At 41.0% G+C, this 61,684-nt stretch overlaps 1 protein-coding gene across 2 annotated transcripts; it reads left to right on the top strand.

The window, feature by feature from the left end:
* The first annotated feature begins 1,479 nt into the window (after window positions 1-1,479).
* Window positions 1,480-33,354, top strand: LOC142495895 (protein diaphanous homolog 1-like). Of its 2 annotated transcripts, XM_075601991.1 has the most exons (11): window positions 1,480-1,617; window positions 4,063-4,157; window positions 4,403-4,504; window positions 4,973-5,212; window positions 7,644-7,773; window positions 9,429-9,553; window positions 10,534-10,698; window positions 12,461-12,596; window positions 21,076-21,162; window positions 26,894-26,940; window positions 29,606-33,354. In XM_075601991.1, exons 2-11 carry the CDS (start codon window positions 4,086-4,088, stop codon window positions 29,642-29,644), a joined length of 1,143 nt encoding a protein of 380 aa, XP_075458106.1. In that variant the 5' UTR covers window positions 1,480-1,617; window positions 4,063-4,085; the 3' UTR covers window positions 29,645-33,354. The 2 variants fall into 2 exon arrangements, with proteins under 2 accessions (XP_075458106.1, XP_075458105.1); XM_075601990.1 differs by lacking the exon at window positions 26,894-26,940.
* Window positions 33,355-61,684: the final 28,330 nt, after the last annotated feature.

The following is a 61,684-nucleotide window of genomic DNA, read 5'->3' as shown; positions in this document are numbered from 1 at the left end:
AAGGGGAAAATGTAGTTTATCTTGGGTTCTTTCACTAAAGGTGAGAGACAGAGGAACAATTCAAATGAAGGTTATCGCTGTAGGTGTCCTGTTCCTTCTCAGTAACGCAAACAACGGGTATTGCTGCACACCAGTAAGATGAGATACTTTATATTCACCGGTGTTCAGGGAATCCCTGTCTGCACTCCCAAGTTTCAGCTTTCATATGAGAAACGGGGCACCACGGATTTCTGCAAAATAATTATTTATTGAGCCAAGTAACAACGTTTCGGCAGACCAAGCTGCATTTTTCAGCCAAACTTGAGAAAGGCAGCTTGGTCTGCCGAAACGTTGTTACTTGGCTCAATAAATAATTATTTTGCAGAAATCCGTGGTGCCCCATCTGAAAGCTGTTCCTTCTCAGACCACCTTGAATGTAGTTTGGAATTCTCCTCACTGGCTGGGCAGAGAGCACAAAGGGCATATATAGCTTGCAGTTGCATTATACCTCAGTGCAATATATGGTTACCTGGTAATGTGGAAGGCATTGCTATGCCATTGAGGTGCTGCTCAGTTGTCAACCTTTTGAGCTACCTTTCAATATCAATCCCCTTTTTTCAGCCTCTAGTTTGTGCGTTCCAGCAAAAGGCAACAATGTTCTTACTTTTCACAATGTGTTCTCACTTTTCCATCAGAGAAGCAGTTGAGGCTGAACAATATGTTTTCACTGAATTTGGGCGGGGGGAAAGGGAGGAAGAGATGTGATTTTACTTGTAAAGGAACTGCCCTGAGATTATAGTTTGTTGTAATTGAAAGATTGTACGCAGGAATGAAACTATGCCATAAAAAGCTTTTATGTAAAGTATTTTCTACAACCAAGTTAGAGCTGAGGTAGCTGTTAATAAATATATCCAGTTTTTAATTTGGGACATACTATTAGTACCCCTTATTAAACCCACTTGAGATGAAGTTCTAGGATAAAATGCATGCTTGTCCCTTTTAGAATAAAGAAAATGCTTTACCCTTCATTCTGGAGGAACCTTCCATGCAATCAACCCACCACATAGCAATGCTGTATAACCTTCACCATCATCTTTTATTCATGCAAAATCATTTGATTGTTTTTATCTCAGAAATGCGACCATAGTCTTGAGAACATAGCTGTTACAGAGCAATGGCTTAAACCAAAGCCCACTTAAGTACAGCGTATTTCTAGTGACACTACAACAAACCATTATCATTTGGTAAAATGCATTTCTTGTAACCTTACCAACACTGAATATTTTATTTATTCTTTATTTTATTTATCAACTGTTTTACCAGGAAATAATACATTGAGAGTTACCTCTCGTTTTCAAGTATGTCCTGGGCACAGAGTTGTGATAATACATGGTTGCATTAAATGAACAGTGGTAATAGATTCAATTTACAAACATTGCATGTACAGTTAGAGATAATATATTATTATAGGTGTATATAATTGTTACAGACAAGGTGTTTGAAGAGGTAGAATAATCTGATTTTTTTTTTTATCTCCAGCAAAAAAAGACCAGGAAGGTGGTGATGAGAAAAGAACTGTGCAGAAGAAAAAGGCAAAGGAGCTGAAAGTGCTGGATTCCAAGACAGCCCAGAATCTTTGTGAGTATTTCGCCAGCATAGAGCGTTAGGCCTGTAATATAGAGCACGCTGTTGCGCTACCGTGCGCTCTCGTCAATTACAATTGACTGTGGGAGGCTGACGTTGATACAGTGGAGACGCGCGCGCACGGCTGTGAGCGGTGGCGCGGGAGGCAAGACAAAGTAGCAGAGAATTGTATTTTCGTGCTGTGGCTGCACCACGTGACGCTATGAACCAATCACAGTGCGGCCTAGCGCTGTGATGTCGTAGCCTTGTCCCCTAGCCGTGCGCGTCACCGCTTACCCTCTACAAACGAAACTCCCGTGCCGCATGCACGGCGTTACACGCACCAGCGCGCACTAGATTACAAGCCATAGTCAACACAGCGAGAGGCCCATTCCCAACAGGTCAGGTTTTCGGGATATCCCTGCATCAGCACAAGTGGCTCAATCTGTCACTGCTTCAGCACAGGTGTCTCAATCAAATACAGCCACCTGTGCTGAAGCTGGGATATGGCGGGGCTTGAGGACTGGAGTTGAGCACCCCTGGCTTACATAAAAATACTTATACAAAAAAACTTGCAAGCTATATTTTTGGCTTTTGAACTCTTAAGACCACTTAAAGAAAGCTTTAATTTTCAGGGCTTAACAGTAAAACATACCACATTGCACTCAACTTCCCAGAAGTTAGATGCAAATGCAACAATTTATTTATGTTTAAGGATACACAGACCAGGGAACAGTAGATGTGCAGCTTTAAACCACTTCTGGAAAACATGTCACGTGGCTTCGAATTTGAAGAGGTCTTTAAACCTGTAGCTGTTTCTGAGAGGCGCAGATCAAAGATAGATCTATTTGCCCACTTATAATATGAACATATGATTAAAAACATTTATGATCCTTTAAACCCTGAATATGTTAATACAATTTGTGAGAATAATTCTATTCCTCCAGATGGAAAGACATGTGCTGCACTTTAAATTAAAGTAGAAATTCAACTTTATTCCATAATCCTTTTCTGAGGGAGAATATTGCACATAAATACATTTTATTATGTTGCCTGACTGTATAAGTTATTTATGAACGGTATAATGTCCACAATGCCAACTAAATATTGCAACAGAAATAGGCGTGATTTACTAAAACATTGATGGATGGCAGTCTCAAGTTTTTTTTTTTTTTTTGTAATGCAGCAGGTGTGCATTGAAAAGTCTTGTTTCATAATTCCCTCAGACAAAGCAACATCAGAATTTACGTTGGGACTCTCTGCCCTACACCTGCTGTTTAGCCAACAGCCTGCAATATGTTGTATATCTATATACATGCAAAACCTGGCATGTGTGTGTCAGTTTCTGTTTCTTTAGACAGTTTCTCTGCAAGTGAGAGTTTAATGCTTATTATTCATGGGGTCTATTCTGCAAGCAGATAACTGAGACAATCACTTTGACCATCTGTGCACTTCAACATCTTCAACATGACATTGTCGAACAAGCTTTATTATGTACAGTTCCTGGTGTCTACATAAACAGTTTTTAACATTTTAAGACGGCTAACTTGCTGGGACAATCCAAATCACTGTCCCCCTCTCCTCTCACCCCTCCTCCCTCCCCTCCCCCACACACACCCCACACTTCTATGTCCTTGTTCTCTCTTTCTATAACTATCTCTGATGCAGGGACAGTGTTAATCTGCTTGTACCTGTGTGGCATGCAAGAGCAGGGTGGGCAACTTCAGTCCTCGAGGGCCACCAACAGCTCAGGATTTCAGGATATCCCTGCTTCAGCACAGTTGACTCAAACAGTGACTCGGGCAATCACTGAGACTGAGCCACCTGTTCTAAAGCGCGGGGATAACCAGAAGACCTGTTGGTGGCCCTTGAGGACTGGAGTTGTCCACCCCTGTGCAAGAGGGTTTTTTTTAAGGGAGGGAGGAGGGGGGGTGGGGCAGGGTGGTAATCATGCTTACTGTTCTCATTGAGTTTTTTTATGACTACCAGTAATGTTGTTTTATTGGTTAACAATATCAACATTACTAATTGACAACATAAAACTATTATTGGAAAGCCTATATTTGCATTTTTAGTGTACAAAAATGTTTCAATGACCAGTTTCAAGAATTGTGCACCTGATAACCTGCTCCCTGATGAATTAAAGCAATTTGACTTAAAGTGAGAAAAAGTGTACTATTCTAAGACCTGACTTCAATAGGCACCGCTAAACATTGTTTTTGACCGATTGGTGTACCATACTGGAAAAGCCTGTACATTTATATTCATACCCTGCCAGATCACAAAGCCTAATTGGTCAGTGTTATAAATTCTGTATGTTAGAGATCTTTTTCTCCCTTTTCTACGATAATACAGTATGAAGGAGAAATTACAGTACCATGTATAGGAGTACAGTATAATGTTTTCAGCTGTCATTGTTTAGATATACAGTTGATTGTCATGATTTTTTTTCCTATTCAGCAATCTTCCTAGGTTCGTTCCGGATGCCCTACCAAGAGATTAAAAACGTGATTCTAGAGGTGAACGAGGAAGTTCTGACTGAATCTATGGTCACGGTGAGTAGATCTTAAATGTCTGAAACAACATCTTTTTCTAACATTTTAATTAAGCCACCCTAAGAAAGTTCTTCTTTTTATTATATATACAGTGTATGTAAATGTATCTGAAATAAGCATGGTGTATCACATCACTCCGCTATTAAACAGATGAATAATCCCTACATAAATGTTACTTTCGAACAGTCATTATTAAAGAAATACACATGCAGCTTTCTAACACGGTTACTGTTTGTCTTCTTTAGAATCTGGTAAAGCAGTTGCCAGAGCAGGAGCAGTTGAATCGGTTGGCTGAGTTCAAGGATGAATATAATGATTTGGCGGAGTCAGAGCAGTTTGGAGTTGTGGTAAGTACTAGGTTTTGTCATTTGTTTCTGGTCTTTTATGTGCATATTATGTTTTTTACTCTAATATCATGCTCAAGAAGGTATAAGAAGATAATTTTCTCTCTAAATCTATTTTAATGATGCATAGGTCAGGTGCTACTGCTCAGATAGTTTAAAGGTCTGTATGCATCCAAAAGCTTACAGGTGCTGTTCTAATTACAGTATACTGTATGTTAGCAAGGCATGGAATTGAACTGGAGTTGCAGTGTTGCTTAGCGTGCCACTCACTAAATGAGCTGATGTGACCCCAAAGGTCTGTTCTTCAGCTAACCACAAAAAAAGAAAAAGTTTGGGTCTCAAATCTCACGTCAGTACAAACATTTCATGAAAAGATAAAACTTGAAAACTATCAAGTAGGGGATTAGAAAAATAGACAATTTGTGTATAGTTCTCCTAAATGCTCTCGCTCTAATTTTTATATACTTTCAGATGTGCTCTGTCCCCCGTCTGCGCCCACGGCTCAATGCCATCCTCTTTAAACTTCTGTTCAACGAGCAAGTCGAAAACATCAAGCCAGACACCGTGTCAGTAACAGCAGCCTGCGAAGAAGTGCGCAAGAGTGCAAGCTTTGCTCACCTGTTGGAGATCACACTGCTTGTCGGGAACTTCATGAATGCTGGCTCAAGGAATGCTGGTGCTTTCGGCTTTGACATTAGTTTTCTCTGCAAGGTAGGACACCTTTCGATTAAACAAAGATACCTTAACACCATCTTCTGGAGTTTACTCTCTCACGTCTACATATGGATTTTGGGCTTCCCCTTCAGTTTTGTAGTGTTTTCTCATACTCAACGGTAAATTTCTATTGTCATGTGATGCTAGGAACAATATTGAAAATTAGAACCATTTTGTGCATACGACAAGACCCCACAGGGGCTGGCACCTAATTTGAACTGCTGATTCTGTCTGCTGTACAAGCTTGATAAAAATTGCTATATCTTCAAAGTTGATCCATCGAAAGGGAACCTCCAATTCTTCACAAATAATGATTACTAGTACATTGAATCATACACTGGTGGTGGTCAGTAGTTTATGTATTTAGAAAATATTCCACCAGGAAGTAATACATTGAGTTACCGCTCCTTTTCAAGTATGTCCTGGGCACAGTTCTGATTACAATACATGGTTACATTAAATGAACATACATTATATTTAAAGACATTTCAGGAACAGTTAACGCTTTATCTGTAGGCATTGCTGCCATTAATTATTAGAGATGGTTAGAGGACCAGGTACAGTATAAAGGTGACTGCGGAGGGATACAAAAAATAATAGGGATGAGGGAGGCATGATACAATTTATATACATTTCTATTTGATCTTCAACTTACAACTCGGTTCAAATAAATGCATACAAAATGAATCTATACAGTATCTTCATATAGCGATAAAAATATGCACACAGCGCACTGGGGGTCAGTACAGATATTAATATTATATTTGTACTCACCCCCTGTGCGCTGTGTGCATATTTGTATCGTATTTCTGAGAAAGCCCAAAGGTTTATCTCGTTGAGCAGTAATTGGCGAGTGACACCATGCGCCCAGCATCAAGGGGATCTTTCTTCTACCTACACCACACATCAGACAGCACGAGTGTGGAATCTTTGATCTTTATTCAGTATCTTCATATAGGATTATATTTGGGTTCATCAGAGAAATAAGATTTATGGGGATACTAATAAAATAGTAACGTTTTTTCAACATATTTACATTGAAGATCAGGTTCTAACATACAGCCGCGCCAACGAGTATTCTAAAACTTATCTGGGGCTATCACCAACAAGACTCAGGTACATGCTGGGTAGATGCTGCAACATTTCAGTGACATTTCTGCAGACAGACTAATGGCCCATCAGATTAACACAGCGAGGGTCCCTGGCAGTCCCATTCAGTTTCAATTGATTGCCCCAAATTTTCCAAGGCAAGTTTTAGATTGCTCGTCAGCGCACCTGTATCGTGAAGATTCTCAGGGGAGCCAAATCTTACAGAATGTATCAAACGATCCATTTAACAAACTGGTGAGAGTTTCCATAAGATTAAGTTCTCTTCATTTTTGAAAAATCCTAGTCATTGGCTTGGCAACAATAACTCTAGCTAAAAGATGAGTCGTTAACCCCACCTATATTGTATTTGATCCAATCATACTGGCGATATGTTTATCAGTTTAAATTATTCATCAACAAAATAGCGCCCAAACGATTCTGTGGTTTAGAAGATGACCGGCGCGTTCTGGAGACATGGCGTTTGAAGCTACCATCTGAAACTATTACACTTAAGCCTTAAAGAACCCCAGTCGAATGGAGCAAAGTACACCCACGAACGAAAAGACCTACCTAATTTCCTGTAGAAATATGTCCAATTACCTAAAGATCAGTAAACAAGATAATTAACTTGTAACATTTTAATAAATGAACACTCTACCACCAACAATGGCTCGGTGACGACAATATATTTTTTAATGCTTTAACAATTATGTAGACATTTTGGAGTTTGCTGGTGTATAGAATGACCTCTATCATTAATCGCCTACGAAAATGACATTACATTTTAGTATAACACAGCAACGGTGTATGCAGTATTTGTTATAGGTGCCATTCCGACATTATTATTTTTATACATGGATGGGAAGCTGGGGTCCCCAGAGTTGAAACTTAATATTTTCAGCTCTGGGGATACCTTGGTTCCTGGGATACTTACAGCTGAAGGTAGGCCTGGTGCTTTCCCCTTTAGGGGGAAACAAAATGCAGGTTTACGTGTCACATGGGCAAATAGGAAGAGGCAACATCATCCACTGTGGCTTCCTATTAGCCCGTGTGATATGGGGAATTTAAATACAAAAAAGTAGTGGTGTTACTTTCTTCTGCAAGTGTCGGGGCGTTCCCAAGGCTGAAATTAACATGTTTCCCATGCTTCCTGTTAAAGAAAAAAAAAAACTGGAGCAAGAGTTCCTGAAGTGGGACAGCTCATTTAAAATAAATATTTATATTGGGATTAATGAAATGCATCTAAATTCTCTAAAGAACTGTTTAAATGAACGTTAATGAAGATGCCATCACAGGCATTCAGTTAATTCTGGTGATTTTTTTATTTTCCTTCCCCAAGCTGAAAGATACAAAGTCAGCCGACCAGAAGACCACACTGTTACATTTCCTGGCTGAGATCTGCGAACAGGAGTACCCTGATGTATTGAAGTTCCCAGATGAACTGGTTCATGTAGAAAAAGCCAGCAGAGGTACCGCACTCTTACAGGCTTGTTAAATTAACTGTTCCAATAGGTTTCACTCTTTGTCCCAAATGTTCAATTCTTGCTTTTTTATGATTGGACTTGGACAGGTCTGCCAACAGAATCAATGGAATATCACTAATTTTATTAAATCGAAAAAATACTGTGAAAAAGCGCTAAAGTGTCTATAATTCAATAAATAAGTGTTTAAACAGTGATAAACTCTTACATGAGAATAGGCTGCGTGGTAACTACTGCCCTGTACAGAGAGAATCAGAACAAACAACAAAATAACCTGGCACCAAATAATGTCCAATGGTGATAGGTCCTGAGATCTTCAGTGGATAAGCACAAGTGCTTGCAGATCATGAAACGAGAAAAACAGAAGGGTCAAAACATAGCGTAAAACTGCTGGGTAACGTCAGCCTACACTAAAGACAAAACATACACTCTCTTAGTGACTGACTATAAAATGAATTTAATAAAAATGAACTGTCAATAAAACAAAGACCACAGAACTGACTGGAGGACAGCTGGTCATCCAGAGTTGATAAAATCAAAACCCTACTTACAAGAAAGGGTGACAACGAGCAAAGGTGGATAGAGGTAAGTGTCCAACCGACATCAGGAAAAGTTCCAACAGAGCTCTACTCTGTGACGTTGGTGCTGTCGCCGGAAAAGCCTGATGTCAATCACGGGGAAGCGCCATTGGGGGAAGCAGGCTCACTGGAGTACTCACGCCAACACCGTGTGGAGCTACTCCTCCACCCTCACTGCTCCTCCTCTACGCCCGGCAGCTAGTGCGCGCCCGCACGCGTGTGCCCGTGAAGTAAAAGGTACACAAACCTCGCCGCTCGATCACCGGATGAAACTGCAAGTCCTGCAAAGTACTGTAGGCAGTCCAGAGGGTGACTAATAGCACCCGCCCTACGCGTTTTGTATAACTAATTCTACTTCCTCGGGCTGATAACAATCAGCCATATGTATCTTGTTATCAGCCCCTGAGGAAGTAGAATTAGTTCTATGAAACGCGTAGGGCGGGTGCTATTAGTCACCCTCTGGATTGCCTATAGTACTTTGCAGGACTTGCAGTTTCATCCAGTACTCCAGTGAGCCTGCTTCCCCCACCGGCGCTTCCCCGTGATTGACATCAGACTTTTCCGGCGACAGCACCAACGTCATAGACTAGAGCTCTGTTGGAACTTTTCCTGATGTCGGTTGGACACTTGCCTCTATCCACCTTTGCTCGTTGTCACCCTGCTTCTTGTAAGTAGGGTTTTGATTTTACCGACTGTCCAGCTGTCCTCCATCGTCAGTTCTGTGGTCTTTGTTTTATTGACACAGTTCATTTTTATTAAATTCATTTTATAGTCAGTCACTAAGAGTGTGTATGTTTTGTCTTTAGTGTAGGCTGACGTTACCCAGCAGTTTTACGCTATGTTTTGTCCCTTCTCTGTTTTACTCATTTTATTCAGATTTATTATAGGAAATTTCAGTGTTTTTGTCCATAATTGCGAAATATTGCTTTTTTGTATTTTTCACCTTTTGTCTGTTACCATATGTCTTGTCTCAGAGCTGTGAACTTCTTGGTGCTTCCTTAAGCTATAATTTGCACCTATCTTTAGTGTAGTCTTATTTTGGCCTTTGTTCCCTTCTTATTATAGTGTCTGCTGAATCTTTGCAAAAAAACTTGGAGAAGATGAAAAAGCAGATTTCAGACCTTCAGAGAGACATTGAAACCTTCCCACCAGCAGAAGACGATAAGGATAAGTTTGTGGAAAAGATGACAATATCCTTTAATCATCTGTAGCTGTATTAAAACTTCACCTTCTCTCAAATTCTATTATGTGGGAAAAAATTATAATACACAGTTAACCCAATAGTATTTTTTGCAAGTGTAGAATTCCATTTGGGGCCATTATTCAGAATAAGGCAAGACTTGTATTATTTTAATTTCTGCATTCGAATCAGCTCATTTGAGAGATCTCTTTGGCTTCGGCGGGATTTAAACATGGCGGAGATATCTGGACCCCATGTAACTCGGGAAGCAGGGGGTCCCTGGAACTGAAATTAATGCGGTTCAGCTCCGGAGACCCCCTGCTTCAATACTGTTATTAAAATAAAAGCTGTGCTATCGCCTGTTAGAGGCGCGCAGGTAGAGTGACCGATTTAGTCTCACTGTTACTGCGCGTCTCACACACAGGTGCAACACGGTAGGATTCAAACGGCGCGAGTCCCATTCAGACCCTGGGACCCCCGCTGTGTTAATCCCGATGGATTATTAAGTCTCCTTACTGGGACACGGCGAGCACGGACGAATAAAACACGGTGCTGCCGCAGATTTAGGGGTGGCACTGCGAGCAACCATAATGCTGCATCTGTATGTATACCAGCAAAATGCTACTACTGTACTCCTTTGTGCTTGAAATGCTCTACATGTTTCAGTTTGTTACCCTTCTATTTCCTTTTGTGCTCTCCCACTTAATAACCTATATTGCAGATATTATATTTTGATTCACTTAACACAAAGCAAAAAAGTAAACAATTTTGTAAACATATAGACCGATATTTACTAAGCGGTGCTATTCCATGAGACGCTTTCTGGTGCCGGAAGATGGAATGGGGCCGTAAAGTGTCTTATGGAAATAGCCAATTAAATATAAGCCATAGTGCAAATTACACTTCCAATTCTGAAGTAGAGCAATGGTGCTTATTTTATTTGGCCCACGTGGGACAAGATATTTACTTTCCTTGACAGTTTTAAGGTACGTATTTGTCAAAGATGCCCAAGAACAGTATAACAAGCTGTGCATGATGCATTCCAACATGGAGACCTTGTTTAAAGAGTTGGGAGAATATTTTGTATTTGACCCCAAGAAAGTCACCATTGAGGAGTTCTTCCTAGACCTGCACAACTTCCGTAACATGTTCTTGGTGAGTTAACTGAAATGCATGGCAAATAGGACTGGCTGCAGAAGCTTGGGCAACGTTGTTCTATTTTTTCCATAGTGCTTTCTTGCAGACCGATTTGTATCAACATTGTAGTTTTCTGAAGTTTGCACCCAATGATGAGGGCTTGTGTCTAAGTTGTGGACTTTGTGTGCATCAAGGGATTAGTTTACCCAGAAATGTTGGTTTTTTGCTTTATGCCAACATGTTATTTTTACCCTGTGTATGCTAATTGTTTATAAATGGGCTCTGAGTATATGGGGGAAATAGAGATCCCATCCCATCCCATGTGATGCACTCAACTCCACCAATAGTTATGTATATGTCTTCACCTCTTGAGAGTTAACTAAGATGTGGGCCGGATCAGGAACCGACTAGCTTGAGATAATATCTTTTTGTACATGCAGTACTGAAGCTATACATGTGTATACTTATATATCTCAAATTAATCTACCAAAATGAGGGCCAGATCTAGAACCTACTAGAAGTGATATACAATACAGACAATATTGAACCTATCCAAGATACACTGGAAGGTGTACTCATTACATGCCAATATCATTTGTGAACCCAAATGAAGGTGATTGGGTTTCAAAACCACAGGCATTGAAAGGGTGTTCAGAAGGCAATTAAGCTGGTGAGACCAATATATTTGGTTTAAGAGTATTTCCTATTCAAATCGAGATATTCTTTTAATCTAGCACGGCAAGCGCTATAATTTAGGTTTTAATCGAATTTGTGTTTTCAAATTAAGTAAAATTGGTATGTTTAACTATTAGTGGAGTTCAGTGCATCACATGGGATCTCTCTTTCCCCATATACTCACAGTTTCTATCCCAGATAGCACCACTCCAGAAAGTTCAGTTCTTTAGCTGAGCAGGACCAATTTCCCTTCCCCTCCCCCTCCCCACCTACCTTTTCCCCATTTGGATTAGAAATAGGCTCTGGCACATAAATTAAAGATTGTGCAAAGAATAGCTACTACAATGGTACATGGCCTACATCATGAAGGCTAAATTAGCTCAATATGTGCAGCTTGGAGGAGGGAAAGGAGATGGGGGATATCATTAAAACTTTTAAATATATAAAGAGATTCAACGAGTTGCAGGAGGAAAGTATATTTCAGAAAGAGAGAGAAGTGCTAGAACATGAGGTCATGTTTTGTAGCTTAAGGGTGACAGACTTAGGCCGCGCTTATAGCGAAGGCGCGGCAAAACAAATGTATTGCCACCATCACGTGCGTTTATAGTACAAGCGACGCGACGGCTTGGTCACGATCGCTGGAAGTCAAGTCAATTTGATTTTTCCAGCGACTGCAGCATGACGTTGCTGTTGCCGGTTATGGCACTATAAGCGCAGCCATAGGGGAAATATGAGGAAGTACTTCACAGAAAGGTTGGTGGATTTGTCGAATGGCCCCTTATCAGAAGTGGTAAAGGCCAATACAGTAAGGGGATTCCAAAATGCTTCAGCTTGACATAAGGCTATCCTAATTATGAAAGCCAAGAATCAAATTGGGTCTGAGGTTATGCAACGGGCAGCCTAAATGAACCTTTTCAGTGCTCAAATTCTGTGTTTCCTAGAGTGCTTTTATTCCTGTGAGAGCTGCTTCTTTTTGTATGTATGTACAGTATGTCTTTATTTATATAGCGCCATTAATGTACATAGCGCTTCACATTAGTGCTTTGAAAGTGTAGGCTTGGCAACTTCTTACTTATGACATATTTGTTTTGGCCTCTTTGTATAGCAAGTCCTAAAAGAGAACCAGAAGCGACGCGAAACAGAGGAAAAGATGAAACGTGCTAAACTGGCCAAGGAGAAAGCAGAGAAGGAACGGCTGGAGAAGCAGCAGAAGAGAGAGCAACTCATTGATATGACTTCAGGTAAGGATGGCCGAGAAGTATTTAGAGACAGAGTATGAATATTATAGGTCCGGACAGAAACATAGGTGTATGTCCTAATGTTACTGGAGAAAGGTATAGTGGGAGAGCGGTTGCTTTACCAATTTGAATATTGAGAGTATATTCTATGGTATCCTGTTTCCTTTTGCTGTGATGAGCAATGCACTACTTTATAACTGTCAGTAGCAAAGGTCTTTAGAAGTAATATTGGTTAGGGGCTCACAGTAGTCAGACATGTTATGGGTTAGACACTTTTTTCTTTATCAAATTTGACATACTGCACCGACACACTTTATTCGAGCAAATACCCAGTATGTACCTGGAATGCGCCGCTCCTCACCTCTGACAAGCCCCGTTGCATTTGCCTTCCCAGCCTGGGTTCATGCCTGGCTGACGGGCGGCTGATCTGTTAAATGATAATGATAATGATTAGGATTTAATAGGCTGCAATGCTTCGCGTGTCTACCAGATGGCATAAATTCATGAATTGTAATGCAGTATATATATATATATATATATATATATATACTGTGCAGTATTGCAGCCAGCGGGAATAAAATGCTTCAATCCCTGCCTGGAAAATAACCCAATGCACTCGGGCAGAAAACAGTCACAAACCTCAATACACCCGGGTATACCCGAATTCGTGGGACTAGCCGAGCTCGAATAAAGTGTGTCGCCAGTGTATGATGGGAATTGTTCTAAAGCCCCTATGAAACCCATATGCTTGTGAAACTGTACAGTAAATCGGGATGCTTATGAAGATTGGCATTTATGGCACATTGGGCTTTAGGACCCTGCATGAGTTTCCAGCTTAGCTGCTAGGTGTGGGTGGCAGGTGAGATGTTGGCAGTCAGCAAAGACAAACTTGAATAAATCTATATAAAAGTTATGTATCAGTATGACGAACACCGTAGGAAGATGTGAAGTGCAAAAGCTGAATGCAAAGTAAAAGCAGAAAGTAAAGTAGGATTTCTCAAAAAAATAAATAATATATACATGTGTAAAATATTGAAATCATTGAAACATTGAAATCCGCAGTACCAGATACTTTCTTTGTATTAACACTGTAACATAATGTCATTGATACTTTGTTTTTAACATTTGGAATTGTTGAAGTATCCACTACTGACTTTGTGTTTTCATTGAAATTGTTTTATGGATAGTATAGAACAAACAATTTGTTCCCAGCACTCAAAATAGCTTGTCGAAATAAGAATTGTTACTGATCTATAAAGATTGTACACGGCAAACAACAACACATATCCATGATACGCAAATGACTGCTATAGACTAACTGACAGATCAAAATCACATACTCCTGCAGTTCGCAGCTGGCAGCTTACTCATCTGGTCTGACATTCTCTAGGACTTTGGAGACTGTTTGTTATTCTGGGGGTCTTGCCACATTATCTACTGTAGTCCAGTGGTTCTCCATGCAATTAGTACATTAGCTCTATGTTGTTTCACTCAGAGATTACTGTTTCTTCTTGGTATTAGAGTGCCTTACTGCAATTTTATGAGACAGTTTCAGGTTTGCTTTAAATTCTAGAGTTCATACTGCAATTGTCTGTTATAGTCTGTGCTCATATCAGTAGTGGTATATTCATATATTAGCATAATGCCACTTCTGTTTGCGTTAACTTGATTTAGTGGTCATAGAATTTATATTGCATTTTGTTAGGTCCAGCCTGTTCTTCTAGAGGTAGTGCCAGATACATTTGGTGTTTATAGTACCCCACTGAGGGATATCTATTTATGGACATTACCCTTTTTTGTATCCATTGATGTTTTGTTCATGTTATTAGGGAGCACCTGTTTGTGACAGGGGTAAGGGAAGTACCTAGATCGGATTGATCTAAGGGAACGGGCCAGAAGAAGGGGCTAGGTGCCCCGAAACATTGCCCCCCTTATTCTCCTGTTATCTCCCTCCCCTTTTCTTTCCCCTTGTCTATCCTATTGCGTTTCCCTTCCCCCACTTAGGATTTTTGTTCTGTGCATTATGTAACATAGGAGTATGTGATTTTGATCTGCCATTTAGTCCATAGCAGTCATTTGCGTACCATGGATATGTGTTGTTTGTCTTGAACAATCATTATATATCAGTAAAAATTCTTATTTCGACATATTCTATTTTGAGTGCTGGGAACAAATTGTTCTATATTGTAACATTGGAGGGAATTGGGGTTCCTCCTTGTTCCTGTGCACCATTCAGATATTCACCTCTCTATAAAAAAATTTCAGCACCTAAAAATTAAGCACTTCCTGTTTTATGGAAAGTGAACCCCATTATTGATGAGTCAAATTACGGCTAAAAAGTCACACGCCGTAGTTTTGTGAATTGCTGGTCACTTGAACATGGTTTAATGCTGACATTTTGGGGATCATCCTCCAAGCTGAATTGACAAGTTTTTTTTATCATGTAAGAGAAGCCCTTAGCTTGAATGTGTTTCAAATTAGAGATTTTTGGCTGTGATAGGAAGTTTGAGGTTTACAAATCTAAATTGAGCTCAAATCACGTTAATATTCTTGAAGGAATGAGGTGCAGAGATTGTTTTCTTTGGAAAAGACGTGTTGTTTTTTCTGATCTTCCTCAACTCTCGAGCATTAAAGGTCTTCTGGACAAGTCCATTGGCAAACTTGTGTCCTGACCTGTCTACTTCCTGCATGCATACATTTTCACTCCGTATCCTCTGGGGGAATAAAAATCAAGAGTTAGAAGTTTAAAATGTTAAGTTCTGACACATTTTATCTGAACTTAAATTGTGGTTGGAGAGGTAGGAGGAGAAATATAAAACAAAAGAAGTGTCATTGTTTCCACATTTTCCAGCTTGATCGAGAAAGCAGAAGTAAAATCAGCCAGGGTCTTTTGCCAAGAATATTGTCAGTGATACAATGTTGTAGCGCTTACAATTTATATGATACTGTACAATACAAGATGTATTTATTTGTTTGATAGAGGACACAATAGGATGGTATACTACATAAAATAAACTACAGTATATAGCAAAGTTGTAAAACTAAATCTGAAAAGTCTTTAATGGTCTATTTGTTATCTGCTGGCTTGGCGTTTCAGAATTGAACTGTTCTGTGATAGGTACCTTTGGAGGGTTTTTACTTACTCATGTCACATAGCAGATCTTTCCACATCTCTAAGGAATGTAACTTGTTATTAATTGAGCAAGCGATTTCCTGTATGACCCGTTACTGATGAAGGCCAGATGCTGTTTCCTGCCTTTGTCCTGGACAACAGAGCCTTATGTCCCTCATTCACATAAAACGTATCCTGTTGATTATTTAGACTCTTGTATTTCACTACCATTGCAGTGATAGAAGAGCCTCTAAACCTGCACTTTTGCAGACACTTTAACATTGAAAGTGTTGCTGCAGCATCTCATATTCGGAAATCAATATTTAATTAAGCAATACGAAGTTATTTCCAACAATCTGAGGTTTATTGTACTTAAAAATGGAGATCCAGCACATTACCGGAACCCACCATCAATAGTTGGACTAATACTATACTATAATTATCTGCCCCACGTATACTTTTACCGCACTCTAACAACCAAGAGAGGCTCTCACATTGGCTAATATATGAACTTTGTGGACAGCTAAGACTGTGCTTATAGTGCCGGCGTCGTCGTGGCAAAACAAATGTATTGCCGCCATTGCGTTCGCTTATAGTAGAAGCGGCGCGACGGCTTGGTTGCGATGGCTGGATGTCGTCAGCTTGATTTTGCCAGCGACCGCAGCGTGACGTCGCTGTCACCGGCGACGGCACTAAAAGCGCAGCCTTGTGCACATATCTCCTAAAATAAATACGTGGGTTTGTGTTGCAAAGATTTGTGTACATTGGGGATACTTTTAATTATCCTCTGTAGAATAAGAAAGTTTTGGAAGCCCAGAAATATATTTGGTTTTAAGAAGATGTGTTGCTGCCGCTCCTCTAAGAACAAATAATTGCTTTATTATGTGTCATTTTAGTTTTTCCCTGCACCATTCATGTCTAGTCTTGTAATCTGGGTCAAGATTTGTGCCTACACTCCACCAGCAGATGGTGCCATTGGTAGAGTGTCTGTGCTGCTAGTAAAGCAGTGACAGATGTTCTAATGTGCTTTTATAGATTTAGGTTTCATCATGAACTGTTCCTATGGTGACCGTGAGGCAAAGATACAGATTTATTCTGTGTTAACCCTTCCCTCCTTGGCCCCCTTGAGAGGGAGGATTTAAAAAAAAATGTATAAATCCCCTTTTCCTGCCCTCTCATTTCCTTTGTGGTTTGTGGTGACAGAGCAAGCTATAGCTTCCTGTGATTCGGGTTTCCCCTGTCGGAAGAAATAGCTGACCCAGGTTGGTTAGAGAGTAATTATCTGATATTCCTCAAGGAGGGGATTGAATAAGGCCTTTGTGAGACCCACAGTTCCTGCAGAAAAGGGTAGAGTACACAGTTTACAGGGCTGTTGGGGTTTCATTGCTCTGGTTTTATGCCTGCGAGGGACAGAAAGTATTGCATATATATATATTTTTATCACATTATTCCTTCAATAACTGTATGGGACTCAACTGCCATCTTACTGTTTTAAAGGTTAGGAAAAAAAAAAAAAAAGCATTTGGCTTAATAGAAATTCATTGCCTTACATCCCTCTCGCCTCAGCCCCCCATGATCATGCCCCCCTCTGTGGCCGGGGGGGGGGGGGGGGTGGGGTCCTTCTGAAGACATTCAGTTTAGCACCTTGAAATACTAAAGTCCCATTTTTTTTTTTAAACTGTGCCAAAACAAGTCAACTAAATGAAAATTAATCTTGTACCCTCTGCTACATACATTTAGTATACATGACACAAAAACAAGGATACTGTGTGCTTAGTACTACAGTTGTTTCAACATGTATAAGATATTTTATTCTGGTTAGGATAGAAACAGATATCTCCTCCAATGAACAACCATTGCCTTTTAGCAAACAAACAAGAGCTTCAGTTACAGTTTGTATTTTTTTTTCCCCGGTTGCTATTTTGTAAGAGTCCCATATAACCTCAGTGCAACTAAATAAGCAGCTTGTGGATACTTGTGTACATTTTCCATTTGTATCCGGCAGATGGAGCATGGATCAGGCTGCAGCTTTCTGTCTCTGACCTTTAACCTCCCTCCCCTCCCTTTGCTTGTGCAATGCAGACAGGGAGGACAGGTCTGCACTGCGGTGTAGGGAGTGGATGTAATAATGAACGTCAGCAAGAAGTTCCCATAACTCATTTGTTTTCTCTGGGCACCGTTCCAGACCCTGGGCTTTTTCCTGTGTACAGCTTCCTTGATTCAGAAAAGCTGCATGTGCCGAGACACGTGTTGACGGACATTTTTTTATGACCAGTAGGGGGGAAAAGCAGTTTGAATGTAAAATAATCTCCTAGAAACGAATTAGAAGTATGAGACAGAGATTAAGCCCAGCACAGAGATTCCTAAACAGCTGGTCTGTAACTACAGATTGAAAAATAAGCATGTATAATGTTTGTAAAAATGTATTTGTAAATACAGTTGCCACTTTTCTCACTATGATTCTCTTTTGCATATATTCTAAATGAAAAGAATATAAATATGATTTTGTATTTTTTTTCTGAGCCTGCTTTTTTGTATGTTTTATGGTTCATGGCAGGCAACCTATTTGATTTTACAGGATCAAGACCATGTCATGAAAGGCATAAAGGCACTGCAAGAGTTTGGTTACCATAAAATGATGAGCCCTTTTAGGGGTCATTTTAAATTGAAGTAGTGATTTGATGGTTACCAAACTCTCATTGCCTAAGAACTCCTAGCTTTAGGAATAAATAGTACTGTACTCTCATAACTCAGTGGGAGGAAAAGACCTCAGCTAGTCTTCTGCTTCATCTCACCAAAACATACATTTATTCACATTTCCCTTGTGAGCTCTTCAGTGATGTGTATATAGAAAAATAGCTCACTGACCCAAATAGCATTGCATTCAGTCTGCTGCTACATTGATAAGGATACACGAGATCTGTATGTATACACATGTAGTCATGCGAATACTGACATTCATCACGGCCAAGGGAGCATTTTGGCATCCTACCGCATCCACTTATCTCATTGTACTGTATTTAGAAAGCAGAATGAATAGAAAGTGGGGGGAAAGTAAAAATCTAAAACGGCACATGCAATTTTTAACTAATCTGTCAGGAGGTGTGAAAAAACAAAAACAAAATAAAAAGCTAGTGAAACCTATTAAATACCAAGCACAGCAGCAATGCTTCCCCCCATCAAAAGTATTTTACATTTGGATTTACGCAACCTGCTTTCTAAATAGTGTTAACAAAAAAGATAGAAAAACCTCACTCTCCTACTGTATATTGGTTGATTAGGATCAGAGTTGAGATAGGCGCTACCTAGGATTGTAGTACAAAATGAACAGAAAGTCCTAAACACAAAAATCTCTATATAGTTGCATACTAAATCATAATGGTAGAATGGCGAATAAATTAATTAAATTAAAAAGAAGCTTTTAAAAGCTAGTTTTTAATTAATTTATTCACCCGTCTGCTATTATGATTTAGTATGCACCTACCTGTATATGGATTTCTTTGCCCTTTCTATTTAGGACTTTCTGTTAATTTTGTACTATAATCCTGGGTAGCACCGTCCTACAGTATCTCAACTCTGATACTAATCAACCAACATACTGTAGGAGAGCAAGGTTTCTTTTAAATCTTTTTTTTTGTAAACACTATTTAGAAAATAGGTTGCATAAATAAAAATGTAAAATACTTGATAAAAAATAAAAAAGCATTGCTGCTTTACTTGGGCTATATTAGTACTGTATGTATGTATGTCTTTATATAGCACCATTAATGTACACAGCGCTTCACAGCAGTAATACATGTGGCAATCATATAAATAACAAATACAAATAACACATAATGGGAATAAGTGCTTCAGACATAAAAGTAACACTTAGAAAAAGGAGTCCCTGCTCCGAAGAGCTTACAATCTAATTGTAGGTAGGGAGAACATACAGAGACAGGAGGAGGGTGTTCTGGTGTGTCTGCAAGGGGCCAAGGTTTATGTATGAGGTGTCTAGTATGCACCTACCTGTATATGGATTTCTTTGCCCTTTCTATTTAGGACTTTCTGTTAATTTTGTACTATAATCCTGGGTAGCACCGTCCTACAGTATCTCAACTCTGATACTAATCAACCAACATACTGTAGGAGAGCAAGGTTTCTTTTAAATCTTTTTTTTTGTAAACACTATTTAGAAAATAGGTTGCATAAATAAAAATGTAAAATACTTGATAAAAAATAAAAAAGCATTGCTGCTTTACTTGGGCTATATTAGTACTGTATGTATGTATGTCTTTATATAGCACCATTAATGTACACAGCGCTTCACAGCAGTAATACATGTGGCAATCATATAAATAACAAATACAAATAACACATAATGGGAATAAGTGCTTCAGACATAAAAGTAACACTTAGAAAAAGGAGTCCCTGCTCCGAAGAGCTTACAATCTAATTGTAGGTAGGGAGAACATACAGAGACAGGAGGAGAGTGTTCTGGTAAGTGTGTCTGCAAGGGGCCAAGGATTATGTATGAGGTGTATAGTATCAGCCATGGAGCTACTCATATATTTAGTAGGTTTCACCTAGCTTTTGTTTTTGTTTTTAACACACCTCCTGACAGATTAGTTAAAAATTGCATGTGCCGTTTTACATTTGGACTTTTTCCCATTTAAGATTCTGTCTTTTAGCTTCAGTTGGCTGACTGTCTCCATTATGTAACAGCCACTCTTCTGCTGCTAGAGGCTAGAGGGTAGACTAGAGGGTGTCAGTGTAAGGCAGGATGACTGTTAATGCCCGTTTTTAATAGCGAGGGAGGCAAAGAAAGTGGGGAAGGGGGGTGGATAAGTATAATATGCTGAGGAAAGGTATGGTTAATATAGTCTGAGGACAATACAAAAGTAGCTTTACATAATTATACAGATGTCACTTTGAGTTATCAACCCAATGATATGTCTGGCAAGAAACCACTATGCTTAATGGTCTCGCGTCTTTGTCCGTGTGTCTGCCCCTGATATTCCATTCTGGGTGTCTCAAGTGACCTCACTAAAAATGTAAGAAGCGTTTGGGTGCTGTAGTTTTTGATGACATATACAGGAGATATGTTTTAAGCCCACACAGAATGCTGTGAGAATAGTAATGTACTTTTGGTTCATTAACTGTTGGAGATGAACTTTTCTGAATTGTGAGAGAATAAGTGATTAAAAGGACTAACATTACTTGCTATTTTTTATGACATTGTTTACAGATTTAGTGTGTTTGCAATCTGTATAGAAGTATACAAATAATACATTTAGAAAGCTGAAAGCAAACAGTAGGAGTACGCTATTTCTGCTCAGAGTAACTTAGTTTAGGCCGTGTAATTTACCCCATTTTGTTGTGTTTTGGCAGAGGGTGATGAGACTGGTGTAATGGACAGCCTTATGGAGGCTCTGCAGACTGGAGCTGCGTTCAGAAGGAAAAGAGGTCCACGGCAAGGTAAATCCCATAAGCTGTAAATTCCTTCAGCTGCACAGTGAAACCCCATCAGAGGATTTTAAAAAGCCAAGTGACAGCAGCACGAAGGACCTTAATATATACATGTCGAAGCGGCCACTGAAAATCCCTATGAGGGATTTACAAAATAGTAATTTATTTAATCAATGTTTCGGCTTATACATAAGCCTTTCTCAAAAAAGGCTTTTCTATATGCCGAAAACATTGATGATTAAATACATTATTATTTTGTATATATTTATATATATATAAATATATATATATACACACACACACACAGCACCCCCTCCCCCGAACTGGTATGGGTGCAGACAAAAGAAGTATCCACTTTAGTGAATGATTCCTATTGAAGGCCATACATTGTGTGGCATGGAGAGAAGAATGAGTTCAAAAGGAAGAGATCGTGAAAGATGGAATTAACAAGAAAAAAAACTAATAACTGAAGAGAAAAAATATATATTAATGGGATCAAGAAAGTAAAAAGTTATATAGCTGTTCCGTGATGGGCCCCACTGACACTGCAGGGGTTTACATATGATTTTGTTGTGCGCAACTGCATTAAACATTCACTTAACAAAGACAGCTTATATTTAATGTGGTATAGTTCAACTGACAGTTCACCTTTACTAAATATGGCAGGATTTATTACTGCTGCTTGGTGCTTATTAAGCACGTCATAAAGTGAGGCGGGGGTTATTGATTCTGGTTCCCAGCCTGGAAGGATGCTTTACTGGAACAGGATACATTTGTGTTGCATGTGCTTTGATGTTAACTGTTCATGTTCTACAAACCGTCACCAATCCTCAATACGCTGTCACCGCTAAGAATAATTTAAGGTCTAACGTTAGGCATTCCTGGTCTCCTGTTTACTATTCAAATTATGTAATTAACACAAAAAAAAATCCAATGTAGCAAAATGTGTCCAACAATGTGGTTAATCTTTTCAAAAAGGTACTAGGTTCAATTAGAGCCCAAAAAGAGTACTTTTTAAATGTTAGATTTAATATACGTGCTGCAGTGCTGGTTACAGAGAGAGAATGATACAAATACATACAATTTATATACTGTATGCAGACAGTTCATAAGAAAATTACAAAAACAGAAAAAGTCTAATACATTACTACCTATAAGACTACTCGAAATGTCGTGAAATTGAAATATGAGTATTCACATATTATGGATTTAACACTCCTCTGTTGAATTCTAGTTTTGTTAGCATAAATACAGGGTTTTTATGCTCAACGCGTTGCCTCTTGTCCTAAAGATCAGCCCACCTTTTGTGGGTGTGTCTGATCTCTCACTGATCAATCTCTTGTGCATCATATTTTAATTATCTTCCATTTTGTAAACCTGTAAAGATATGAATAATGTCCGTTTTGTCACCTCTGGCCAGAGAGGGTCCATAAACTTTTACGATGCCCCTTTGAAAATTGGCCTGGCAGGACAGCAATATCTGTATGCTATCATCATGGTTCTTATTTTTATTGTTTTATTGCCCCCACAAACACACCAGGTCAATCCTTGATGACCTCACAGGAGACAGAAAAATATGTCTTAATACAGTTGAACCCTTTGGTTGCTGTATTGTTAACACAACTGAATAGTTTAATACATTAACGTGACACTAGGCTTTCTATTTAATCATTTTCCTTCGATTATTTACCTTCCCTTCCCACACTGTTCTTTTACTCAATTTTTCTATTGTTGTTTACATTTTATAAGAGTATTTCACTGAGATTTATTCCAAAGGCTTGAAAAGAAAGAAACCGAATGCGAGTAGAATGCTCACCATGTGTATGTGATCATCTCATTATTTAAACCGTATCACACTATTGTTTTCTCCCTCTCCTGGATATATGCACCAAAAGACTCTTCTACACAGCAATATACTAGAAAGGACTTCGAAAATCCTTTATCTTTGGTTGCAGATCTAGGATTTCTTTTTTGGACACTAACTGATTTGACTATTTGCATATGCATTCATATATTAAGTAATCACACTTTTTCACTATCAGAGCAATAGGCACTTTGTTTTTATATATTGCTTCAGGAAATAATCAAATAAACATCAGTACTTTCTTTTTTTACATATAACTGAAAATAATATTCTAGGGTGAGAAGGGGACAGAGACACATGGAGAGAGAACTGCGGATCTCAACGCCTCAGACCGTCGCATTGGTTATGTACTCTGAAGATCTATAATTCCTTTAATCTTTCCCATGACCCATGGAGCAATGCAGTGGATACCCAGTTCAAATATTTGAAGGGACTCCACCTCTTTGAAGGTGTCGGGAGACAGAGTATTTAGGAATGGCTTCCATTTATTAAGGACTTTATCTGTTCTCTGCTCCGTGTCTCCATATGAGTCAAATTTTTGTTTGGTCATGACAGAACAGGAATGATTCTAGCTGGGCAATCGTTGGGGCGTGTGTTCTGATCCAATTGACTAAAATCAACCTTTGCGTCAACAAAAGAATTACACCCGCCAGTTGTGGTACCCTTAGAGTCATAGTTTCACAAACCTTCAAATATCCAAAGAGCATTACCCTGAAGTCAACGAAAGCTGTATTCGCAAGAACTTATTTAGAAAGCCCAAGCTCTTATACCAAAATTTCCGTATCTTCCTACAGTGCCACAAACAATGAGAAATATTAGCATCACTGCAGCCACATTTCTGACACAGTACCCTGGACCCATGTTGGAATTTATTCAGTTGTGCTATGGATATGTACGCCCGATTGACTATTTTGATCTGTAGCTCCCTTAAATTAGCAACCAAAGTAATAGAGCGCACCACCCCCATACCCCGCGACCGGAACTTCTAGATCCAAAAGCTTAGGGAACGCCACTTGCCATTTGGTGAGCAAAGGATTCCAGTACTTGGCAGTACGGATTTCTATCAAACTACTGTAAATCATTTTGGAGGTGAAGCCCGTCTTTAGGGACGTATCAAGCCCAGCCTCCAGCGGATTATGGTCCAATAAAGATTGCACTGGCTGCATAATGTCTCGGCTGCAAGAAAGCAAAGAATTGTTTATTTGATAACTGGTAGTTTTCTCCAAGTTGTTGAAGGTTGGAAACACATGTTCCCCTGGACCGAAACTGCCAGAAATATGTACAAGGCACCTGGTGGCCATAAAGATCGAGTGATCTTGGGCTGCAAAAAAGTTGAGATTTCCCACAATAGGTAGGTAGTTAGAGACTGTTGGGGATAGTGTGAAATATTTTCTCATTTTACGCCAGGCAATGTGTCCCTGAAAAAAACGCAATTAAGAGTATTATTTACATTATCTGTGTCTCGAAGTAAAACCCAAAAGTGGGTTTTCTACTATATTAAAATCACACCCATGGATAATCTGGTGATCAGTGGCCATGGGTGCTAGTTTACCCAAAAGAGAAGTGAAATAAGATCTGTCGTAGATCGTTGACGCATAAATATTTGTCGGGGCAATTCTGATACCGCTCAGTTTACCTGAGATGATTATAAATCTGTCCTGCGGATCCCGGATCTGATTATCTAATTCAAATGGGACACCTTTTACCACAAGAATCACAACCCCTCTCTTTTTGCTATTATAATGTGAAAAAAAGCATGACTGGACCCAACCTTGTTTCAATTTTTCATGTTCCGTCTGTGTCAGATGAATGCTATACCTGTACCTAATCTTTTCAGGTGAGCAGGTATCTTTTTCCTTTTCATGGGAGGATTGATGCCTCCCACATTCCAGTTGGACTTTGCTTCCGGGGAATCGGGGCAAGGTGTCAATATTCCCCTCAAAATGAAGCTGGCGCTCTGGTCTTCCACCTCCTGTAGGTGCTGGGCCTGAATCTTGCAATCTGCGATAGATATATCTATATAGGTGTGTGTGTGTGTGTGTGTGTGTGTGTGTGTGTGTGTGTGTGTGTGTGTATATATATATATATATATATATATATATAGCAACTGTAAATATTACTGTATGTTCATTTGCATGTCTTAGACAGGTCTGCAACCCCGCCTTTCACCATTATCACACAGCACTTCCACTGCAGCAAGGCATTCTGGGAAATGATATGCAAATGAGCACACAGTGCCACCTTTGCTTCAAAACCATTTTATATATACATATGGTTATTAAGATCTCAAGTGTAATATGATCAACACAGTTGGTCTTGCTTTAGTTATGTTTTGGTATATTGTGACATATCACATGTGAAGTCTACAGCTAGTTTGCAAATAATTTGCTTGCACAAAACCAATCATTAGTCAGTTGTTGCTGTTTGGTTTAAAGCTTTTTTTAATTGTACTGTGCAGGAAGGTGTCTGTTTTCACCTAGAAAGTATCATAGACGTGGATCCGGTCTTGTCACCTAAAATATAAATATTAATAATGCATTAATGATTTTCTTATATTTAAGCAGTAGACTATAAAGTCTAGCATAGACAGATGAATTCTGCACCATTCTGCTTTTTTCCCCCCAGAATGCTCCAGTTTTCTTTCCACTCGTGTATATTTTGGCTTGTTACACTATCCACCAATTACATAGAATGTAAAATCCTGTCTTGTGCAAATAAGATGGTTTCACAGTCCATATTAGCATCTTTCCTTTTTCGTAACAAGCATCCTTCCTGAAGCTAATTCCAGAAAAATAATGACATATGAGAGGGTGGAAATGGGAGGTTTGTACACAAATCCACCCACTCAACGCTTCTGCAGTCTTACAACAGCAGCTTAATTTCCGAGAATTTCACAAGTATTCTGTTTATATAACTCTATTTTACTTTGCTCAGTTACAATTGCTTTTTTTAAAACCTTTTAAGCAGATAATGTAGGAGTATTTTCCAGGTTTAAGGAGCCAGAAGGAAAGATGCCTTCTGACCTATTTTATCTTCATAAAAGGCATAGGTGACGATCAAACTTATTCACAGAAAAGCTCTTTAAATGTCAAGAAAGTAACCTAATTAGAAATCTTTGAGAATCCAAACTCTTATTTTCATTGGTTGCAGTTATGTCTCAATGTGTTAACTACAGTAGATCAGTTATGAGTTTGTTCTGGATATATTGACTGCAATGTTGTATTTATTGAATCCTTTTTAGCATATGGAAATAAATGTATGGTTTCAGCCAACATTCTTTTTTCCCCTGTCTTTTTGTGGTCAAAATAACACTTAAAGTAGGCTGAATGTATTTGTTACTTGTATACAGTGTGTGAAAGTTTCTAATGCATGTATATTTATAACTTCAAAGTATACATAGAGTAGGAGTGCATGATGATGCAGCACATTTATAAAATACAATGTTTTGAAGCCATACTGTACATCTCCCATTCAGCTTGTGAACTCATTCTTTTAGCCATCCAACATCATATTAGAAGGTCATGTGGAATATAAGACATTTTGATTCATTTTTGTAATAGCTTCTCCGTCTCGGTTTATATTAGGGCTACTATAGTAACGCATTTTTAAAAAAATCCTTAATTGGCAGAAGGTTAATAAAGGGGAAGGCTATTAATGGAGTCTACAATTCATAGGAGGTTGGTAGACCAGGTTTGGCAATGTGTACACTGCTTCCAGTTTGTGGGTTTCCTTTGGTTCCGTTGGGGAAAGTTTGCTATTTTGACATTTTGTCTGTGCATTTTGAAAGGTAAGTGGTGAATAATAGAGCTGTTTCCAGAGCTGAGTGAACTAAAAAGAGGACAAGTCCCCTCTGCTAATGCTCTTTCCTCTCGATAGACTCTCTCCTGTCCCTCAGTGACGAGGAGGAGCAGGCCCCAGAACTGGTAACCTTTTGGTGCATTGCGTGTGATGTGTTTGTGCTATTATCAGCCAATTTGCCTTTTGAATTTTTGTTATTATTAAATACACCCAACTTATATCCTTTTTTTATCAATGAATTCATTATTTAAATTTTTTATTTTATTAACCGTATTGTTGCTGATGAAGCGGACCGCATAGGAATAGGACTAAAGAGCTGGTTGAGAGGTTACTTTTGGTTCTCGGAAATATAAGAACTGCAGTAGTTCTACTAGATAGTTCACTTCTGAAGTTTAGATGCTCCTATAGTCTTGCCGTTTTAAAGGCATTACACTATATTACATTCATTAAAAGATTATTTCATTCCAAATCCATACATCTTTTAACTTTCACATTTAATGTTCACATTTTCTTATTTTATTCAACTGAATATTAAATTAGCACATTTTAATGTCACAAATCCATTTCTGTAAGATAAGAGGTTATCCACTACTGTACATCTCTCCAACCAGTTCTTTTAATGTTCATGGAAACTACTAGTCACCTTCTGTTCTTAATCCTGTAGAGCCTAACGGTGACCATTCAGTTTTTTGTGCATTCAAGTTTTAACAGTATTTAAGTCTATTTACCCTTTCAATGCTACAGTAGACGTGGTCTGTGTAGCAGCCCTTTTATTACTTATATGGTTAACACATTATTCCAAGTTTTAAAACTCCTCAATAGAAGTTGCACTTTTAACTGGATGTTGCTGGACTCTAAATGGTTAAAGTGTGCCTAAGAGTTTGGAATTATGTTATACTTTGTCCTTTTTTGCCTTACTCCACACATGCTTTTGCTTGGTTCCTGACCTGAGTACTGGAGGAGGCTGATATCTTAATATACCCATCTGATGCTTCAGTTATCTAAGCGCTCTTTTTTTAGGAGTGATTTTTTTTTGGGTTCACTTTTTCCCCCCCTTTGGCAGACTGATAGTTTTGAAGAAGAAACTGAGATATCACAGTTGACAATTAATACATTCCTGCAGGATGGGTTAATATCAGCCCTTCCACTATTAATTGCACGTTTTTTGTGCAGATGATCCTGCTTTTTGTGGCCAAACAGTAAACCTGTTTTTCTTTGTGCTGTGATATGCATGTGCATGAACTGTGCTTGATGACTAGAGTTTTAACGTCTTATTTCCTTTGCAGGACCACAAGTGAAATAAACATGTAAACACTCCTCTTTTCTATAATAAGCATGCATTTTCAGCAAAATTGTAGCGGTAAAAAATTATTTATCAGTATTCTATTAAAAAAAAATTGTATTTCCGAGAACAGGTAAAACGACAAATTGGATCAGTGGCCGACTTTAAGTATGTGTGCCACAAAGTGGCATCCCCAGGGCCTTTGTAGTGATGCTCAACACAGTGCAGTTATTTCTTCTTATTAGAACATAGATATGGGAAAAGCTTTCACCCGAGTTCGCAAAGCAATGCAAAATTGGTCCCATTTCTTTTTTTTTACCGAAAATAAATCACTACATTTTAATCCTTTGCTTTTCCCATGACAGAACCACCACGTCATGGGGTCTTGCACTAAAGGAGCCCCATTACATAGCGGCTATGTTGAGGAGGGCTGAATGCAATCTGGCTGGACAAATAGAGATGGGCGAATTGTTTTAGTCGAGTTTGAATCCGGCGCGGATTGACCAGTTCCTCTCGGCCTCGGAATTCTGCAGATCAGTCTCAGAAAGTCAAATCCGCATTTTTTTTTTCTATCACTGAAAATCCAAAGATAGACTTCTCTAATTGTGTGTATATATATCCCCTTAATCCTCCCTCGAAATAAATTAGGGAGCGATGCCTGTGCTGAAAAAGGAGCACACCTGAGATACCCTGGGAGATATGCTAATGGATATTTAAAATATACTTAAATGAGTCACATTCTACACTTCATCAAAGGCTGTCTATAAGAACTATCCAGAATTGAGAAGTCTACGGTACCTAATAACTGGACTGGTATCAAACCCAACAGGACTAGGACCCACAACCACTGCTACTCTGGGAATCGGCTCTAGATGGATTTTAGGTGACAGAAATTATAAAAATGAACACAGGAATGGATTTAATGGTGGATTTGTATTTATCCTCCGTGATTTCTTTTTAGTACCCAATCCGCAGATGGATTTTGGTGTGGGGACCGGATTTGGTCTAACAAATCCGGGAAGAGGTTTTGGACCTGTTTGCCCATCTATATGGAAGTGGACTCCTCTTCAGTTTGCTTCATCAGTGACCCTGGGATCGCAATGTGCAAGAAGGGTACAACTTGTAGGTGCTGTTTACATCGCGCAAATGTCTATTATTCTGCACTAGTAATATTAAATCAGGGAGACCACATGAACAGAACTCTGGATGTGTATTGAAAATTACAAAAACAATATCCTGCATTTCATGATCTTAACATGAATCTGTACTTAAAACTGCTGTTTGTAAATTTCATTACACGGGTAAATGTTACATCTGGAAACAAGGGGTAAGCCTCCAATGTAAAGATTTCCCAAACTCACTCTTAATCTATTGCAATCTTACTATGTGTGTTTGAACGAATATTGTTGTTTTATCCAAAGTCAGGAGGGCCATGGGGTCCTAGACAATATGAATGTAATGTGCTTTTTCCATTCTTTCTCTCACAACCTATTCTTGTTTCATTGCAGCTAATAGAAAAGCTGGCTGTGCTGTTACCTCACTGCTAGCATCAGAGCTGACTAAGGATGACGCAATGACGTCTGTGACCGTTAAAAAGAAAAAACCAAATGAGACAGAAATAGAAGTCCGCGAAGACAACCAAGACATGCTTACACGCTCAAGCTAACTGTGTGGCTTGCAAAGGAGGTTTTTACATCAAAGAATAGGAGACCTTCGAAAGGTGTTGTAGAAACCAGAAGATTTTCAACACTGGGTCACGTCAAAATGTTTGCGTCAAGGGTGACAAAATTGACTTTTATGCTCAGTCTACAGTTGTGATTGTTCATGGCAGGGGTGGGGTTTATCAGTGATCTTAATTTCCTTTGAATTTTTATTCTTCCTCTCAAAGGGTAGATGGTGCAGGGTTTGTAACTTAAACTTGCTATGTGGTGCAGACCTAAAATAACAACTAAAGGTGTCGGACCTCACTACAGCCAGGCGTGCAAATGAAGGATATCTTGGTCACCATGCCCTAGGAATGCACAAATATACAGAGTGAACTTCATTTCACTAACCAAAGTATGAGATAGGATACACTGCCTTAAACAACTTTCACTCAACGTTTTTGTGATTGCCTCTGATTTTCAGAGGAGATTGATATCACTATAATGCAAATGCCTATTTTTCTTTTTTGACTTTAAGGATTACTGGAGTCTTGCAGTACATCTGATCTCCCTCAGAAAACTCTTTAGGTCAATGAAACTCAAGTTATCTTTAAAGCGTTGAGTTATGGGGTCTTCTCTTCCTCCATGTACAGACTGGATCTGCTTATGTCCTAAAGAAGGCCATATTCACATTTTTTTTTTTGGGGTCATGGTAGGTAAATGTACCTTTGTTGACTCTGTTTTAGAATACGTGATACCGTCAGAGCATTTTGGTGACCTAAGGTCAGCCTATTACCTCTAATACCTAGTGGTAAACTAGATTTTATAAGTAATTTTGCCAAGGGCAATGAGCTTGCAAGTATTTAACATTGCTATTTTAATCACAAATGGCAGGGCTCTCAAATAATTGGTTTTCTAATGTATCATAATTCAGAGGAACACGCTAATGGACACTATATATTTGCTGTTGTCCTTTGCATGCTGTGCCCACTGCTTGGAATCACAGCCTCCCTACCTTGTAAGAACTTGGTGCATCAATGTAATGCATTACTTTGCAATGAGTCATAGCCTGGGAACCCCGTTTATATGTCTGTATGCCATCGCAAACAAGTTAAAGCACTGCAATGCATGAATCATACATTCCCTTTGCACAGCTATTGTTTTTGTAATCAGGGTTTTTATTCTGCTAGGTAGCTTATTGTTACTAAGCAATCTCTTTGGAAATGTATCTATTTTTGTAAACTTTGTTTTAAAGCAAAATGCTTGAATGTAAATTGAAGACACTTGTGGAATGAGAGAACCTCCGGCCATCACAAGCCATTATATCAATTCTGCAGCTAACCTGCCTCCTAGTGTATTGACAAAAAAATCCCCCTCCCCCATTTTCTATCACAGTTATACCTAGTTTATTTTTATCCTCCTAATGAAGATCAGCAGTTTAAGACTGCAGAAGTGTCGAACACTGCAACGAGAGACATTTTTCTTTTACAATGTTGTACTGTATGTCTCAAATGCTGGAATGTCATTAAAACTGGTATTTTGTTTTATACATATATAAATATATATCAAATTTATGAATTTATTGTATTTTAGGAAACAATATTTCTAGATGAGTTGAATAGGATCATGCAGGAGTGTAATACTATTTGGACAGCAAAGGCTTGTATCCTGTATTGTGCCTCTTGGTAACTGTTTCCCCATTTGTATTGTATCAGTACCAAAAGGGGCTCACTAGACACAAATAGAAAAGAGGGGCACTGTGCTAGGTGATGCATACAAGGGTTTGCTTGGTTTGTTACCACATAGCAATTAACATTAAGCAAGAGTATATCAGAGCCCCAAGAAGACTAATAGGATCTTACGTTACAGAAGCACTCATTCACATTTAATGTTCACAGTTTTTGGTAGTAAAATTCTATGTATACAGATATGCTGAAGTTATTGATAAAATATGGCCACATTTTGTTATTCACCGAATGTTTTAAATTCACCATACGATTCACATAAAGACAAATGATTGTTTCCCATTTTAAAAACAACATATTGTAAACTATAGGGCATGCCATCTGTTTTGAGATTTTTTTCAGCAAGATGGAACATATGAGCCCATATTTATTAAGTGGTGATAGTTCACAAGACCACTTCAACTGCCAGAAGAAAGCCTATTCTACCGTCACATTTTTGGCATAGCACTGCTTAGTAAATACATACCATAATGTTTTACCATCGTGCTACTTTTTTTCCATCAGTAAAGGCCTAGTGTAAATTTCAGTTACTTGAAAAGCAGCATCTATTCATTTTAAGTAAGTGCTGAGAATTGGTATAATATTAGATAGGATGACTTGCTTGAAAGGCCCTTTCCCTTGTTACTGAAAGTTTCCAGCAAGCACTTAATGTATAGCTGCTAGTCTAACCAGGGGGGCTTACTGGACTGCTGCTTGGGTGAAATACTTTATACTGTTGATTATAAAATTTGAAATGCCAAAATCCATTTTCATTAGACCTGTATGCTGCAGACTTTCTTTTCACACAGCTTTTGTAAACATCAATAAATCATAGGAGCTAAAATCCATATTAAAGGTATTTTGTTGCTAGAGAACTGTGTACTGTATATTTATGTTTATTTAGATAGTGGCAATCGAGTGAGTCCCTGATTTGCTGATTTATTTCCATTCCAACGCAGAAGGGTTGCTATGCATTATACCAAGCTTTAGTTTTAGTGATTTTAGAGATTTGTTGATTTGCCCCCAGATATGGTTTTAGCTCTTTTCTAATATATAAATGTATTTTTGCTGCTATGCACAAGGCCTTGAGTGTCAGCTGCTTCCCTTTAATTGCAAGAGGAGCCTACAACTCATTGCAGCAAAAGAAGTTACCGTGCTGTAGTGGTTATACATCCATGGAGCCTAACATTTCCGTGCTGCAAGGAACACAGTATGTATACTTTACAGTTCAGGTCACACCTATTGCAGCAATCTGCGTTGCTTACTTTAGTTGTTAGTACCCAAATGTTGTCAGTCTCAGGACAGGAAGGTGCCTGTGAGCCTGCCTTCATTGGCTTCCTAGCTGGGGGTGCTGACCAGTGCCCATCTAGTAACCGAGTATAAGCCTACTTTTTAATTGATTGTTTCCAAACCAGAAGGTTTTGCTGACGTTTGAAACCAGAACCCAATCCAATTCGGGCCTTACCTCAAATGTCAACAAAGGAGAATGCTGCTTTGAAGTAGTTGTATTGCATATCTGTGCCTGTGGTGTTCTTTGCCGGTCTGTTTATACCACCATTTTCAATCCATTCACGCCATTGAATTTACAATATGGGAGGGGAACTCTTCTGTGCATATTCTCATCCACCCCATTCTATTTTTTCATTTAAAAATGTCCTTCATTTGTATGTACGCATCATGTTATCCAAGCCCTAGAAACCAAAGCAGGCACACGACTACTCCATTGCAATTTTAATTTTTTAACCTGCCTTTGTTGACATGAATTTAATAGTATTGAAAATTATCATACTTTTCATAGCCTATTTTCGGTGTTTAGTTTCCTGGGACATGTAAATCATATCTGACTTTTTTTTTTTTGTTTGAAATGTTAATAAAAACAATTCAACTGTATTATTTGTGTTTAATTGGTTGCATATTTCATTATTTTCTTATCTCATTTTTTTTAAGCATTAGTGCATGTAATATTATTTTCTGCTCGCCTAGATGTATGTATTTCAATTCAAAGGGCTTCAAATACAATGCTGGAGACCACCTGCTTTAGACCTATTATTTTTTTTATAGGGAAAAAAAAAAAGTATTTTAGAATCAGTCCGGATTATTAACAATCTACTAGGATTTTTTTGAATGCCAAATCCTTGGGCAGACAGATTTGGCCTAAACTATTGGGGATATTCCGGGACACTGATTTGGACTGTTCCACCCATCTCTAATGACAATGGGGTATTAGGTTACTCCCAACCGGAGGACACATGTCAGCTGATGTAAAAGTGCTCTACAAAGGGGGTCTCTCCTATTACCTCAACTTGTGCACCTAGCCAAGCTTTTAGAAAACAAAAGCAGGAGAAAAGAGAACAGGGAGAGTGATTACAACAGGATGGGAATCGAGCATACATTGTCATAGGGACTACGAGAAATATAATTTGTCTTACCATTGTCTATAGTCTACTCACGGCAGTACAAACCTATGGAATTGCACCTCTTCCCTTGAACTGAGACAGAAGCTTTTGACCTCGTGAGGAGTAGCGATCATAGACTTAAGTTCCTACTGGTCAGTGTCGTTCGGCTCAATAAAACAATAGAACACATACCAACAACACACACAGAACCAAAACCACACAATGGGTGGGCAAAATGTGTGCTGTCATAACTGGACAAAAAGAAAGGAGATAATAATTTTAAATACATTTTTTTTGTTTCCTGTGTGAGCACATACACGTGTAATGTCACACAGTAAAAATTTTAAAAATAGTTGAAAGGGAAACAATTAAATCACTGCTTTGGATCACAGGGTAATGCAGTTGATGTGGTCTACTTAGATTTTGCAAAGGCTTTTGATACGGTTTCACACGAGGTTGGTGTACGAAATAAAGAAAATTGGACTCAGTAATAATATATGCACCTGGATTGAAAACTGGTTAAAGGACAGACAACAGAGGGTTGTCATAAATGGAACTTTTTCAGGTTGAGCTAAAGTTGTGAGTGGAGTACCTCAGGGATCGGTACTGGGACCCCTGCTTTTTAACTTGTTTATTAATGACCTTGAGGTTGGGATCGAGAGCAAAGTCTCCATCTTTGCTGATGATACTAAATTGTGTAAGGTAATAGAATCAGAGCAGGATGTAATTTCTCTACAGAAGGATTTGGAGAGACTGGAAACGTGGGCAGGTAAATGGCAGATGAGGTTTAATACAGATAAATGTAAGGTTATGCATTTGGGATGCAAGAATAAAAAGGCGACTTACAAATTAAATGGAGATATATTGGGGGAATCCTTGATGGAGAAGGATTTAGGAGTGCTTGTAGACAGCAGGCTTAGCAATAGTGCCCAATGTCATGCAGTAGCTGCAAAGGCAAACAAGATCTTATCTTGCATCAAACGGGCAATGGATGGAAGGGAAGTAAACATAATCATGCCCCTTTACAAAGCATTAGTAAGACCACACTTTGAATATGGAGTATAATTTTGGGCACCAATCCTAAAAAAAGACATTAGGGAACTAGAGAGAGTGCAGAGAAGAGCCACCACATTAATAAAGGGGATGGACATTCTAACTTATGAGGAGAGGCTAGCTAAATTAGATTTATTTACATTAGAAAATAGGCGTCTAAGAGGGGATATGATAACTATATACAAATATATTCAGGGACAAGACAAGGAGCTTTCAAAAGAACTATTCATCCCACGGGCAGTACAAAGGACTCGGGGCCATCCCTTAAGGTTGGAGGAAAGGAAATTTCACCAGCAACAAAGGAAAGGGTTCTTTACAGTAAGGGCAGTTAAAATGTGGAATTCATTACCCATGGAGGCTGTGATGGCAGATACAATAGATTTGTTCAAAAAAAGGTTGGACATCTTTTTAGATGGGAAAGGTATACAGGGATATACCAAATAAGTATACATGGGAAGGAAGTTGATCAAGGGATTAATCCGATTGCCAATTCTTGGAGTCGGGAAGGAATTATTTTTTCCCCTTAATGGGGTTTTTTGTTTGCCTTCCTCTGGATCAATAAGTAAGTATAGATATAGGATAAAGTATCTGTTGTCTAAATTTAGCATAGGTTGAACTTGATGGACCTACGTCTTTTTTCAACCTCATCTACTATGTAACTATGTAACTTTCCTTCCAAAGGCTGTGTCTGCTAAGGTAGCAATGCCAATGCTTGATAAGTGTGAATGCTAGATTAGGTGGCTCCTCTACAAATATCAACTGACAAGGCGTTTGCTTTCACAGCCCAAGATGTAGAAATTGGTCTAGGGGAATGAGCTTTAACTGAAAAGGGCAGATTCTGTATGACTGTGCAATTAAATCTTTTGATGGTGCCAGTCCTCTTCACGGTCCTTCGTACAGGACAAACACTGACTAGATCCACTGAATGCCTTTTGTTTTGTAATATTCTGAGAATTTGGACAAAACGAAAGAATGATGATCTGTTCATTAAGATGTTTAGATCTGAATTTTGACACTGTTCTCTAAACGACGTTGTCTTGATGGAAAATGAGGTAAGGCGGTTTGGAAGACGAGGCTGGTAATTCAGCTACTCTTGCTGATGTTACAGCCACTAAAAACACAGTTTTAATGGAGCAATTCTTGCGATTTTTGTCAAATCTTTTTTTTTTTTTTTACATAGATTTGAAGCAAGGGGTCTCTGGAACTGAACCCATTAATTACAGTTCCGCAGAAACTCCCTACTTCCCGAGATACTTCCAAAGGGGGTGCGGGAATCTCGGTAAAGTTTAAAGCTGTGGCATCACGCGGGCCAATAGGAAGCTGAATCCAATGATGTAACTGCTTCCTAATGGCCCACAGGGCGCGGTAGCTTTGTGATTCTGCCATTACGTGATCCTGCTAGCTGAGCGGATCGGCTACCAGTACTCCCTTTGGAGGCAAGTATCAATGGAAGCAGGACGTCCCCGGAGCTTAAATGAATACGGTTCTGCTCCGGAGAATCCCTGCTTCATTTTTTTATTTTTTTTATATGGAACAAAAAATTGCCAGCTTGGATTGCCTCTATAGTCACTTGTCCATACTGTAGCTTTCTGCATTAGTTCAAAAGATGCTTGTCAAGAGTATCTGCAACACCTGAAAGAGATGCAAAGATGGAAATAAAACTTATAGCGAGAAGTTACATTTTCTATAATCGTTTTGCTGAATCTTAATAAAGGTTTAGATGTCAAGGGTTGCCCTTTAATGGTGCTGATCACAAGAATTGTTACTTTGACTTGGGATTATTTTTTAAGCCTGCTTGCAAAAAATGTTGTATCCTGTGGACAGAAATATTATCTGTATCTTGGTGCATATCGCACCCATTCTAGAAGGTATCACAAATTTGATTGTATGCCTTTTGAAGGAACTAGAGCCACAACAGATGTTTCTTAAAGTAGAATTAGTTTTATTTAAGCACAGCATGTTAATTAGGATAAATAGTACAGTGCTGCCTATGTGATGAGAACAAGCACCCTGGTCTAGACAAGGAATCTCTCAAAGCTCTAGCATATATACATCAAAAAACATCCCTATTCTATTCTTACGTCATTCTTGCACATACTAACCCCGCCACAGCTTTATCTTCTGTGATCAATTTCCCTTACAGTCTTTATCTTCTTTATTCCTTTGGGATAATGTGTATAAGGGAGACGTCTTTATTTTACTTGTTTCTACAGTTGGTACCTACATTATGTATCTGGCATCTAAGGACGGACAGTTGAGATACATTTTACTTTTCTTGTGCTTTACTTCCATTTTGTCTTATTCCTCCAACCTTCTTGATCTCCATACCATCAGTCTTAACGTTCCCAGATCTGGAGTGTTTGTGTGTATTTGCTGCAGTTTGTGAGCAAACCCCACCAGCTTTTTTTACAGCATGCGTACAACTCAACAGACGAAACACATGGTAATTCTACATTCCAGAACACACCACACCCATACCTCAAAGGAATCAGGCCAATGTTTCTTGCGCATGGCATGCAACTCTCATGCAGTGTCAGTAACTGAACACATTCCTGTAGATGTCGCTGTTGACCATGAATTGTAAAACTAGATCTCCATTATTCAGCTGTATTATGTACAAATCACTAGAGGCCACTCTTGTTTTATAATCTCTGGACCATAAATGTAGCTCTTCGTGCTTATCTTACAAAGGTACACTCTGCTGAGCTCCTCACGCTTATATTGAGGAGTCCTTCATTTGAAAGAATTTGCAGTATTTGTAGAAACGCTGTAGAGAGGAGTAGTGACTCCGTATAGACACAGACTGTAAACAATGACACTGGGTTTGAAAAGGGAACCTGGTTCGATTCCTGGTGTCAGCTTATGACCTTGGGCAAGTCACTTTACCTCCCTGTTCCTCGGGTACCCAAAAATGTAGATTGGAAATTCATCTTGACGAGAACTGTCTGTAAAAATGCTTATGTGCTGCATACCACACACATTGGAATCATGATCCAGCATCCGTTTATTCTTCCTGCATCCAGAACGAATTAAGCACTTGTTGGCACGCAGTGCACTGCCACTATCTTCCCCCTTGGGAGGAATTTTTGTTCTACCACACACACTATACTGTAATAGTGAAGCGCTTTGAGTTCCAATAGGAGAAAAGCACAATATTAAAGTTATTATTATTGACAATAGATGCTTAATTAGAAAACTGAGCTTTAGCTCCAATACTGCACAAATACACCCACGGACATCATGGGACCTCAGATAAATGTGGTAAAGTACTTTTTCCTAAGAGAGCGCTTCATAAGTCTTTAGTCTATTTTCTTATCATGGTTTGGAGGGGGACATGATGGGTTCACATCCCATATCTGAGCCTCAACTGTTAACCATTCCTTCTAGCCTTTGGCGCGCACAAATATTTTGAAAGATTGTACTGTTGCAAATCCTATACACGTGTTATGGCATATCCTCTTCAAACCTATGGCTTTATCTGTGTGGGCAATCCAGATTACCTGTTTCCGTCTTAGAAGAAGAAGAAAAAAATGTGTGGTGCTCTGAAAAAAAGCCAATCAATTGTATAAAACAAAAATAAAGTTCAATACATTAGGGACAGTAGTGACCTATTGGAACAGTTGGATTCTATCATTTGGCAAAAAGGTTTTATATGGGTAACGTTGGACATTACATCTTTGTATACTGTTATAGACCATCATCAAGGGATAGCAGCTGTCAGACATTATCTTGAGCACTCGTACAGAGCACTTTTATTTTAGATTGCATTCACTTTTTACTCACTCATAATTACTGTGTTTGATGGGGCTTTCTATCTCCAAATACGTGGAACCGCTATGGGCACTAGTTTTGCCCCCTCGTATGCAAACCTATTTTTAGGTTTGTGGGAGTCGGACCATGTGTTTGGAGATAGGGGTTTCTATCGACTTTTTACAAACGATATATAGATGACCTTATTTTTATTTGGCACGGGGGTGTAGATTCACTTTTATTATTTATAGAATATCTTAATGATAAAATTTTTAATTTGCAATTCACTCACATAATTTTCATCACATACATTATCTGGACGTATTATTATTTATTGATATTAATATGTTTATTAGTTCAGATGTTTATAGGAAACCTAACTCACGCAACACTTTTTTGAGAGCTGACAGCTGCCATCCCAAGTCCCTCCTGAGAAACATTCCGAAGGGTCAATTAAAAAGAATTTGTTCCAGCAATGAGGATTTTATCAAACAATCCCATGAACTTCTGACCAGGTTCCATGATAGGGGTTATTCACCCACAGATCTGGAAAAATCATTAGAGGAAGTGAATAAAATTACCAGGGAATAATTATTGGTTAAACAAAGGAAAAGATCTCCCAAACAAAACCATAAGGGTATCAATAATCCTTTATTCATTACTCAATACAATACTCAAGTAGGTCAAATCAAATACATTATTAAAAAACATTGGGAGATACTCTCGGGGGATCCTCTTCTGAAACATATTTATGCGGAGGGTCCTCAATTCGTTTTTTAAGAAAGCCAGAACCATTGCTAATTCAGTCTCCTTGAGTCTATTCCCAAGTAAATAAAACATCAATACTAGATGATTACCTAAGGGCAGTTTCAAATGTCTAAAGTGTATCTCATGCAAATATATGTTACCTGATTCATCGTTTACATCTTTTGTCACTGGGTTCCCTATTACATCATTCATTAACTGTGATACCACATTTGCGATTTATATTCTAAATTGCGGATGTGGTAAGCAGTATGTGGGCTGTACCACTTGCGCACTGAAAGCTCGTGTTAGGGAACATATGAGACTTATTTAAAAGGGAGATCTTGTTCACCCAGTGGCACAACATTTTACCAACTGCAGATTAGGAAGCAATAGGGTGGAACTTCTAGATGAACGAGAACTTTACTGGATTTTTACATTAAAGACCAGAATACCTTATGGCCTCAACTCTGATTGGGATTTGGCACCATATCTACATTAATTAATAATTATCTTTTCAATTGTTTTTGAAAATTTTGCCTCATGATTTGGGGGTTGTCCTGCATGTTATGCAGGTTATGTCAGGAGAAGGGAGGTTTATGATTATTGACAATTTGTTTATCATATGAGACAGTTGGACTACTATTTAAGATCTAGATCATCACTTTATAGGTGTCCATACACTCATCTATCATTTAGATCAACTTCTATTCTATACATTGTCCTCATCTATATTTACCCCCATGTGTGTTATAGTTATACCAATAGCTATGTGGTGTGGATATTGAATTTAAATATAAATATATTAAATATATTGTTCAAGCATATGGTTTTTAAGATCATTAGTACTTTAATATATAACATTTTATAATAACTATGATGAATTAATGTGTTCTCTTTTCCAATTACACATTTATTTTGTTTATTATATTATTATGTACATAAGTCACCCTCAGTGGCTTCATTCCCAGTTTCCTTTACAGTTAATTACACGATTTCTTTTTTCAATAGATGTTGACATTTTATATATATGTGTATCTATTTAGAGCGGTTATTGTTTCGTACTATTATAGGTCTATATGTATTCATACATTAGTTAATCTGTCCATTTTATTGTTAGGTATCTCCTTTCTTTTATTAGAGATATTCACTGAGTTTGTTTCTTTTTAAATATGTTCGTTTGGTTGTTTGTTTTCCTATGTTGAAAGTTATACCGAGTATTCTAATGTGTGTTTTTTCCTTTTGTTATTGTTTTTATGCATTTGATTAATAAAGTTCCAGTATTTTGTATGCCCCACGATACGCGCTGACGTCATCACGTTCGCGTCACTCCTGATGGTTTCAGGAAGTGAACAGAGAGTGGACAGCAGCGCGGCTCATGGGTATTTAAACAGAATGGTGAGTACATTTGATAGTCACCTTGAGAAAGAGCTTACGCTCGAAACGCATTGGTAGGGGTTTGTATACCCCGTAATGTAGCTGTTTTTTGTATGATCTATTAAATATTTTCATTTTTATGGGTACACGCTCTTTTGGACATAATTCATTTCCCTTGTTTCCTGAGTACTAGTGCCTTTTTTTCCCTACCACTTTGTGTTTCCATATTAGATGTCATATATTTTGTAGCACAAATACATCCTAACAATACACATTATAGCGAAAATGCAGGACGAGTTAATATATGCATACTGATTAATGAATATCTTTTGGCATTCTAAAACAATAAAAATATTGAAATATTTGATTTACTCTTATCAATTTAATATGGTTCAACCAAGGGAAACTGTCTAATAGTGGCAACATTATGCATAATCATAGTTACATTGAAAGGAATAGGATTATGTTCTATGGGATCATATATAGAAAAAAGATATTGCAGCACTCGCTTCATCATTAAAAAAAAAAAAATTAAGTCACGAATTTGAAAAAGGCTGTATTTACTGTACAGCCGAAATGTTGGAATAACATTGACGAAATAAATGATTTGAAGAGAAATCAGAAGTGCCAATTTGCTTCTTCGTTACTATGGGATCATATACCCTTACCCCATTATTATTTTCACAGTTTTGTTTCCAGGAGGTAACTTTTGTTCCTCCAGGTTAAGCAGTGATCCAAAAGGATAATGTTTCATCCCAAGCAATTAAAAATGTCATCTGTATAGGTGTATACCAGGAAATAAGTGTTTGTTACATTTATTACTGGTAACCAAAGTAATCGGCACTACTTGGCATTTACCATAAAATGATTGGTGATTCTTCTTAAGACATTCCCTAACAGTAAACAAATAATACTTATCAATTATAAGTGAAGCAGAAGATAAGTATATTTCTGTAGGCTCTATTATTTAATTACATAAACTTTGAATTTCAATCAGAGAGGGCTGCTGGCTGGGTTACTGTGTGGGTAGGTTGGTAGGGACCTTTTGGGAGGTAGTGGTGCCAAGTAGCAAGGAGAGAAAGGGTTTGTTTTTGTTATGTAGAGTGGTGCCCCTCATCTGAGACTTAGGAGGGAGTTTTATTTAGGCTCAGCAGTGCATGTAGTGCAGCAGTAGATGTACCAGTTTGTTTGTTTTTCTGATACCAGCAGTAGGAGTAGCAGTAGTACTTTGGCGGCACGCCCTTTTGTGTGCATGCCTCAGGCACCTGCTGCTCATACGGCTGTTCACCGTGTGTTAGAGGAACAGGTTGTGTCGGAGTTGAGCTTGGGGGGAGGTCCCCCCTTCCTACTCTTTGAAAGTCGCTCGATCTTAGAGGAAGTAGTAGTACTGAGGATTTAGTGGCTATTGCATATTTGTTGGAGAGTGGGTTTCTATCAGGGCCACCTTTGTCAGCAGGTGATTGTCTGTTTAGCAACAGAAAGTCTTGATGCTTCCTGCACCCAAGCCCAGTTGTTGTTTGAAAAGGTGTGCAAGCAATAGATGCAACAGCATGCATTGTGTGCGCATGTAGGTCAGGCCAGTGTCAGAGCTGCAGGAGCAGTGGTCTCAGTTGAGGTTGAAGGGGGTGAAGGGACATTGGTGGTGACGATGGTTGCTCTTCTGATGAGCTTGCCTAGGAGCGTATTGGAAAAGGTAAGGGGAGGAACATGGACATGTCTCTCAAAGACATTGCAGTGGTAGACCCCAGGTTGGAATTTGTGGTATTCCAGCCTCCTCCTATAACTGAGTTAAGTTATGGTGAGTAAAAAAAGTGACAAAAACCCTCCACAGGAAAGCAAATATGCAAATATAACTGTATGCTCATCTGCATGTCTTAGGCAGGTCTGCAACCCCACCTTTCCCCATTATCACCCAGCATACAGCACTTCCACTGCAGCAAGGGATTCTGGGAAATGACATGCAAATAAGCACACAGTGTTACTTTTTGCCTCAATAACCATTTTTAACATGGTTCCCTATAGGCAGTGGAAGTGCTGTATGCTGGGTGATAATGGGGAAAGGTGGGGTTGCAGACCTGCCTAAGACATGCAGATGAGCATACAGTTATATTTGCATATTTGCTTTCCTGTGGAGGGTTTTTGTCACTTTTTTACTCACCATAACTTAACTCAGTATTATGGTTTAACCTATCCCATAGCCTCTCTTGCATTCCCAGTAAAATCAACCCCACACTGATGAGACCCATCAAGGTCGAAACAGCTGTCTGTGGGTGCCTTGGCCCTTTGGCTTACATCAAGGCGATATGAATGCTCCTCTCGGCCTGCACAGCTATGACCAAATGCAGTACCATCCTATCTGGGGCTTCAGTAGGAAAGGTCTGTGGCAAGCATTTGGCCCTGTAGCTCGTTGAGAGGTGGTGTCCAGGCCCCGGACCACAGAACCCCTGAGCCTTCGGGCTAAGGGGGGATGGCATTCGAACAACCAGCCCTTCGGGGCTGGGGTGCACCCGCACAACCCTCGAAAGAGGGGAGATGATGCGAACTCCCTTGCGGGCCTCGGGCCAGAGGGAGGAAGAGACGGATGTCCTGAATCCTAACGGAGGAAGGCATCAATGTCCCTGGAGACCTAGGCTTTCGGGCTGAAACCTTCAGGGAAACTGTGTTCTGAGGGCGGGTCTGACTTCGGTTGGACAGTCCAAAGGCATGCTCCCGAACCACTGAAGTGGTTGGGGACCCGATGAGCGAGAGGGGCAACCCTCTCGGGAGGAAAAAAAAAAAAAAAAAAGCTGTCTGTGGGTGGTTTTCTGGGTATGCACCTTAACCCTGGCTGTGCTCAAAGCTGTGACCATGCAGCAAGCTTAAGCCTATAGGGAACCATGTTAAAAATGGTTATTGAGGCAAAAAGTGACACTGTGTGCTTATTTGCATGTCATTTCCCAGAATCCCTTGCTGTAGTGGAAGTGCTGTATGCTGGGTGATAATGGGGAAAGGTGGGGTTGCAGACCTGCCTAAGACATGCAGATGAGCATACAGTTATATTTGCATATATATAATATATATATATATATATATATATATATATATATATATATATATATATATATATATGATAATCCACAGTGTATATTAATAATAATAATAAAGAAAGTCCACTACTACTGGTGATTTGAGAGATCAAACAGAGATCTAAAGTCAGAGATGATATAGTACCCACGTAGTGAAAAGAGGTAGTGAAATCAAATAGGCTATTAACAGTACTCACACGGGCCAGTGTGAGTAAAAACCCATCGCGGTTTAACTCTGTAGAGAGGCTTCTCCTGGAACCGCACACCTCCAGTCCGGCCACTGCACAGCACACAGGTCCTCAGGACATCGAGTTGTCCCCAGAGAAATGAAAAAGAACCAGGGAATGATATCAGTACGTGTATGATAACATATGATGGTGGAAAGTTAGTGGATAAACTCAGAATTAATAAATATATATACAAATACTCACAGGTTGTGGAGGTGTTCTCCGCGCTGGCGACTCCTTCCCTCTTGCGTCTGCAGCATGCTGAGGGAAGGAGTCGCCAGCGCGGAGAACACCTCCACAACCTGTCTACGCCTGCCGGATTAATGTATGTGCTGTTAAGTTTTTATCTTCATTTTTACCATCATTAAATAAGTGTATATTACACCTGGACTCTATCTGCATTTTGGGGGGTCTTGGAGGCATTGAGGACCTGAATGCTGTACAGCTGATAGGCGTGCAGTCCCAGGAAATCCCCTTCACAAAGTTAAACCTTTATGGGTTTTGACTCAAACTGGCCCGTGTGAGTATTTGTATATATATTTATTTATTCTGAGTTTATCCACCAACCTTCCACCATCATATGTTATCATACACGTAGTGATATCATTCCCTGGTTCTTTTTTTATTACTCATCAGGGGGCAACTCTATGTCCTGATGACCTGTGTGCTGTGCAGTGGCCGGACGGGAGGTGTGCGGTTCCAGGAGAAGCCCCTCTACAGAGTTAAGGTGGGTTTTTTACTCACACTGGCCTGTGTGAGTACTGTTAATAGCCTATTTGATTTCACTACCTCTTTTCCACTACGTGGGTACTATATCATCTCTGACTTTAGATCTCTATTTGATCTCTCAAATCACCAGTAGTAGTGGACTTTCTTTATTAGAATATACACTGTGAATTATCATATATATATATATCATTTGTTGAGTTTCTGATTCGCGCTCCCCTCATTTTCTTTATCTTTCTTTGTGTATTGGGGAGAAAAAGGTTATCTCCCCTGTAGGGTGTTAGAGCTGCGGACGGTGGATCCCTGGACGTTCATACCTTACGAAGAAGGGGACACGGGTTCTCTGAGCTGGGTAATATTTCTCCATTTATCTCATTCTATCTATAGAGAGCGCCCGGGTACCTTTTTGTCCATACACTGTGGGCACGTTGTTAGTAGTGGTGAGGCAGTTGATGCGTGGACATGGACCATGAGCAAGCATTTGAGGCTGCACTATCCCCTGCAATAACGCTATTTGGCGTTGTCAGAGTCAATGTGTGTAAATTATCCTGTCCCGGTTATTGCGCCTGATCTATTATGTAGCGATGGAGATCCTTCATCTTCACCTAGAAAGCAATTGGCTCAGTCACAACTCAATTCTTCTGGCCTACTTTTTCTTACTCATGCCTTGATCTTGTCCTTTACTGTCAGAGTGTGTCACTATATTGAACACACAATAATTTGACATGATACAGATGTGTACTAGCTACTGACACTAATTGAATCTTGGACATTGTCAAAGTTTGAGATTGTGTTGTGGTGCACCATCATTTATTTTTAATGATGGTGTTGGTGTAACATCCATCACTTAATATTTTTCTCATTTTGAGCAGGCAAATCCTCATTCAATTTACTTCTGCTGCTTCCTACATAGGGGGCTAGTCTATAAACCTTCATAAACCACTTATCGAGGCCTTTTCGGCCAAAATGCCTACTGCTATTCTGTAAGCCTCGATAAGTCGGTGATAAAGGCATAAATCGCATTTAAAAAAAATTCAGCCTCCAAAAACAAATTGCTGGGTGAGCGGCGATAAGCCACTTATCGGAAGGTTCTGAAACTCGTGCAATTCTAGTAGCCTCGATTAGTTTCTCGAGGTTAATCACAGCGCTAGGATACAAGAATTGAGAGAGAGTAACCGAGCACAACCAGAGGTATCCAAATACGAAAAAAAGATAAATAGCAGGAAAGTGCGTTTTCCATAAAAATTATTATTTATTGGTCATGATAGAAAAAAGGAGCAAGGCGTTGCCTCACCAACGCATTTCGCGCTACACAGAACGCTTTCTCAAAGTATACCACACCCAGTACTCATTTAAAGATATTATATCCAGGCTTCGCTACTTGAGTATCCACCTCTACATATTACATATTATTTGTTCTGTATATGGTCCGTAGCACCACGCATCTATAGTTATTAATCGCGGCTCTAGAATAGCGAGTTTCTCCCAAAATCCTCACACCAGAAAAAGTTGGCATGAGGCTGGGGAGAACCTGCAGAGCAGCCGGCGATAGAGGGCTTAGAAAAAAATGCATTTTTCCTGCATTGGATTGGTGCAGGGAGTCTCCGGAGTTCATTAATATCAGCACCGGAGACCACCTTAAAGTGATGATGTCATATCCTTTAAACTAATTTAACATATCACATGGTACATGAACCAATGGGATTGTCTTCAATCCCATTGGCTGTAATACCATGTGATATGAGACATGTGGTTTTAAGGTTGGGGACAGGGTGCAGAGCTTAATCCGTGCTGTCACCCTAGGCTAGGTGACTAACTCGGCATCTTCTGGAAGCAGGGTGAAACACCTCTATAGACCAAAAATGTTGCATTACAAATGCACCAAAATTACAGATCAATAACCAATCTTTTCTAGAACAGACGTTGGTAGTAATTGGTTTTAGAATCTAAGTAAGATGTCAAACGCGAGGAGTTCCATGATCCTTTTTCTCACTGCTGCATGAGCTGCTCCTGAAAGATGAGGTCCAGCAGGCGTTGGTAAGTCCGTGCTTCATAGCCCTCCACCCAGCGTATCCCGTACAAAGCCATGCGGGTCACGTAGGTAACATAGGACTCCTGGGGCTGCCTCTCTTCCTGCCGGAATTTACCCCGGTAGGCTTCAGGGGTAAAACCGTACTGAAACAGTAACAGTTCTTTCAGGTGGTCATAGTCATCAGCATACTCATCTGGAAGCACCATCATTATCTGCTTAGCCAAGCCGGACAGTAAGGGGTCCAAACGTGCAACCCTATTCTGGGGAAGCACTTTGTATCGCTGACACTGTGTTTCAAAGTTCTTTAGAAAACTGTCGATCTGATCAGTACCTTCCACGAACTTGGTGAGACTGTGCTGATCCAGTTTGAGTTCATCTTTGTTGGGTTGGACAGGGGGGCAATAAGCGGGTGTGTTCACTGCCATAGTGATAAACTGCAGCCGCTCCTCTGGTGTCCCTCTGTCTCCCCATGCAGTAATCAGTGCCAACATTTCAGGGGTGAACGGACTGGTAGCCGCAGCAACCAGTACCCCTCCTGTTGCACTGCTCCCGGGAGGTGCACTCGTTCCCTCCCCGAGATTCTGCCGCCCCGGCACTGGGTTCCTTCCCTGACCTCCGGGTGGCTGTATAAGGGCAAGCTGAGCCGTATCCTGAGGCTCTGCAAGCCGGGCTTCATAGTCACCGATTGCGTTAACCATGTCTGCAACCTCCTGGTTCTCATAGGGCAGTCCATATTCACGGCACTTGTCTTTTAGCTGAGTTCAGGTCCTCATGTTGGATGAGCCTTCAGTCTCGCTCATGGTTCACGGTCGCAGCAGTTAGGTGGTGTTACAACTTGTGTTAACTGTTGCACTACTGTGTGTTCAATATCTTTAGTCCCAGGAACTCGCAATTCCCTTCGAGTTCCCACTATTTTACAGGGTCCCGCAGTACACTATAATACAGGTTCAGTTCAATCCCGCCGCTGCCACCAGTTAATTATATGCTTGTCATGGTAACTTATGACACGATATAATAAACACCAAATATCTGGGTTGAACTGAACGAGGCTTAGATATAATAAAATATATTTATTCCTTAAAAAGGTGAACACAGCAATATAGTACAATTAACAGGCAAGAAGGTAACACTTACTTAGGGTTGGGGAATGGAGAAGTATCAGCTAGCAATTCTCCAGCAATCCGGTGACATTCAAGATGAAATCAGAAGAACAAGAACTGTAGGGTTGACACAGTTTATATACCTTTGTAACCCTATTCTTAACATTGAATACAGACTATTGGTGAACAATTATCTGTATCCAATCCGTAACGTGGAAACACAGTTTAACCCATGCCCCCCAGCTAGTTAGCCCATGCATACTGGGACTCTGAGGGTCTTATTTCTGTAGCCCCATAATTAAATCAGGGGCGACGACCAGTCTACCAGATGAAGTATCTGGCAGGATCTTCATTGTTTGTAGGTGAAGATATAACACTTACAAACCACTCCAGTTTGATGCTTCTCCGTCCTCAGGTAAACTGTTAGAGTGGCAGAGTCTTTTGATCAGTACTTGGTTCCTAGACTTTGGGTCGCCCCCCTGACCATTTGCATTCCTTTGTTTGAAGGAATCTGCGCGGGTTTTTATCCCTGCCTTGGAATACAATATTAAAGTTAAAACACAGACATATTAAAAATATCCGGTTACGTTACATCCAGCGGGTCCAAACTTTCCAGATCTTAATGCCGGAACTGGGACATCATATGATCAAAGTTTCAGCCTGCTGCGACCTTCAGAACCGGAGATACACAAATACCACTTAAACCGTTTCATACTTTAACACAAAATTCTCCTGTGTGTGTGTGTGGTGCAGACACTGACATTATAATGAAACATGGGAACAGGGGAACATACATTTTCCTGACATGACAAGGTGTAAGCCACATTCCTGGACCGCAGTCCAGTTAACCCCTTGCCTCCCTGGTAAGGTCAGGGGGTGGCCATATGGGGTGCAAACCCTTTAATACCGGGCCAACCCCCCTCTCCCTCTACAATGCACCGCAAACTGTTTATGGTATTGGGATTGCCCGCTGCCCCATTTGTTTTGTATGCATCCATATGAGCTGAGCACCCACTGTTTTATAATTGTTGATGTAAGGGAGTGGTCTCTGTCAATAGAGGGTCCGCACCTGCGTTTTTTTTTATATTGTATTGTATATTATTGACTTTACTAAGATTTTTGTGCTAGAATTCCCTGATGTTGCAGATATCTTCTCAGCAATATCAGACACACTATGTTATAGTGATGCGGAGGTAAACAAAATCAGATACACAGATTTAGTGGAGGACATTTTTGGCCCTGAGAAGGCCACTGATGTACATAATGACTTGCTGAAACTTAAAAAGAAAGAAGTTGATTTTTATATGCATGGAGCTAACCTCTCACACTACGATCGTGAGAAATTGATACCTAGAGGGTTTCGTGTCATAAACCAGCCAACTATCGGCCGGAGTGACCCTGACTTTTGTAAACGCTGGATAAATATATTGAACAAATGTTCACTTGATCTAATTATACTTGTCATTGATCAGGCGACCAAAGAATTAACGAAAATTAGAAAAGAGATTTCGGATATCGAGACCAAGCACGTCCAGATGATAGCAGGCGACATGGATACCAACTGGACAGACAAAATCCAGGTAGCTGTTGATCTCTACAGGGAGAGCCTCATCACCTATAAAGGGACAAACTCAAGCAAGTCAACACTGACTACAAGGAACGGAAGGTTTACAAATGGTTGCTGGGCATTGGAGATCCACTGTCTGGGAGACAGGGACAATGGAGGAACTACGCGAGACACAGGCGGGGGACACCGGCGGCAGCTCCTACAATAACAGCGACATGGACCATTCCGATAGCCAAGAAAACACCTCCATGGTTCCTTTTTTAGGTCCAACCACAAAGACTCAACAGATGTCACCCCTTCCGGCACACGTCGGTGGCGACCTATTCGGAGAGGCGGCGGGGGTGCCCAAGGTATCCGACAAGGGATGCAAAAGCCAGAGGCTTGCAGAGGGGTCGCAAGCAGAGGAGGCAATTTTTAATATCTCTGGATACACACTTTCACCAGCAGAACGCAGTATCCTGAATAAGGGGTTAAGCTTTGTGCTGACGCACACCATAGATCCCTTTGACTGGGAGGTGGATTTATATCGTCTTAATAGACGTTTACGCTTGAGGGATTTTTTCTCCAAAGACATTGCTGACACCTGAACAACGACCTCAGGTGATAATTCCACACAGCAGTTTCGTCCAGCCAGTACCTTTGACCCACAGGTCCACAACTCCAACATCTCTACCTTCATTAATCTGGTGGAGGCAGACACCAATGGAAGTGTCAAGAATTACAAACGAAGCTTCCCAAATCTCACACCTGAGGAACAACAGGCCCTTAAATCACTACGCGATAATAAAAACATTATCATAAGAGCCGCAGATAAGGGAGGAGGTGTTGTGGTCATGGACTACGGACAATACCGCACTGAGGTTATGAGACAGCTTGATGTGACTCAACATTACATGTTGTTGAATGGAGATCCCACACACGGCTATAAAGAGAGAAATTGATTCAGTGATACAACTGGGAATAGACAATAGATGGATTACAGGGAAATTTCTTCAACAACAATTTCCAATTACCCCGGTCCTGTATATACTACCCAAGGTGCATAAATCACTCACCTTGTCACCTGGAAGACCTATTATCTCGGCCAGGGGCTCACTGTGTCACCCCCTCTCCCAGTATGTCGATTTCTACCTTCAGCCAATGGTCATTAAGATGCTAAGCTACATCAAGGTCACCACGGATTTTATTAATAAATTGTTGGCAGTGAGGGTGGACCTGCATGATGTTTTGCTCGTAACAATGGATGTTTCAAGCCTGTATACGAATATTGCCCATGCAGAGGGGATGGAGGCCATTACGGATCATTTGAAGAATTGTGATGACTATACTGGACCACCTGTGGAATTCCTCCTCCTTCTGATAGACATTGTGTTCCACAAAAACTTTTTCAAGTTTGAAACAAAATTCTATCTCCAACTAATGGGCACAGCGATGCATGCCCATCATGCAAGCTCGTGTGTCACCACAGGGTGGTGATAGGGGAAGGCTCATATTACAGCTGGAAGCAAGACTCATTTTTGAGCTCAATACAATTGCCCCAAAGGGTCTCAATGAGGATTTCCAGCTTGGGTGCTTTCTTTAATAACAGTGTGTTACTTATTTGGGCGGGCTGATAGTCCTCGGCTGTATGTCTTTCTTTCCACATTCCCTACTTCCCTCCTTCCTCATTCTTTCCTACCTGACTTATCCTTCCCGCCACCTCTATGTTCTCGCCTTTCCTTCCCTCCCTCTCTTCCTCCGGTTATTAATGTGTTTTTTACTGTCAGTGTTTTACCATGTATACATAGCTTTTTGTTGCCATTTCCTTCCCCTGGTTTTGATTAACTCAGGGTCCTTGTAGCCATTTTGTATATCCAGTGGCCTGATGATCATGTAGTGTTGTAATAATGTTCTTTTTATTAATGCCTGCAGAGATACGGCATTCTGCTCTGCTTTTATTTCTCCTTATCCCTTTTTTTCACGTTTGTTTCTCACTTTCTGTCATTTCATAGTACCCATGGAGATCCCCCTGATGTCCTGGTTATTACTACACCTTATCTCTATATGAGTGTTCCCACGGATGTGCAGTTAGATACTATATCCACCATCATGATTAGCAGGATGTGAGGGATCGATCGCGTATCTCCCCACTGTGTGAGATGCCGCGCTGCCTACTTATGTGGTGACGGGGCCGCGCATGTGCGTATAGCTAAGCCGTTGAGTCCTCTTCGATGGACCACGGCGTCACGGTCTCCAGCAGACCGGTCACCACGGCACCATGGTTACGGAGGACGCTTTCTTCCCTCGCAGTGGCGGCCTGATGGTACTGCAATACACAACTCAGTGGCGGCCTGATGGTACTGCATACACAACTCTGATCCCTGTGGATCATGCAACTGTGCTGGTGACGGGCATTGTGCGACATCAGCGACTTTGGGTCTGATCATGGGACTTGATGCACGGCCAATCACCTACTCTGGTTGAGTCATTGTGGTGGGGGTATTTAAGGGATCCACTGGCCATTAGTCTCAAGCACCACCCTGAGGAAGGTTCCACGAGGACCGAAACGTTGGTCATGTTTGTGCTATGTTTATTTTTGAATACAAGTTTTCTTACTTACCTTTGAGTGCTGTCTTGTGTCTGCTCCTGCTGGAGTGGATTCATTCTCTCTCTTTCTCTGTCTCTGTCTCTCTCTATGTCTCTGTCTCTCTCTATGTCTCTGTCTCTCTCTATGTCTGTCTCTCTCTCTATGTCTCTCTCTCTCTATTTCTCTCTCTCTCTCTCTCTATGTCTATCAAATCAAATCAGCTTTATTGGCATGACGAAAGAACATTTCAGTATTGCCAAAGCGTGAATAATAGGGGGTGGGGGACAATAATTACACGAATACTACTAGGGGGTAGGGTATAATGATTGCACGGTATATGGGTAACAGTTTCACACAGGGATGTGGGGGTTAGTGGACGTCTCTCAGCTTGGGCAGGTGCTGATATAGTGTGCAGCCAGTTCTGCTGTGGTTTCATCTTCTCCCAGGAGGATCGCTATTTTTTGGTTCTCTCTCTATGTCTCTCTCTCTCTCTCTCTCTATGTATGTCTCTCTCTCTATATTTCTCTCTCTCTCTCTCTCTCTCTCTGTCTCTCTCTCTCTATCTGTATGTCTCTCTCTCTCTCTGTATGTCTCTCTCTCTATATTTGTCTCTCTCTCTCTCTGTCTCTCTCTGTCTCTCTCTCTATGTCTCTCTCTCTATGTCTGTACTGTGTCTATATTTTCTATTTATTTTCCTTTTATGTCCTATGCACATATATTCCTCCTTAAATTAAATACAGGAGTGTGACACAAACACTCTATTGCACTCGTCCCTGCAACTTTCCATGCAGGTGCCTCAACCTTCACCCCCTCTGTGCTTTTAAAAAAGTGGCTTCCTGAGTTAACTCGTCAAACTCACACTCAGAAACCCATGCAAACACAATCCCCTCATTTGACTGTTTTGCGGCGCTAACCTGAGCCACGCTCTCAACTTCAGCCCACATGGCCCTAGGTGCTTATCTACTCGCATAACTCTCCAAAAAGCTATGCAGCACCCCTAGCATGTCTGCACTTGGATCACCTGCAATCTCGCCCATGCCTGCCGTATGTGATTGCGTTATCTGCGCACTTGGGCCTGGAGCATCCCAAATTGAATCCCCAGCCATTGTGGGCTGCCTAACCACTGCTCCTGATGCATGCCACTCCTCAGATGCCGAAGCTTCACCACTGCTATTCCTGCTAGGAAGGTAAGATACAAGGGGTCTATGTAGGACTGACAGGGAATGGGGGTTCACAACAGGCCCAGTGAGTGAAGAGTAAAATGCCACAGGGGAAGAATGATGTGCAGGGGAAGAAAAGGGGAGAATAGAGCAGAACACCCTATGAGTATCCCTTAATTGTAGTAGACACTACCCAATTCCCCTGCAGAGGCCCCACCACCCAGCTTCCTCCTGTAATGCCTGTATGCCCGCAGACCTGGCCAGTCCCCAGTACTGAGGTGGGTAAGGGTATAACACGCACCCACAGCAGTGAGGGCGTACCCGGAGTGTGGTAAGTAGCGTTGCCGGGCCTGGTGATAAAAGGGTTTACGATATACTTGCAGAGTCCGGGGTGCCAGAGGTTGACGGATAAATGTCCAAGAGCCAAGGGTCAGGGGCAGGACAAAGCAGCATAGTGAGATCCAAAGCAGTGTCCAGGGGTAGAGAGGTACACGTAGTAAAGCCGAGCCGAGATCAATCCAGGGAAATCCAAATAGAGGCAGGGCTAGGAACAAGGAGCTGAAACAGAGAGCTAAGCATAAGTCACTGCACACAGAAGCCACAGAGAAGCTATGCTGAGCGACGATGGAGAGGGAAGACTGGGCTAATAAAGGGCGGAGAACCAATGGTAGCAAGGGGTGGAGCGCAGGCTTGGCTGGGTGGCTGCAGTGATAGGTCCAGGTAAGCAGGAAGTGAGACGGGGGGTGATACCTGGTAATAGCGTGCAGCCGATGAGGGGAGGAGCCAGCAGCACGGGAGGGCAGGTAAGAGGATCGGGTGCGCGCACCTTCTGTAAAGCTGCCGTGCGCGCGCCCCGATCGCGTGCACGCAGATGCGGCGTGCGCCGTGGAGGAACGGCCTGGCGTGGATGTGGTAAGGTGTTGAGGGAGCGGGGCAATGGGGCAGGGAGCCGCCGTGGGACCGGAGGTGATGGGGGACCCGCTGAGAGGCGCGTGTCCCCCGATCCGTTACACCTCCCAACAATGTGCTGGGGAACATGACTGGATTGACTTCCCTCTGGTGCGCTGATCTGTCTTTTAGGCTGTGCGCTGCACTCGAAGTTGCAGAGTAGTTGTCACTTTTCTAAACTGCAGACCGCTATTGTTCCTAGGCTCAGAGGTGACGTCACACGCAGCAGAGAGGAAGCGTCATTACGTTCCTCCGGGCAGCTATGTTTACACCTCCCTGTGGTGTTTGCAGCGCGAGGTGAAGGTTTTTTTTTATATTTGAACCGGAAGAACTTTACAACCGGACAATCTGGCGATCTGATACCTTGCCATTGTGTTGGTACACTAGCTCCTTTCTACCCCTCCTTCAAGCTCCCCCCAGAGATGGTTGGATTTACTGTGATCCTTTTTTATGTAAGTTTTACTTTGTGCTTATTATAAATATTAATTATTTTTAAATGTATACTAGTAGTGTGTTTCTTTTCTCTTTTTGCGCCCTGCTATATGTGTATATATATTCGGTTGTTTGCCCGGCTGATCACGGGAGAGTGAGGAGCTGCAGAGAGATTTTTTCATACTTTGGGACATTACAAGAGTTTTTTGGGACTGCGCACACTAAATATACTTTTTTTCAAATGCTCCACAGGCCTGGAAAGGTGGTGTACCTCTTGTTGCGCTATCTGACCCTCTGCATGCACCATGAAATGCAAAGGTGGCACCACCACCCCCGTGTTGACCAGCCCCTGCTTCTATGTAGTAAGACCAGGTAACCTGCTGCAACCTTGTTTGATTTTTCCTGACCGATAATTACTCCTACAGCCACTGGACTCCCCTCACTGAGCCTTATTGAGCAAGAGGCTCATTTCATGGTTTACCGCATTAAGGCTTGCACCCGGGATCACTGCCAAGTAGCAATGCTCCACTGCTCACTCCAGCTTGAATGAGGCGAGTGACACTTTCTCATCTCCTCAACCTCACCCTTTCTACATGTTCCACCCTTAACCGTTTAACCCTGTTACCCAACCCACTCCACTGGCCATTACTATTTTATACTATTAGCCTATTAATGCTCACTCCCTTTTTGTGGGTCTTATACCAATCACCAGTGTACAGCCTTTTGGGATTACCCCCAGATCACGACTGCCAATCACCGAGTAATAGACATCCCTCTGCACCGTTGATGGTACACACTCAAACCAGTAATGTCCTATTCTCACACCCTCCGATTTTTAGAGTGAGGATAGGATGTCTTTAGCCCCTTCATGGTCTCCAATTTAATAATTGGATACCAGATACTTTGATATAATAATCCATTAAGTGGGGGTTTATTTAGCCAATAATAATTACAGAATATTTGTTGCAGCGTATATGTGCAAACCACACCATCCCTTGTTATAGCATGTGTACTATTTATTTAATATTCTAATCAAAAGACTGGAAGCTATGGTAATTATATATTCCCTAATATATCACACCCCCATCTCAAAGACAGTCACAGCCAATCCTCTCGATGTTTCCTGGGCATGGCAAGTAACTCCCATGGCATGTCAGCAATATTTCTTGCAGTTCCAGTTACGGAACAAATCCCTGTAGATGTCACTGTTGACCATGAAATTGTAACCCTCCATAGATCTCCATCAGTCTTCTGTTCTATGAACAGACCAAGTCAGATAACTAGAGGTGACACTTGTTTTATAATCTCTGGACTATGAATTGAGATATTTGTGATTTTATTTGAAAGAGGCTATGGGCAGGATACATCAAGCTGCGGTAACCTAACAATGTGGTATTAGCGCCAAACAAAGTGCATTATTTTTTATCATGCAATACATCGTTGCACCGCCAAAAATATAGCACTTTTTATTGGATCTGTTATAAGTATCAAATCCGAGAAATAAACGGCATAATACTGCATTTGTAGGTAAAAACTGTCATACATTAAGTTCCGATATTTATTGTAACTGGATGAACGGAAAAAATACAGCAAATATTTTATCACCTATTCTAGGCTGGTGTTAGCCTGGTCTTTCCTATGTATATAATGGCCAATATACTGGTATATATATATATATATATATAACATACAAACCAGCCCAAAGACCAGTAAGGAGACAGCAACCAACGAGGTATAATCCAAAGAAGTCTGTATTGAAATAAACAGGTACACGAAAGCCAACGTTTCGGTCTCTCAGGGAGACCTTCCTCAGGGCCGTGCAAACACCACATTAACAGTGACCCTACTTATATACCCACACCCCTAGTGCAACCAATTAAACATAACCAATCACCAGCAACCTGTCATGATTTACCTGTTATGCAGCTGAGCACCGTTGAGAAACAACCAATGCCTGGACCAGAAGGAGTCATGCGGATCCACAAGCAGGAAAAAGCAATGTGGTAATCAAAGGCAGCCAACTCAGGCATCTGAGTCTGTAGATTCACGAGCAGGGAAACCCCACCCGTGATCCAGGCTGCCTGCTCTGATGTCTATAGCCTGCGACCGGTGTCGGGAGCTACAGCGCGTCACCTGACTAGCCTGCGCGTCATAGGGCAAAGTGTGAGCCGGGGAGCCAATGGGAAACATCCATGCGCACTGGAAAGGTACGCAGTACCCTAATGGAGGAACCCTGGCAACCAAGGACGCCAGCACACAGTCCGCGCAGGCGCAGTAGTAAACACTGATAGAAAGGGCAGCGCTGCACCCACAGCACTAATGCAAGGCAGACACACGAGCAAAAAAGGGCTGTGGCTGAAAGTAAAGCCATAAAAGGCAGTGGTCAAGGTCCCAGGAGTACCAGCTGCACCCCACAATATAAAACATGACAATAAAAAGACAATCAAAAACAAGGGAGTGACAGTGTGCAAGGGAAGTGAAGCTATGGAGGAACAATGTCCACACGTCAAAAATATGCATGCAAACATGAAAATAAACATTCAAATATGGTCAAGGATCAAAGCAAGCAAAAATCAATGCGTAGGTAGCCATAAACAATTTACAAAAAGCAGCCCAGTTTGAGCTCTTCGTTCAGTCCCCCTGGTGCCATAGTCCGCAGTTCAAAAATGAGTCTGGCCTCCTGTTGTAGCAAGATCTTGCCTCTGTCACCACCACGCGTAGGGATAGGGACCTGCAGGATAGGCATGCATCTAAGCGTTGCTAAGGAGTGTCTATGTTCTTTAAAATGTCTCGCGACAGGGAGACATTTAAGGTCCATGTCATCGCCACCGCTCACTAGGGCTTTCCTGATGGTAGTACGGTGCATGGCCATCCGCTCCTTCAGCATCCTCACAGTTTTTCCAATATATAGAAGTCCACAAGGGCATCTGATGTAATATACCACAAATTTGGATTCACAATTAAGTGCCTGTTGGAGTTTGATGGGAATGCCACTGTGGGGATGATTGTAGCTGGGGCCCAATTGCATGAACTGGCAGTTAGTACAGCCATGACATCGATATGAGCCTGGTTTCTTGACCAACCAGGACTTGGAGGTGGCATATTTCTCTGTTGGATCCGATCCTGTCACCATGTCACCAATACTAGGGCCGCGACGGAAGCAGAACAACGGTGGTTCCTTGGCACATGTGCCTATCCTCTCATCATTTTGTAAGATCCGCCAATTCCCCCGGATGCATCGCTTGATGTCATTGGAGGCGGTGCTGAAAGTGCTGACTATGTTGAGTCTGTTAGTCTCCGTTTGTTTAGGAACTGATGTCAGTAATAAGCTCCTGTCAACCTGTTCCACCTTTTGTAAGGCGTATTGGATGTCTTTTTCACAATAGCCCCTCTCTCGAAAGCGGGCAGCCATCTGACCCAAAGCCCTTACGGACTCCGCTGGATCAGTTGTGATCCTCTTCACTCTTAAAAGCTGTGAGTAGGGGAGACCCCTTTTGAGTGGCAAGGGATGGTGACTGGATGCACACAGCAATGAGTTCTTGTCAGTGCTCTTCCGGTACAGTCTTGTAGCCAACGAGCCGCCAGACTTGTATACTATCGTATCTAAGAAAGCAATTTCTTTAGAGCTGTGACTGAGAGTGAAGCGTATGGTGGAAGGAATGTTATTCAAAGAAGCCACAAACGCCAGCAGATCTTTTTCGCTGCCACCCCACAAAATGAACACATCATCAATGTAGCGTAGATATTTGACAATGTGGTGTCCATAAGTCACATCATGGAGTATATGGGTCTGCTCGTACTGGTCCATGAACAGATTCGCATAGGATGGCGCCATATTGGACCCCATGGCCGTCCCTGTCAGCTGTAAGTAATGGTGCTTCTCGAACCTGAAGAAATTTTTATGCAGAATAACCTCAATCAGTAGCATGAGAAATTCCACAGGGGGACCCTGTTGTACACCAGATGTTTCAAATTTGGCGCGGACTGCTTCCAGGCCCTCCGTATGGGGGATGTTGGTATAAAGACTAGACACATCTAGTGTGGCAAAAATATAGTCAGATGTATCTATGGATATGTCACCGAGCTGTTTGATGAAGTCTGTGGTGTCCTTGATGTATGAACCCATGCTGGCTACCAGTGGCTGTAGGTAGAAATCCACAAATTGTGAGAGCGGGTGGCATAACGATCCACGGGCTGATATGATGGGTCTGCCCGGAGGTGCTGTACAGGACTTGTGGATTTTGGGCAGAGTGTATAGCACTGGCATAACCGGATGATCTTGTGTCAAGAATTTACTGGTCTCCTCTGTGATCCAAGTGTTATTAAGACCAAGTTGGATGATTCCATCTATTTCTCTTTTGTATGCTGTTGTTGGGTCCCCAGGCAAGCGTCTGTAGTGATGTACTACCAGGAGCTGTTGTTCAATTTCTTCTCTGTAATACTGATAGTTGAGGATCACTATCCCCCCACCTTTATCCGCAGCCCTCACAATGATGTTTTTATTGTCTCGTAATGTTTTGAGGGCAGCTCGTTCATCTCTGGAAAGGTTATTAAAACTTGTCTTGTGATTCTTAAGGATATTGCGAGAGTCCTTGGTCACCAGATTCATGAACGTAGCAATGTTCGGATTGGTGGAGTGAGGATCAAATGTGCTTCTAGGCTTAAATGGAGTTACCTCGGTGCCCCCGGGTGGATCTTTTAGTCCACTCCTGGAAAAATAGTCTTTCAACTTTAGATGTCTGTGTAATTTGTACATATCGACCTCCCATTTGAAGGCATCTTGGGTGTGGGTAGGCACAAAGGAAAGGCCTTTTTGTAAAATACTGGTCTCAGCACTTGATAGTGTGTAGTCCGATAGATTGTAGATCACCGTCTCACCGGCTGTGTCTTGGATCCCCTTGCCGTTTTTCCTGCGCGAGCGGGATAACGCCGATCTCCGGCCACCTCTCCTGTTATATCTCCTGGTGTGGAGCCGTGTGGGGGTATTCTGGCCCGACCCCCATCTCCTGATCCTAAAAAAGGTTCCATAGGGGCGCTGTCTGGGGCATCAGATTGGTCGGTATCGCTGGTGGTGTATCCCATTCGGCCAGCACCACTGCGCTTGGACCGTGACTGGTAACGGCGTTGTGGTCCACTTCTTGCGCCTTTGGTCTCTCCAAGGCCCAGTAGCCACCGGTAGACGTTCCTCTCCTTGTAGTCTGTTGTCACCTGTCGAAGCTTCTCCTTTTTAAATTTGATAAGGTTGTCCCGATATGTATCCACCGTAGTTTTAATTTTGTCAGTCCAGTCCGTGCCTGTGTCCGCCGCTAGGATCCCCGCATGTTTAATGTCTATCAGCTCTATATCCTTCTTGATTTTTGCAATCTCTTTACTTGATTGGTCAATGACCAGAATCATCAGGTCGAACGAGCATTTATTTAAAATGGCTATCCAGCGTTTACAGAACTCAACATCATTCCTGCCTATAGTGGGTTGGTTTTTCACTCTGAAGCCTCTGGGCAGCATCCTCTCCTTGTGATAGTGGGATAGGGTGACCTTCCTCAGGGCCGTGCAAACACCACATTAACAGTGACCCTACTTATATACCCACACCCCTAGTGCAACCAATTAAACATAACCAATCACCAGCAACCTGTCATAAGTAGGGTCACTGTTAATGTGGTGTTTGCACGGCCCTGAGGAAGGTCTCCCTGAGAGACCGAAACGTTGGCTTTCGTGTACCTGTTTATTTCAATACAGACTTCTTTGGATTATACCTCGTTGGTTGCTGTCTCCTTACTGGTCTTTGGGCTGGTTTGTATGTTATATGGATCCCTATGGGACTAGCAACTGCCTTTTGTTTTACATCAGAGTGCTGACTGTTTGATCTTTGTTACTTATTTTTATGAGTCGTGCACCTACGTACCTGTATATTGTCCTCCTCTACTGTGGCGCAGCGAGGAAGGGTATTTACTGACGGAAACTGCCATTTTTCTATTTTTATTTTCTATATGTGACATTGTATTTATATGCTATGGAGGAATTTGCTGATATCACAGGAATTTTCTCTTCCTTATCGGATGTGGCTGGCTTCAGCGATGCAGAAGTGGCACAGATCCGCTTCGCGGAGTCATTTGAATCAGTGGTGGGGCCTGACAAGGCAGCGGACATCTTCAATGATCTCATTAAATTAAAGAAGCGTGAGGTGGATTTTTTCTTACATGGGGTCACCCTATCCCACTATCACAAGGAGAGGATGCTGCCCAGAGGCTTCAGAGTGAAAAACCAACCCACTATAGGCAGGAATGATGTTGAGTTCTGTAAACGCTGGATAGCCATTTTAAATAAATGCTCGTTCGACCTGATGATTCTGGTCATTGACCAATCAAGTAAAGAGATTGCAAAAATCAAGAAGGATATAGAGCTGATAGACATTAAACATGCGGGGATCCTAGCGGCGGACACAGGCACGGACTGGACTGACAAAATTAAAACTACGGTGGATACATATCGGGACAACCTTATCAAATTTAAAAAGGAGAAGCTTCGACAGGTGACAACAGACTACAAGGAGAGGAACGTCTACCGGTGGCTACTGGGCCTTGGAGAGACCAAAGGCGCAAGAAGTGGACCACAACGCCGTTACCAGTCACGGTCCAAGCGCAGTGGTGCTGGCCGAATGGGATACACCACCAGCGATACCGACCAATCTGATGCCCCAGACAGCGCCCCTATGGAACCTTTTTTAGGATCAGGAGATGGGGGTCGGGCCAGAATACCCCCACACGGCTCCACACCAGGAGATATAACAGGAGAGGTGGCCGGAGATCGGCGTTATCCCGCTCGCGCAGGAAAAACGGCAAGGGGATCCAAGACACAGCCGGTGAGACGGTGATCTACAATCTATCGGACTACACACTATCAAGTGCTGAGACCAGTATTTTACAAAAAGGCCTTTCCTTTGTGCCTACCCACACCCAAGATGCCTTCAAATGGGAGGTCGATATGTACAAATTACACAGACATCTGAAGTTGAAAGACTATTTTTCCAGGAGTGGACTAAAAGATCCACCCGGGGGCACCGAGGTAACTCCATTT

Source organism: Ascaphus truei, chromosome 5 (genome assembly GCF_040206685.1).
Source record: "Ascaphus truei isolate aAscTru1 chromosome 5, aAscTru1.hap1, whole genome shotgun sequence".
NCBI lineage: Eukaryota > Metazoa > Chordata > Amphibia > Anura > Ascaphidae > Ascaphus > Ascaphus truei.
This window is presented reverse-complemented; position numbering and strand designations above follow the sequence as displayed.

Excerpts from the sequence above, each read along its gene's own strand:
- LOC142495895 (XM_075601990.1), top strand. The coding sequence starts at position 4,086 with ATGCCCTACCAAGAGATTAAAAACGTGATTCTAGAGGTGAACGAGGAA. Across the intron at positions 5,213-7,643 it reads ACATTAGTTTTCTCTGCAAG|CTGAAAGATACAAAGTCAGC; the intron begins GTAGGACACCTT and ends TCCTTCCCCAAG. Across the intron at positions 9,554-10,533 it reads AGTTTGTGGAAAAGATGACA|GTATTTGTCAAAGATGCCCA; the intron begins ATATCCTTTAAT and ends GTTTTAAGGTAC.